The sequence below is a fragment of the Urocitellus parryii genome, chromosome 7 (assembly GCF_045843805.1).
Source record: "Urocitellus parryii isolate mUroPar1 chromosome 7, mUroPar1.hap1, whole genome shotgun sequence".
NCBI classification, from domain to species: Eukaryota; Metazoa; Chordata; class Mammalia; order Rodentia; family Sciuridae; genus Urocitellus; species Urocitellus parryii.
Window position 1 is genome coordinate 128613706 of NC_135537.1, and position 71840 is coordinate 128685545.

The following is a 71840-nucleotide window of genomic DNA, read 5'->3' on the forward strand; positions in this document are numbered from 1 at the left end:
TAGTTTTTCTGACTCTTTCAGAGCCTTTCCCATCATTATTATATTCCCAAAAATCCACGTATAGCCGGGCACAGTGTAATCCCAGCGGCTTGGAGGCTGAGGCAGGAGGATCACGAGTTCAAAGCCAGCCTCAGCAAAAAAGAAACTCAGTGAGACACTGTCTCTACATAAAATACTAATCAGGGCTGGGGATGTGGCTCAGTGGTCCAAGTGCCCCTGAGTGAACAAACTGGTACAAACAAACAAATTGTAGGGGAACACTGGGAGCAGACTGTGGGGCACTTCTCACTGTGGTCACAGTGAGGCAGCCTGGGGTCATGATCAAGGGCGCAGGCTCTAGAGCCAGATAGTCTGAGATCAAGTTCACATGCCCTTATGTACTAGCTATTTGACCTTGAATAGTTATGTAACCTTTCTATGCTCCAGTTTTCTCCCGCTATAGAATGGGAAGGGGAATTACTACCCACCTCATAAGCTTAATATTTGTATGAAAGAGTTGATACTTTTTAAGTGCTTAGAAGGATGCCTGGCATGTATATTAAGCACCATTTAAGTATTAATTAAACATAATTGTTCCTCAATATCTTCAGGGATTTGTTTCCATACCCACCACCCCCACTTCCAGTGGGTACCAGGTACAGTCTCTGGGAGCTGCACCTTCTTTTTTCCCTGTCCCTAGCTCCAGCCTCTCTCATACTCTGTGTTAAATGAGCACCTACTGCATGCCAGACAGTGTTGGGAGGGATGCTCATATTTTCATAAAACCTATGTACAAACTCCTGTATATTTTAAATCATCTCTAGATTTCTTAAAATATCTAATATAATATAAATGCTATGCAAATAGTTGTACTGTATTGTTTAGGGAATCGTGACAAGAAAAATGTCTGTGTGTGCTCAGCACAAATGTAAGGTTGTTTTTTTTTAACCCCCAAATATCTTCTCTCTGTAGTTGCTTGAATCTGCAGATATGGAACCAACTGATATGAAGGTCCCATATATATGTCGTGAATATATATACATATATATGTTATAACAATTGCAAAACAACCTAGACTTTCCACCATTTAAACATTTAAGTACTGTTTAAATATTGCTTCAATAAATCTAGATACTTTCCTCCGGTGTCCTGGAAGCCTAGGTTCCCTTAGGAGTTTTTCTGTCCCAGATACCCTTTCTGTTCCTTCCCACCACTCACAGTACTGCCTCTTATTTTGCAGAACCACTTCTGTGCAGAAACACCACCACTCTACTTTCCATTTTGCTGCCAGAGACAACCACATCCTCCTCACCTGCACCACAGGCCCCCATGGAGAGCTCAGGTCAGTGTGGTGGGGAGTCAGGGTCTAGCAAACCTGACTGCTCAGTGAGGAAGGCCCCTCTTGTGACTGAGATGTCCCCCGAGGCCAGCAGGGCCACTGGCACCCAGCTAAGTGAGAGACCCCCAATTCAGCTGTCCAAGCGTGAGACCATCTTGAGAGGTGGACATGTACACAATTGTATGAGGGTCCCAGCTGCTGGCAGGTTGTCGAGTTGGACAGTGAGAATAATGACAAATAGCCAAGGTTTATTACCAAACCATGACAGGGAACAAAACTGCCTAGCTCTAACAATGAACAAGGAGCGATCCAAGCCCATGACAAATGTTAACTTACTTTGTCTTTATAACCATCCCCTAAGGTAGGCATTATTATGTCTCTCATTTTATGGAAAACAAAAGTGAGTCGTGGGGAGGGCAGATGGTTCCACCAAAGCCATACAGATGTCACATGATCAAAACAAGATTGGAACCTAGCAACCCAGCATCCGTATCCTTAAGGATTTCACTATGGGATGTCTCAAATGTGCATCAGGATTCTGTGATGTAGGGTTATATCACTAGGGGTTATCTTGTTTTCATGGAAGGGAAACAGAAGCTGAGAGAGGTCAGATAATTTGCTCAAAGACACACACAGCTCAGTACATGGCAAAGCCAGGACTGGAACCCAGGCTAGTTGATTTCCAAAGGTGAGATTCTCCACTCTACGTCATTCTGGGGACAAGGAGAGATGACCCTTCCCCTGAATGCATATCATCAAATGATCACTTAGCAAGTCAAAGACCGCTTCTTGGGTCACTGGGCACAGATTCTAACACCCTTGAAAATTTCTCTCTGGAAGAAGGGGAGGGGACCACTCTGCCCACCCCAAGCAGGGACATCTACCCATATATACCCGTATACATTTATATATAGCCATATGTATATAAAAACAGCTGTATGTGTGTTATCATTTATATACTGGCCTCTGTGATTGTGGAGGCTGATAAATCCCAGGACCCGTCGTTCACAAACTGAGGACCCAGGAGAGCTGATGTTCTAGTTGAAGTTCAATGGCAGAGAAGAAGCCAGGATCCCAGCTAGGAGGCAGTCAGGCACGGGGAGCCTCTTACGCAGGGAAAGGTCAACCTTCTGCTCTATTCAGGTCTTCAACTGACTGGCTAAGGCCTACCCACAGTAGGGAAGGCAATCTGATTTATTCATTTAATTTAAATGTTAAATTCGACCCAACACACCCTCACAGAAACACCAGAATGACATTTGACCAAAGGTGTCAAGGCACCCTGTGGCCCAGTCAAGTGGATTCATAGAATTAACCATCATCACATGTGGGTGTGGGGCAACTTCAAGGAAATAAAGATTAGTCTAAAAAAACAAACAAACAACAACAACAACAAAAAGATTATAGGCTACTTGAACATTTTTCTTAGAAGATTTCAATCATGTCAGAGCTGGACCCCAAGAGAATTAGGGTACTGCTATCTCCTCAGTGTCGAGGTTTATATTTCAGAACAAAGATTCGATGTATTGCAAAACAAGCTAATAAACAACAACAAAAATCAACTTTCTCCAACTGTATGGTTTTTTTTAAAGTACTGGGGATTGAACTCAAGGGTGCTCTACCATGGAGCTACATCTGTAGATCTTTCTATTTTTTTACTTTGAGACAGGGTCTCACTTAATTGCCCAGGCTGACCTCGATCTTGCCATCCTCCTGCCTCAGCCTCTTGAGTCACTGGGGTCACAGGCGAGTACCACAGCGCCTGGCTTCCAGCTGTTATTTTTTTGCATCTCCTCCCACCACCAGGACCCAGCAGGAGCGTTACCAGGGAAGAGTTATCCTGATGCTGTGACCTTTCTCCTTAATTTCAGGGAGGAGCTGGGAGCATCTGGTCACTGGATTCCTCCTTGATCATTAACCAGAACTCCAAGCCGATCACCTAAGACACTAGTAGCACATCGGAAGTTCCTGGGGAGTTATTAAAAAAAAAAAAAAAGTCAGTGATTTGGCCCCACCTCAGAGATCTGGCAGAGGATGTTGCGCATTTGTAGATTTTAAAGCTTTTGAGTGGTTCTAGTGTGCAGTCAAGGTTGGGAACTAGAGAAAAGTGAAGCACTTCAGGAGAGGAATTGGTTCTGTCTGGGGCCACAGGGCATTGGAGGGCCGGCTTGCCAAGTCCTAGGACAGATGAACTTGAAATTAAAGAGCAAGCCTGGACTACAGGGGTCCTACCATGGTAGGGATCTTGGTGGCCTTTCTTCTCCCTTTATCCCTTCCTCTCTCCCTCCATATTATCTCTTTAACTGTAATAATGTTGCCAAAAACTTGGTCCTTGTCCCTGATACCAATCCAATAACCAGGACACAGTTTTGAGAAAAAAGAAAGTTTATTGCTTTGCTAGCAAAGAAGCACAGGGTATTCCTGTCCCAAAGGCTGAGATTCTGCCCATCGGCAGGAATAGGGGACTTTCAAAGAAGTGACTCAAAGGCTACATTCCACATGTTTTCTGTTGCAGTTGTAATCCACTTGTTAATTTGAGAGATAGTCATTTCTGAGATCTTCTGGTACCATCCCAAAGTCTGGATGACTTCCTCCCTATGGTGGGTGTGTGATCAAGGACAGATAACTCTGCCTAGGATGGGAAAGAAAGGTAATCCTGTTTCCCCTGAGAATAGAGAGTGTGGGGGGAGATTAGGGAGGAGCAGGGAGAGAGGAAGAGAAAGAAACATGTCCATTTTATTTTATTTTATTTTTGAGAGAGAGAGTTTTTTTAATATTTATTTTTTAGTTTTCGACAGACACAACATCTTTGTTTGTATGTGGTGCTGAGGATCGAACCCGGGCCGCACGCATGTCAGGCGAGCGCACTACCGCTTGAGCCACATCCCCAGCCCAAACATGTCCATTTTAAAAACAAGTTGCAGTGGCAGAGCAGCAAGGGCTATATTCAAAGCATAAAGTGGACCACTGTACAATAACACCCGTATGGAAACTGGGAACCTTTGTTTCAGACAAATGTTGCATTTCAAGTCCCAGGTGTGCATGGATAGGCATACACAGGGTGGATGTGCCCTCTTCTCCTTTTTTTTCCCAGTAAGCAGGCAGATGATCTCACACAAAACCAGGAAAAGCATTTGTAGAGGAAAAGCATTTGACTGAGCAAGCTTGGCTTCCAAAAGTTGTGTGATCTTAAATAAAGGAGCCTCTTTTCTTCATCTGTAAAGTGGGGAAGAGAGGCTCTAGGATCCTTCTAAGTGTGAACTTTGGTCATTGGAGTCGTAATCTGGGACCAGGGTAAAGGTTCTGGACCTGGAACCTATAAGACAGAGAGAGAGAACAGTAATTGTCCTGTCAAACTCACAGGGCTCTTGGTAGAATCAAATGACATACACCGTGGAAAACACATTGAATATCCATGAGTCAAGTCAGAGCATGCTAGCTGCTATAACAAATGACCCCAAATATCAGAGGAATAGCACAACAAACATTCATTCCGCACTCACATCACAGTCCTATCTGGGCTCCACACAGACATTCAGGGCCTGAGGCATTTTCCTTTTGTGACATCTTCATCTTCAACACGTACCCTCCTAAGTCACTGTGGAATGGGAACAGTAGGGAGCATAGTGCAAAAAATTTTATGAGGGGGGGCCTTCAAGTCTCATACATCACTTCCTCTACATTTCATTGGTCAGAATAGTCACGTGGCTCCTCTGTAATTGCAGGGGAGTCTGGGAAGTGTAGTCTTCCTGTCTTCCTTTCATGAAAACGAAATCCATAGGATGAACATATAGCATTGTCTTGCTACTTTTAGGGGATATTCTTTCAAGTGCTATTTAAATATCACTATTAATACCTAATAATCATATCCTGCATTCATGGATGGGTGAGAACATAATAATAATGAATGTCATTTATTTATGGACTGTTCTGAGTCACTAATAAGGTTAGACATATATATTAACAATCTTGAGATACTTGAGCCCAAGAAATACCCCAATTTTTTTTTTCTTAAATCAAATCCACCTTCAAGCCCTCATTTACCAAGATCAATATGAATTCTAGTGTCTTCCACTTGGGGCTTGTGATAAGTCCAGGGCTTAACAGTCTGTGTGGCAGAAAGAGTCTGTGGTCTTCTGTACTTGGCTCCAGCCTCCAGAACTGGTCAACCAGGCTTACAGTATCCAGTGGACATAAGGGGCTCCTTTGGGGGACATTCTTTTCATCTGGCAAATGTGGATTAGGAGACCTTTGCTGTGGCTTTCGGGGGCACTGGGCTTAATGCTTAGATGCCTCCCTCTGATCTTTGCTACCATTGTTAAACAAGCCAGCCCTTGTCTTTCCTATTACCTGAAACCCCATAACCCTTGTTCCCTCATGACCTTGAGGAATCTAGCTTCCTACTTTTTAACTAAAGGGATCCTTCATTCTCACCCTTTGTGGACAATCTAGCTTGATCGGCTCAATTAGCGTGCTGGGAACTTGTGAATGAATGAAACCAGGAGAGTGGGAACTGTGAATCAGAGAAGCTGTGCCCATCTCAAGTGAACAGCCGCTCCCCAGCCCCTGTTGATTGATTGCCCCATGTCAGAGGAATGCATGCCCAGGATCAACCGATTTTCAGATTTTCAAAAGATGCCGGGCACCTAAGATTTTACACAAAATCTCTTGATTCAAAAAGGTTGGTGCTTAATTCATTTTTTTAAAAGATACTACACAAGCCCAAACAAAAAAACTCATCTGCAAGCCAGATGTGGACCAAAGCCTGAGAGTTTGTTCCAACTACCCAGACTTTTGAAAACAAAGTTTATTTGAGATTGTCTCCTGGGGCTACTGGCAACTTCTCTATTTTTCTCTGAAACATAAAAACATAACTCCCCTTGCAAAGCAGAGGAACCTTTAGGGCTCAGAGGACAAAGGCCTGGCTTCCCTTCTAATGAGGAGGAAAGGAGGAAGTCGAGGTGGTTGTGATGTTAGGTCTTTTTGTCCATAGAAAGAGAAAGAGATGGGGTGAGGGAGAGGGAGGGAAGGAAGGATGGGAGGGAAAGAGAAAAAAAGGAGATGCAGAAAACATCAATTAATGTCTGAATAGCTGCCCCTAAATTAACCCATTAAATCTTCATGCAAGGTGAGTAAATGGAAGGACAGACTGTGACCAGTCTCCATGCCAGGCCAGATGACTTCCTTGCCTGTTTGGGAGGGAAGCTACCCTATCTGTAGGATGTCCAGGGGGAAGATGGGGCTCCAGCACTCCTCTCACTCTTACCCTGGAGGAGAACCAGAATGGAGCCTTGACAGGGGGAAGTGTCCCACAGGGGGACAAGTAAGAGCCAAGAGGAAAATGGGGGCTTCCAAGATATTAGGTGGCCCCCATGGACTTTGCCTAGACCCACCCCAGAGCCATTGAGAGGCCACTTGGTGAGCACCAGGAAACAGGGAGCCTTGGCCTGAACAAAGTTTAACTCTTGAGCCACAACCTAAATTAAATTTATAATCTCTCTCCTACTTCCTTCCAGAGGAACGTGGCATGCTTAAGGTTTATATTTAAAAGCATAAACATTGGGCATGGTGCCGCATGCCTGTCATCCTAGTGACTCAGGAGGCTGAGGCAGGAGGATCGCAAGTTTGAGACAAACCTCAGCAACTTAGTGAGGCCCTAAGGACTTAGCCAGACCCTGTCTCAAAATTTTAAAAATTTTAAAAAGTTGGGGGTAGGGGTGCTGGGGATGTGGCTCAGTGGTTAAGTGACCCTGGGTCTAATTCCCAGTATGAATAAATAAATAAATAAATATAAATAGAGCTCAAAGCTGGAACACCCAAGAGGAGCCAAAAAGAGAGGTCCCTGTCCCTTGAGACGAACTGATTCTTTGAGGCTAAACCCTAATTCAGCTTTAAGTTTCCCGGCAGCCAAGTCAAAAAGGGAAGCCCTGAGGCACGTGGTCCTCCCTTGTCTGCGACCTCCGACTCTACATTTGCCTTTAAGGACAAACTCTTGGTTGGAGCTCACTACCAAGAGGAATTTGTTGTGTGGGGAGTGTTTCCTACCCTTCCTGTCTATGCTGGATCCTCCAAGAAGCGGACACCAAGACAAGCTTAGATGTGCAAGGATGTGTTCGAGGAAACACCTGCCAGACAGAAGATGAGGAGGTTGCTGGGAGGGTGAGCTGCCCCACAGCAATGCAAATCTGACCCCAAAGGAAAGAGAAAGAGAAGCAGGGCCGGGTGGAGACTGGCTGGGGTGGGATTTTGCATAAATTCATCTGAGAAAGGATCAGCAGGATGGTGGAGAGCTTTGAGGCAAAGGTAGCTGTCACAGCAGGTGTCTCTTGGGGATGCCTTTGGAATCCCTTGTTGCCCTCTGTGTTGTCCAGGAGCGTGGCTCCACAAGGGGCAATGGATTTCACAGCACAGCAGCTGCGGGGCCAGGGTCAATTAGACTCCCAATAGCGGACGATCAGCAAGGTGCATTTTCCTGGCTACCACACTTTGCAAATGTCTATTGCTTCTTCTTGTACCAACTTTGGTTTATTGCCACATCAACATACCACTATTTAAAAAAAAAAAGTATTCTGACTCTGGTCAAGCAAGAAGGCAGACTTTGTTGAAAAACGATTGCAATAGGAAAGAGAGAGCAGGCTCAACTCGGAATAAGGAAAACAGCTGGAGAGCAGGGTCCGTGGGTAGAAACACCCCAAGAGGAGACATCCACAGGGAGGGATTCTTGCTAAACTGACTGGATAGGATTCTTACTAGAGGCAGGTCTTATACATGGAAATTGGGGAATGAAGATATCAAGGGTGGGGAAAGCTCTTTAAAGTGACCTAGCAGGATTCTTACCAAAACTGAGCTGGACAGGCCCAAAACAGAGCAGGCAATAAGGAAGGTCAAGGCCTGGTTAAGAGAGTTCAGAGGAGCTAAGGAAGGTTTGATCAAGGACAGTCTTTATTACCACCTGTTACATGGTGTGTAGCTCATATGTTTCTTTAAATTGACTTTATTTTTTTTTTTTTTTTTTTTTTTTTTTTTTTTTTTTTTTTTAAATATTTATTTATTTTTAGTTCTTGGCGGACACAACACCTTTGTTTGTTTGTGGTGCTGAGGATCGAACCCGGGCCGCACGCATGCCAGGCGAGCGCGCTGCCGCTTGAGCCACATCCCCAGCCTAAATTGACTTTAAATTTTAGTTTCATGTATAGATTGAGGGACTAGTTATACATATTTTTTTTCTAATACACATTAAAATAAATGCATAGTTATTCAAATTTTAGGATTGTTATGCACCACCCAAAATTGTATTGCATATCATCAGGAGTAAAAAATAGTCCCTCTTTATCCACCGGAAATACATTCTAAGAACCTTAGTGAATGCCTGAAGCCCTAGAGATTACCAAATCCTTACCTGTAATTCTGGGTTTTTTTCCCTCATATTCCCTGCAATAAGAATTTATCTGTCCTTCCATGTTTTATGCCCTTGTGCATCTTTGAGTCTTTCTCTTGTGCTTTGGGGGCCATTATTAAGTAAAATAAAAGTTACTTGAGCACAAACACTACTATACTAGGATGGTCAATCTGGCAACCAAGACAACTACTCAGTGACTATCAGATGGGTAGTGTACACAGCATGGATATGCTGAACAGTGAGATGAAGCAGCATGATATGAAATTTCATTATGATACTTAGAGTGGCAAGCAATATAAAACTTAACTTATGAGTTATTTATTTCTGGAAATTTCCATTTAGTATTTTGGGACTGCTTTTGATTGTGAGTAACTTGAACTGTAGAACTGCATTTTGGGAAATACTGATTTTACTGGGAAATGCTGGCTTTCCAGAGGACCAAGGACATAGAATTACGGATGGAAATGCCATCTTCCAGCCTTGACTCGTGTGCTGGTTGATTACTTGTGGGTACCTCCTGAGGTTCATGGAAAGGCTAAAGACATTTTCAGGAGAGGTGGGTGCAGGAGTGAGGCCAGGTGGGCCAAACTCCAAGTTCCTGGCTCAAAGACCCCCTACCTCCAGATGCAGAGTTGGACCTGCAGAGAAGTGTTCAAGCTGTGCTCCGGGAGCTCAGTGCCCAGGCCCCTGCCCTGCAAAGCAACCAGGGTAAGAGCCACTAAGCAGGCAGCAGCCATTCGCTTTGCCTCCCCCACCAGCCCCCCTCCATCTCTGCCCATGAATTCAGGAAGGATCCTGACCTGGAGCCAGCAGGCAGGGGCTTTTAGCCTAGACCCCTTCCCCTTGGAAACACCTGAAATCTGGAGGTCCACCAGAAATGGCTTCTCTGCTCCCTAGTGTAACCTTCCCACCAGCTGTGGGAGAGTGCATTGTGGACCTGTCCGTCTCTTTCTTAACCACCGTGCCTAGCTCTATTTCCAAACAAAATTTCCCTCTAGGCCAATAGAACCTCCAGAAGGTGGCTGAGGCACACACCTGCAAACCAGTCTCTATGATCCACATGCATACGCTTTCTCCACTTATGTCTTCCTCCCCTCATTTCTGCCCCTAAGGGTTGCTGTCCACTAAGGGTTGCAGATCAGAGTCCCCCTATATGGAGGAATCCACCTATGATGTGCACCTGGAGCCCAAGGCTGGCTGCAGGGTCAGTGTTGGGCCCCAGGCTCAGGGTCCTGCTCAGAGGAATCTTTTCTAAGAGCTGCCTGCCTTGCCTGGTCTTGCTGGGTTCCCCTGTCTCCTGGTCCAGGCATGTGGAGGTGGTCCCTGCATAAGAAGGTTGAGCGAGATCCTGGTAAGAGCCCAGTGCTGGTCCGCATTCTGCTCAGAGAGCTGGAAAAGGTGGGTTCTGGCCTTCCGGGAGGTAGATGGGATCGAGAGGGGCTCATTAGCTCTGTGTCCCCAAACTTGGATCATTTGTGGGTCGTGTGCTTGGTGTTACCATGCATATGTCCCTCTTAGACTTTTACATAAGCAATATTTTCTTTATGTTGCTTCCCCCCACGGAGTTCCCTGTACCCATGCCCCACACATAGAGGGGGCTGCCATACCTCTGCTCCCTCCCCACCCCACTCCTCCTCTATCCTTTTCACCCCTGTTGGCATAATGGGATCTGCCTTCCACCCCCTCCTCTGCCCAAACTGCCTCCTGTTAAGATGAGCTGTCTGCCCCCCACCCACCCACATCACAGGATCTCCTGTTTTCCAGGCAGAAAGCGAGGACCTCCGGCACATCATCATCCCCCTGCTACACACTCTAATGTATGTGCTCACTAAGGTGAGCTGGGGGCTGGGGTCCAGGCGGTAGTGGTGCCCCACAGGTAGTCGGGCTGAACACTGTCCTCTCCCCTCTCACCTAATCCCTGCCAGGGGAAGCCTAGTCAAGCTCTCAGACTGCTTCCTGCATGCTGGCTTGTAAGCTCCCTTTCTCTCCTACGTGGGGAAGCCGAGGCAGTGTGGAGAATTCATGGAGGGCTTCTGATGGCAGCTTGGATTTGCTCATAGTTACTACATCACTGATCCCTACAAGAAGGAAAGACATACCGGAAACAGATTCTTAGGAAAAGTACCCAGGAGCTGTGTGTAGTCTTGGGAGGTGGGAGGGAGTGGTGAAGAAGAGGAGGGGCAGGAAGAGCAAACCTGGGGCTTCCGGGGGGGAACTGGGATGATCATGGACCTTAGCTCCCCAGCAAAGGCCCAGGCCCAGGGCACAGAGAGGAAGAGGAGGAAGGGGGCGGAAGGGGAACCTCTGGGCATTGTGGGAGACACCTGTGGCATGCAAGGAGGAACAAAGGAGAATCAAGGAGTAACTCCAAGGTTTTGAGACTGCAGAACTGCAGAGGTGTTCGGCCTGGGTGAGCAGAAGGGTTGGGAGGGGAGCTCATGGAGTGCAAGGAGATGAATTTCTTTCTTGGTTAGCTGGAGTGGGGCATCCAAGGGAGGTCTCAGATACTGGGAGAAGAGTCTGGAAGTTATGGATTTGGGAGAGAGCTGTGAGCCGAGTCTGGTTAGCACCTTCCTCCTTTCCCCCCAACCCCCACCCCACCCAGGATCCTTCATGACCTAGAGTTCGGGGCACCCCAACTCCTCCCTCTCATTCAGGCCACAGGCATCACAGAAGAACTCTACCAAAGAACCTATGCCTTCTGCACCAGGTTACTGACCCTGCCCACCCCCTACTGCACAGTTGCCTTGGACTGTGCCATAAGACTGAAAACGGAGACAGCCGTCCCAGGTGAGAGCCCCTGGACATCCTTATCTCCCATGCTGCTTTGCGAGCACCACCCAAGGTCTATCCCTTTTCTCCAGGATTCCAGGGAGCTCAAGAGTCTCAGCACCTTGCATGGGAGGGAGGGGGTTGGGAGTCAGAGACTCAAAGCCTCATTGGCTGACCTAGTCTGGTCTGTAGGGACACTGTACCAAAGGATGGTCATTGCTGAACAGAACTTGACGAATGAACTGTATCCCTACCAAGAGAGGTGAGTGACTCCATTACGATTGCTGCCTGCAGCCCCTTTGAGATGTTGGGGCTCGTGTGATTGATCATGAGCAGGAGGACCCAAGAGGAGGCTAGATTGAAGAGTCCTGGCAGAGCTTGGTGGCCATGACTTCTGTCCTGCAGTGGCCTGAGTTTGGAGTTCAAGAGTTGTCAGGACATATCTTTTTCTGGAGTCCTTTGGAAGGAAAAACCTCTATTCTTGGCTGGATTCACAGCAACCCTGCTCATGGGCAGAGGGTGCACCTGGCCCTGGTCCTGAGGCTACTCTGCAGTTCTACTGTTGAACCTCCATCCTGCCCTTGGCCATGATGGAGCATCAAACCAACCAGGCAGCCAGAGGCAGCTCCAGAATATCCATAGTGTAGGGAGTTGAGGCCACAATCATGCAAGGAAATCTGTGTGTGCCCAGCCCTTTACATAGGACTGTCCACTGTTGGAGTTGGCGAGAGGGGTGATGATGTTGGGGGTATGTGCCTCTCTCTTCTGCAGGTACCTCCACTGACTTGACATTGAAAAGGTGCAGCTTGAGTTGAGGTTTAGAAAGAGTGCAGGGAGGCAGAGGGAGACCCAGAGCAATTAGTGCTGGAGAGGTGGGGTGACAGTTGAGTCAGAAGGAGGGTGTTCAAGAATGGTTTTCTGGTGTGTTCGGGGTGATGAGAGAAGATGGGGTTGGTTCATTGTTCAGAGATCTAGTTCTAGCAGGAAGGACTTAGGGTCCCTCCAAGAGAGTGACATGGTCCCTGGGTCAGGATGCTGAGGGAGGGAGCAGGATTTGGAACTTCCCTTGACACAGGCAGGGCTAGCCCTGCTTCCCTGTATGAAGACAGTGGACCGCAGCCGAGGGAACTAGAGCTGTCCCCTAGAAGGTTCCGTATGTGTTCCTATTTGCCACAGTCCCCACTACCCCTTATTGTCATCTCACTATAGATTTTTAAATTTGAGGCTCCTCTTTTCAGAGGAATGCTTGTGTTGTATGTGTGTGGGGGGGGGGAGGTGGCTCCAAAGCTTTGAGGGTGCCCATCCCCAGTGGCCCCTCTCCCAGCTGTCCTCTTCACCAGTCCTGCCCCCTCCCCCACCCCACCCTCAGAGTGTTCCTCTTCGTGGATCCTGAGCTGGTGTCCGCCTCTGTGTGCAGTGCCCTGCTGCTGGAGATCGAGGCAGCCCAGGTGACCCCAGAGGCCTGCATGCGCCACGTGGTTTCCCACGCCCTGCAGGCAGCTCTGGGGGAGGCCTGCCACGCTGGTGCTCTGCACAGGAAGCTGCAGGTAACTGGCGCCCGGGCCCTGCATATCCACACCAGTCACTCACTGATCTCTTCATGCTTCTGTTTCATAGCACCTTTCCTCCCGTAAATCAGCAATGAATACATGCTTGCTAAGGACAATCTGAAAAGTGCAGATAAGCTAAGGAAGAAAATAAAAACATCTCCACCCGGAAATAAAAGCCATGAACTAAATATTTGAGTATATTTCCTGAATAATAATATCAGTATTTATTATGGACAATGTTTATTGATTGTCTATGGTGTTCTAGGCACTCTGTTAAGCCCTTTAGGTCTGTCACATTTTTAAATTCTTCTAGTGCTATGAAATGGATGCAATTATCATCTACATTTACAGAGAAGTTGATAACCTCATGGTCATACAAATACAAAGGGACTGAACTAGGATTTGAACCTGGCTTATATCAAGCTTCGATTTAAATTGCCTCCCAGCCCCCATCCCCCCTCCTTGGTAACAAATTAAGATATTAAACTCTGTAACAGTTTTACATAATGCATATGTATTTAGAATATATGTATTTATTTTCCTATGCCATTGGAAATATGCCACATAGAAATATTTTTCTTCCTAAAATATGAACTTCTAATAGTTGCACAATATTCTCTCTTGTCCTATGTTGCTATATTTAACCAACCCCCCCCCCATTCTGGTTGTGGCGCATTTGGTCTGTTCCCAACACTTATTTATTTCCTAGCTTTTCTCTGACCTCAACCTTGGCCCCTATATGTGGCCCAAGAGATCAAGTAGGTTGGAGATTTTCTGGCCAAAAAAATCTAGCACCAGGTGTTGGATCTTGGGTGGTGGAGGACTGCTGCCTGTTCGGGTCACCTTTTGTGGGGTGGTGAAGACTGGGGAAGGTTGGATTCCATGATGGCTAAGGTTGGGAGATGCTAAGATTTGGGACAGTGATGCTGTTGCTGCAGGAGGGGCCAGGCACCCAAAAGGAAGGATGCCCTTAAGGTTTCAGCTGTCCCCTACTCAGCCTGCCCCAGGAAGTGAGCATGTGGTGGGGCTTGGGGTGGGGGGAGTCTTCAGTTCTTTTTTTCCAACTCCATGACTGAGACCCTGTTTTGCCCATCAAAATGCATTTGATGGCCCAAGCACAGTGGCACAGGCCTGTAATCCCAGCAGCTCTAGAGGCTGAGGTAGGTGGATCTTGATTCAAAGCCAGCCTCAGCATATTAGCAAGGCCCTAAGCAACTAGTGAGAACCTGTCTCTAAATAAAATACAAAAAAAAAAAAAAAAAAAAAAAGAGCTGGGGATGTGGCTCAGTGGTTAAAGTGCCCCTGGGTTCAACCCTGGTACCCCCCTCCAATGCATTTGATGGGGTACTCTTCCTACTGTTGTTTGCCATATGAAATTCTCCACAGCCTGAACCCTATACCTTGGATCCTTTGGCGGATCCTTCCTTTAGGTAATGTTGTATCCCTCCTTGAACCATTGTGGGCCACAGGCCATGTCCCCATAACAGGGTGTGAGGGGTAGAGATGAGTCTTGGTTGCAGGCAGCATAGGGCAAAATGCTGCAGGGCAGGAGTGGACCCTAGACGTCAGGTCCAGGTGCCTTTGACTGGCAGCTCCCACCCAGCCCTCAGGAACAGAGACAAGGTGCCCCGTGGGGCTGGCATGAAAGCTGATTGGGTGGATGCGGGGCCGGGGCTCAGACTCTGACGTCCCTCTACGCAGGCCAGCTCCCGCCGTGTCCTGGAGCACTATTTCCTCGCAGTGGTGGCCGCAGTGGAGCAGATGGCGAGCGAGGCCAACCCAAGCCGGGCGGGACACCTGGAGAGGCTGGAGGAGATTTACTGCTCGCTGCTGGGGCCGGCGGCCACAAGGGGACGCTGCAGCGGTAAGCTGGGGACCTGCTGGGACACTTGACGGCAGGGGGCGACCGAGAGCAGCGCTGTACCCGCCTGGAGTCTGCGGGATTTGGCAGAGCCAGACAGCGCCTGTCATAGTAGCCTGTGGATTGACAGGAATGCCCAGGGACATGGCAGGACCTGGGCTAAGAAGGTGGCTCATTTGGTCACGATAACTCGCATCTACAGAGGACCTACTACTATACACCCCAGGAGGAGTTCCAAGCATTTTACATATATTTAAATATATTGCATATATTAAGTCAACCAATCACAGTAAACTTATGAATTAGAAACTATTATTCACCATTTTTACAGAGGAGAACAGTGAGTTAGAAAATCACTTAGCTCGTAAGTGGCAGAGCCAAGATTCAAATCCAGGCAGCCCAGTTCTTCACCACTGCATCGTAGTAACAGACAGATGTAATGGTGGGAAGACAGCCTGCAGAGGATCTAAAGTCAGCATCATTTAGATCCCGTGTCATAGATTGTTAACCTGCATGCTTCCTCTCTATGTGCATGTTCGTAAGACAATGGCATATGCTGATGGGGGCAAGCCCCATGTCAATGGGGAAACCCAGAATAGCCCAGAGAACCCAGAATATGTGTTTTCAGGCAGTTGCAGGATGATTCTGATGTGTGTCCTGTTGTTGCGGGACCACCCAAAATATACATGGAAGGCGCCAGCCTGCATGTCCCAGAACACTTGGTCACTCACTGGGCATGCCTGGTTACAAGGCACAGCATAAAAGGCTGGAAACCACTGCCAGAGGTCAGTGTGCCAACCCTGGGGCTTGAATTTGGCCAACCCCCAGTTGGATGGAGGCTGCAGAAAGTCAGGGCGAGGCGGCAGGAAAGCCCCTGCCTAGACTCCATCTTCCCGGTTTTCCTATCTTTTGTATTGCTTTAAAATTCTAAGCCACCTCTGATCACAACATGGAAATGGGCTGCCCAGGGAGCCTCCCTCCTCCTGCAGCTGGAGCAAATCCTGTGGCCAACCGTGGGACTCTCTCGTCAGGTTCCACTTGCTAACACTCCGTATCACTCTGCATTGATCAGGAGAGATCATCTGGGCCACACCCACCATCCAAGCCACATCTGGGGACACCTGTCTCCTACCTAGGCTTGTCCTGTGCATCTGACTGATCAGCCAGCACCATGGTCCAGACCCTGCAGCTGTAGGGGGCAGCCTGGGACAGTGACAATAAGCAGCCCAGTGTCACAGATGAGAGCCAGGCTGCTTGGGCTCAAATCTTTGCTCTGCCATTTACTAATTGTGACCTTGGGCCAGTTACTTCACTTCTTTGTGCCCTGGCTCCTCCCTGTTAATTGAGGATTATGTTACCTGTCCCCCAGGGTCGTTGGCACGATCCAGAGAGATGATTACAATGTCTGCCAGGTGAGTAGAACAGCCCCTAGCAGGTAGGAGGTGCTGGATGAAGCTTGGTTGCCCTCCCCTGAGGAAGTTCACAGCCTCATGAGGGAGGGGGCCGCAGCTGGGTAGGAGTTCAACAGAAACAGCCGAATCCTAAGGCTGCAGGTTAGGTGTGCCCAATGTGTACGCAATGAGTTCTGCTCAGAGAGAATGACCACCGTGGACCACCGCAGTGATCAGAAGGTTATGGAAGGAGGGGCAGGAGGAGGGGATGGCCCTTAGTTGATGGGGCCTCTTCGGCATGACTGGCAGGAGCAGAGGGGTGCATACAACCAGAAGCAGCTCTGAGAGATCGAGTTCTTTCCTGCCTCACTGGATGTGGGCAGGGTGTTGGAAGAACAACGGGAAAAACCAACGTGACTGTCACACGGTGCCGAGGGCAGGATCAACCCTAGAAAAGTCTGGAAAAGACTCTGTGCTGATTTGCGAAGGGCCCTGCAGCTGAGCTGGACAGTTTGTAGGACACAGGGAGCCCCTGAGTATTCTTAGGCGAGGAGGTGACGGCAGCATGGGGCCCTGGATGACCTGCTGATGGCAGAAATGGAAAAGCAGACCCTACAAGCCCAGACATGGGCCAGAGAGGGTCCCTGCCACCCCTCTAGGCTTCTCCACGGGAGCTGGGCAGGTGGGGAGGGTGGAGGGGAAACCCACCACCCTCCTCTCTGTGGTCCCCACAGCCTGCTTCTTTCCTTAGGTGATCCTCTCCAAGACCGGCCACCGAACATCCCTCTGCCCAGCCCCTACATCACCTTCCACCTGTGGACAGACCAGGAGCAGCTGTGTACGTGCCCATGTCTCTGACCCCCTCTTGTTGGGAGCTGGCTGGAAACAGGGGGTGTGTGTGCTTACGTCTGTGAGTGTCTGTGCACACGTCTTTGTTTCTGTGTACTCCTGCTGTGTGCTTGTAAGCCTAGCTCAGTGTTCTCTGTTCTTCCCCAAGTCATTCGTTGCATGCACCTGGAAGAAGGACACATTTTCTCCATGTTGGGATAGCTCAGGGTTTTAGCCACTGGTCTCAGAACATGCCACTAGGCCATGTTGATGCCAACAGACAATGTCCCCAAGAGAGAGGCTAGCACAAAGCATTATGATTCCCAAGGCTGGAGGGGACCTTCCAGAGTGACCTACTTGTCCAATGCTTCCCCTTCACTCTGGTGTCCCCCCGTCTTCTCTCTTTTCAAGCAAAAGAGGGAGGTCAAGGATGCAGGTTTTGGTGGGAAGTGTAGGGCTGCGGGATAGGGTTCAGATCCTGACATTTGATTTTGCATGCTCTTGGGTCATGCTATGCAAATGTGCTTCTCACTCTGGACCTCAGTTTCCCCATGTGTAATAAAACAAAGGTGGATTAGAAAAGCTCGAAAATCTTCCCTGGAGCTGATGGTATCCTCTGGAAGCTACAGGGAATAGGAGGTTGGGAGGGTGCCAGCTTAATGCAGGAGGTGCTGGGTTAAGCTGATTTCTTTAGTGCAGGACTGCTCAGAGCCTTTAATATCCACTTATGGGATTCGACCCAAAGGGACAGAAGTGTGCAGGGTTCTGAACCTTTGTTCCTTTGTGGAGCATCTTGTGGGCTTCTTCAGCTGAACAGGGTTTGAGAAACATGGAGCCCTCACGGCTTTTCTGGGGAGGGGCCCTGCCAGCCCCAGATGCCCTGACCACTCTGACACTCCTCCCTGTGTTCCCGTCCAGGGAAGGAGCTGGTTCTCTTCCTCCGCCCGCGATCCCAGCTGCGCCTCAGTGCTGACCTGGAGGCTTTGGATCTGCAGGGCCTTGGGCCAGACCGGGACTTGGCCCGGGTGTCCATGCTGTCCACTGACAGTGGCATTGAGCGAGACCTTCCTGTGGGAGTTGATGAGCTCCCTGCCCCCGGCAGCCCAGAGACGGAGCGGGCCGGCCTGCAGCGTAAAGGGGGCATCAAGAAGCGCATGTGGCCCCCCAACTTCTTGATACCCAGCAGCTGGGATGGACCACTGGGGCTGCACCGGAGGACGGGCAGGCCCAGTGGGGACGGGGAGCTGCTGCCTGGGGTCTCCCGGCTGCACACAGCACGGGTGTTGGTGCTGGGGGACGACAGGATGCTGGGGCGCCTGGCCCAGGCTTACCACAGACTCAGGTAGGGGCCCCCAGGAGGACGGCTGGGAGCTGAGGTGGGTCAGGGGCACAGGTGGGCCTGGTGTGTGCCCGTGAAAGATCAGAGAGGAGCAACTGAGGGTCAAAAGGAGAGGTCTGAGTGGGACAGGGGACAGACACAACATAGCACACCCTGTGCACAGCCATCACAGAGCATTGCTGATCCCCATCACCACCCTGCCTGGGAGTCATGACTGCACCCATTCCAGAGATGAGAAAACAGAGGCTCAGGGAGCTGGTACAAACTTCCAAAATTCCAGTAATAATAAACGGCAGAGTCATCGGTTTCACGCCAGCCCCCTGCCCCTGCTCTTACTGTCTGTGCTTTGCTACCTATTGCCAGGAAACGGGAGACCCAGAAGTTCTGCCTCACTCCCAGACTCAGCCTGCAACTCTATTACATCCCCGTGCTGGCGCCTGAGGTGACTGGACTCAGGAGGGGGGAGGGGACCATAGAGAAGGAGTGGAGGAGAGCTGGGAGCCCAGGGGGGTGGGGGGCGAGGGGAGCTGGGTGGGCAGAGACACATCTGCAGCCTGGCATCTCCTGGCTCAGGAACCAGAATCACCAGCCTTAGAAGATAGAGCTGGCAGAGACTTCAAGGATCTTCTGATTCAGAAGTCACCGATTTGGGGGTGCCTTGGGGGGTGCACATAGCCAAAGACAGGTGCTCTCATGGGTTTCATTTTGTTTTTGCAAAGGAGTTAGTTGCAAGACACTCAGACGTGAGTGTCCCTCTCTCTGTCACTCTTGTGTGCACACACAGGCGCACATACACCCACACACCTGGATTCCTGAGATCACTTGCCAATGTCCCTGGCAAGTGATCCTTGGCAAAGGCTCTTCCTGCTTCGCCTGAGCTAATGAAGTAGAAGATTAATTTGTCTTTACATTGTGTGGACGTTGAGGCCTGGAGAGGGTTAAATGATTGACCTACATTCATGAAGCACAGGCCCTGGTGTCTGGGGTCCTCTGACCAGCCAGGGAGGGCCTAACAGGTCTGTCCCAACCCCTTTTCCCCAGGAACCCTCAGCATCCAGGCAGCCGGAGCTGGGAGAGCTGGCTGCGTTCCTGGGCCGCGCAGACCCGTGGTATGAGTGCACCGTCAACACCCTGTGTCCCGCCATCCACAAGCTGGCTCAGATGGTAGGGGCGGTGAGGTGCGAGGGAGGGAAGGCACAGGGTCTGCAGAGTGGGAGACAGAGGAGCCAAGTGGGGGAAGGAGGGCGGGATGGAGCTTGGAGGAGGTCCTTTGGAGATATTACACTTGACCCTTGACCTCAAGAGACTGTCTCCAGGGGGCTGAGGAGGGTAAAAGGGAATGCCAAGAAGAGCCCCCTTCAACCAGTATCTGGAAAGACACTGATTTGGGTCCAGACTGATACAGAAAAGGCAAAGTAAAATATCCTTTTATAAATGGGTAGACAAAGGACAGCCCTTCTTTGGTGAGCTTTCTAGGATCATTTTTCTGTGATTGTAACAACCAGTGTTTCCTGAGCGCTTACAATGCTCTAAGCACTTACACCAAGAGACTTGCTCATCCAATTCTCATACCCCACCCCAAATAGGTACTCATGTCTCCAGGAGAAATTGTTGCTATAACCCCATTTTACAGATCAAGAAGTTGTGGCATGAAGAGATTTGATTGCTTGACCCAAGAAATGTAAATGAGTAGTGGTGTCCCACTTAGAAACAGGCAGACTGACTCCTGAGCACATTCTCTGTTAAAAAAAAATAGACCATTCATCCATAGCCCAAGTATGTCTGGGAGCAGGGAGAGAACTGGCCTGAGAAGGCCTTTATGTATTCAGAGTTATAACCTTTTTATTGTCATAGACGTTGCAGACTTTTTTTTTTCTTTTTGTAATTTACCTATCAGCTATTTGCCTTGCACAATTTAACATTTTTGTGTAGACAGACATTTCACTTTTATTCTTTATGGCTTCTGCCTTTGGGGCCATGCTTTGAAAAAACTCTGCCAAGATTAAATATTCACTGATAATTTACCCAAAACACTTTTAGTGCCTCTATTCTTGCATCTCATTAATTAGCCCATCTGCAATTAATTTTAATGATTTGTGTGAAATATATAATTTTTGTGGAGTTTTTTTTCCCCCCCAAAGGTTTAACCAGTTGTTTCTAAAGCTCTTAATTGCATAAATCATCATGCCTCATGCATTTGATATGCCACATTTATCATTTATAAATTCTTACATATGCTGGAGTTTATTTCTGGATACCTATTATCTTCCGTTGATCTACGCAATTCTGTATATGTTAACACTTTTCTATTTTAATATCTGTCAGGGTAAGGTTTCACTTACTCTTCTTTTACAAAATTTTTCAGATTGAGCTTGTTTATTTATCTTTCCTTATAAACTTTAGAATTGCATTTCAAGTTTTAGTTTTATTTTCTTAAACTCTTTTGGGATTTTGATGGCAATTTAGAGGAGAATTAGCATCTTGAATGTATTAAGTTTCCCCTCTCTGGGATATAACTCTTTATTTATGAAAAACCTCTTGTCTATCCATCAGTATAATTGTAGTTTTCATCACAGAGCTTTTGCCCATTTTTCATGAAACTTATTCCTTATGTTTGATAGTGTTTCTTGCTGTTGGGAATAGTTATCTTTCTCCCATTGCACTTGGGAGAACCTCTTTCTAGTATAAAAGGAAGATATTGATGTGTCAAGATTGTTTTAGTTTTTTTTTACAATTATGATAAAAAATATGTCACATAGAATGTATCACTTTACCCATTTATTAATTAGTTAATTAATAGATTTAGAGAGCTGCAGAGCTCAAAAACAAAAAGATCACATGGTTCAACCTCTTGTTTTCCCTTTAAGGAAACTCAGGCCTCAAAAATGAGTAACCAATCCAAACCTAGAATCCCAACAGGCTCTTTCATCTTGAGTTATCTGTGAAAGAATCTTCCCTCTTCCCAGCACCCAGCATGGCACCTTCCATGTATAGGTGCTCAATATGTCTCTGTGGAATTGAAATGGAACAGATTCCCTGGGGAGATGGAACTCTGGACAAGTATATTTTGATGGGTGGTCAGAAAGGTTTGGAGTGTGTTGAAGGACCAGAGGGGTTTGTCCATCATAGAGTGTCTGTGGGGGCTTTGGAATGTGGCACCTCCTACCGTATCCTGGAGGGAGATGGCTCAAGATATCCCCACCCCCCACCCCACAGCCTCCCTGCTTGGACACATCCCGGACTGTGGATCCGTTCATCCTGGATGTCATCACCTACTATGTTCGCATGGGGACCCAACCCATCTATTTCCAGATCTACACAGTCAAGGTAAGTCCCCCTCTCACAGGGCTCCCAGGCTACCATGCCAGCCCAAGACCTTACCACCTAAGTATCCTGGCTCTAGGGGAGCACTGGTCACCAGGCTGCAAATCATGAATGAACCCCAAATACTTTTGATTGTCAACTTTAACTTCTTAATCTCTGGATGAATCTGATCATTATTAACTTCCAAGACCTCAGATCCAAGCAGATGGCTGGGAATCGGGGACCGTCTGCTCTGAATTCTGTTTGCCAGCCTCCGGTCATGAATTCCCATTGCTCTAAGGCTCTCTCATTTTCTCCCCCATGACACCTCGCTTCAGACTCCAGGAGACCTCTAGATTGCTGCCCGTTCTCACATGCACCCTCCCCTGCTGCCCCACTTCCTTCCCTGCTAGTCAATTTGTCATCTGAACCATTCTCCTCTGGTCCCTCACTTTCTTTTCCATGCCTTCTCTCCTCTCTCCCCTCCTGCCAAAATCCAAGCCCAAATCAGTGCTACCATGTGCCCTACATTTTGCTAAAGTTGGGCTTCTGAGGCCCCTTGGCTTAATGTCTCCCCACATTCCTAGTGTCCACCCTCTGCAGTGCCCACAGAGCTTCCTTGGTGAGCTCCCTCTTACTCTGGGACAATGACTATTCCAATCTTCCGCCACTTTCCTCAAAACCTTTCATTCAGCAACGGACTTGTCCACCCACTCCACTGAACAAAGAGAAAGGGAAGCTATTAGGTCCCCCCAAACTCCCTACCCACACCCAGAAATGCATCTACACCCATTCCCATCTTTGCAGACTCCTGGCATGGATGTGGACCTCCTCCTCCAGTTCAGAATCCCTCACCTATTCTCTCATCTCAAATGCTCTCACTTCCTCCTGGACCTTCCTCCTCTATCATTCGCTTTCACCTGTCCCTCACCATCATTTGGTCTTGGTAACCGAAAGGGAACAAAACAAACTTTGGAGAGTGGGGGAGGGGTACCGGGAATTGAACTCAGGGGCACTCGGCCGGCCGCTGAGCCCCCTCCCAGCCCTATTTTGTATTTTATTTAGAGACAGGGTCTCACTGAGCTGCTAAGCATCTCGTTGTTGCTGAGGCTGGCTTTGAACTCGCGATCCTCTGGCCTGTGCCTCCCAAGCTGCTGGGATTACAGGCATGGGCCTTGAACCCATTGATAAATGAAGTTCTCACTTATTTTCCCCTTTAGGGTATGCATAGCAACAGGGCTTGGTAGGAGCAAACCGGAAGTATTGGACTTTTTTCAGGTCTCTGACTTTTTTTTTTCCCCTCTCTGTCTCAAAGTTCCACACTTTAGGTGGCATTCAATGGTGAAAGAATTTGACCTAAATCCTTTAATTCCCAGGATTACCCAGTTCTTATGAGCTGATCCAGGTAGAAAGGACCTATTTGGGGAAGGCTGTGGGTTTGTTTGTTTTTTTTTCCTCTGCTCTAAGACCATTGGTGTTTTCTTAGTGGCTCTTCCTGCAGAGACAACAGAAGTGGCCAATACACTTGCATCCTGGCTTTATTCTGCCCAAACCTTTAAAGCTCCAGCCCCAGGAGGCACATGGTCTGAGCTCCAGGGTGCAACAGGCAGCACCACTATAAACTGGGGACTCCTAAATCCCTCACCAGGAGGGAAGGAGTCTCATTGCCATCCATCCTGCTTGTCCCCATAAAGTTCTTCTTTTAGCATCTTTACTGAAAATTCTGTTCCCTGCTCCTGCTTTGTTTTGCAGATTATTTTAAGGTTCTGTTTGAATTCAAAATGTCCAAATATGTTTCTGGTTCATAATTGAACAGGTTTACCGGGAGATGTCATGAAAAAAACAAAGAGAGAGAAAGAGAGAGAGAGATGGTTAATAATTCACATAAGAATTAAAGACATTTAAATTACCCAGGGTCTTTCACATTCTAGGCAAGCCTTCTACCACTGGAATACATCCCCATCCCCTTTAAGTTATAGTAAGACTTGTCATTGAGGTGGGTTTGTTCAGACAGTATGAAAATGTACTTATCTAACAAATAAGCTTTTGAATGTATATTATACAGCAACAGGAAACAGGGACTATAAAATACTTCACATTCTATTTTTTTCTTTAGTAAAGGACAGCTAATTAGCATAAATATGACCATTTGCTTTTGTTGACAAAATATCTATGTATTTATGGCATATAACATGTTGTTTTGCAACGAGTAAGCATTGTAGAATAACTCTATTGAGATAATTAACATGTGTTAGCCCAGGGGCACTCAACCACTGAGCCACATCCCCAGCCCTATTTTGTATTTTATTTAGAGACAGGGTCTCACTGAGTTGCCTAGCGCCTCACTTTTTGCTGAGGCTGGATTTGAACTCAAGATCCTCCTGAACTGCTGAGATTACAGGCATGTGCCACTGCACCTGGCTTACCTCTGAGTGAATCCACACGTTCCCTAGCTCTGGAATGCCATCTCTCCCCCACCTCACACTCCCTCCTTCACTCCCCATGACTCTTCCATCCTATATAAAACTTCTCTGGCCTACATTACTCTCACCCCAACTGGATTGGGTACTGCTTCTCCATGTAACTATAATGTTCTGGGTGTGGCTCTAGCATATCATCTACTGATCTCTAATATTCTTGCAGAATATGTCGATCCTCACCCAAAATAGGCATCCCTTGAAATAAGTAATTGTATTCCCTTCATCCTTGAATCTCCTGTAATGCATGCATCTATGTGTCGATGGGCATGTATTCGCGCATGCGCACTCAAGTAAATGCGAGACGGTGTCGCTGCCGTCCTGGGGGATCCACTGGTGGGATGAATGTTCAACTAGAGGCACTGTATGCCAGTAAAACATTCGTAGCTGTGCCCTCTGGTTCCTCCACTTGATGGCTTTGAGATCATGGGCACCACTCCCTCTCCAAAATTAATTTTCCCCATATTTAAAATGGGAATATAATCTTCACCTATCATAATGTTCCGGTGAGAATTCAACTGAGTAGAAAAATATAGTAAACAGATGGCAAAGATGAGGGCAAGGTGGTGGACATACAAAAGATGCCAAGACAGTGTGAAGAACTTAGATTAGGATCCCTGCTTTGCTACTTGAGACCCTGGGCAAGTTTAACAACTCAGAGCCTGAGTTTTCAGACCCCTCAAATAAGGCCAAAGACCTACTTCCCTGGATGGCCATAAGGATTAAATGAGATCCTGTGTGTCAAGTGCCCACCAGAGGGTCCACTACAAAAGGGTCTCCCAATGAAAGGTATTCTTGAACCCTCCAGGGTTTCTGTCCCTTGTTCCTTCATGCTTTTGTGCTCCTGTATCCAAAGGTCCAATCTACCCACAGTCCTCCAGCAAACCACTGTGATATAGTCTTGGTTATAGATATGTCATCCCAGAATGCAGTTGGGGTCACCCTGCTACGGAAAACCTAATTGACATTTGCCTGACTCCCCAGGGTTGCATGCCCTGACATTTCTGCAGGCACCTGCTAACTGATACCTCACATCCATCTCCACTTCCAGCTTCCTATCTTACTGAATTTTTATTCTTCAGTCTGCTTCCTGAAGTAGATCTTTTACTTACTGCCTCCCTGATTTTGACCTAAATGCAGGATTTAGGTCAAATTTTCCTGGAATTCCAAAAAAGCAAAATAAAACACCAAAACACAATTATCTCACAATGTCAAAGGAAATAAACATCTTGTCAACACAAATACCTTAAAACTAAAGGTTTGACATCTCTCAGGGCCCTTCAGCCCTGGGTCTGGAGAGTACTGGTAGCTGTTTGCTGACTTGTTGCAATGAGGGAGAATTCCCACTAGGGGGTGCCATGGGGCATCACAACAGGCTGCTAGGAGGAACCTAACTCTTGAATTTGGGCTCCTGTTCCAGGATTTGGGGGAGGGTTCCCGAAAGCAAGACTCTTTTTTCTTGAATTGGATGCTGGCAAGAAATGGGAGTAAGTCAGTGAGTGACTGGGCTTCTCAGCAATTTTTACCAGAGAAGCTAAGAAGTCAGCTAAAGAATTATATTGCTGGCATGGGGGGCAGGGGGGTGGCTGCACAATGTCCCTATTTGTGTCTGTATTTGGATATGTTTGTGGAGTGGTCTGGTTTTGTCTTGACCCATCATGGTCATGTAGCATGGCTTGCATATTGGCTAATGACATCAGCATCCATGAAGTTGCTAATGGTCAAGAGGACACACCATTAGCAACTTCATGGAGGCTTCATTTCTCCTCTCCACATTCCTGTCCTCAAAAAATCCTTGGTCACTCTTTCATGTTGTCCAGACACCCTTCCTCTTCCCCCAGCCATCCCTGGTCCTCAATGTGAATTTTGTCTCCCACCCTCCCTGCCCCTTTAGACCGTAGTGGTTACTAGGTAGTTTGGGGTTTTAGCCATAGTTTCTTCCAATATTTATAAAGATTCATGTGCTCCTTAACAACAGAGACATGATTCGAGAACTTTGCCATTGGATGATTTTATCATTTTGAAAACATTCTAGAATGTATGAATTTACACCAGTCTACATGGCATCTTGATGTGCACTTAAGAAACTTGGTAAACATGAGAAGTGTCTGCTGGCATATCAGGGCACACTGATTTACAGGGAGCTGTTTCTTATTTATATGTAGAGGGAATACACTCTAAAAGAGCAATAAAAACAGTGTAATATACAACCTAGTAGCATAATCATGTATAATCATCTTCAAATACTATATGCATAATTGTATGTGTGATGCCTTTATATGACTGGCAGCACAGATTTTTTTCTGCCAGCATTGCCACCAGCATGTGAATAAGATGCTGTCCCATGCACTTGCCTCTCTAGGTGATGGGGATTTTTGAGCTCCATTGTAATCCTGTGGGACTGCTGCTGATATGTATCCTATTGATGACCAAAATATGGTTACATGACACATGGCTATATGTCATGTTGCTGTAGATAGGGATAGATTCAAACCCAGGTAGTCATTTCATGCAGCTCAGAATCTAGCATTGGGCAGGTTGGGTGGGGGACACCTGCCCCTTCTCTGGGCATCCTCAGGCTGTGGAGTCAGAAACAGCCTTCTCCATATCTCCTCTCTTTCTTCCCTCCCTCCTATCCCCTCTCCCTTCTCTTCCTCTCTTCAGATGTTTAGTGACCTGAGCCAGGACCCGACAGAGGACATTTTCCTCACTGAGCTAAAGGTGAAAATTCAAGACTCCAAGGTCCCCAGAGGTGAGCATCTACTTCCCATTTCCCAGAGGAAAATGATTCCCACACACTTTTCCTCCCACCTCTCAGCCGGTGACACCACTTCATCCACCCCTGCTGTACCCCACACCTCTGCTGAATGCCAGGTCTGCCCTCCCCTCCCTCCAAGATCCCCCAAACCGAAAGGCAGCATGGAACCCACCCGCCATGTGCTGCCCTTCTGTCCAGGGAGAGCTACCTGGTCAATCCAGCAGCTCAGCTACAGCCTCAGCCAGGGGCAAAGTCAGGGTGGAGGCTGGGATCTCACATCTCCTGCCTCTGCTCATTTTCCCTCAGAGGGCTTTTCACCCCGGAGGAGAGGTGTGGCTGAGGGCCCCGGTGCAGAGCTCTCCGTGTGCTACCAGAAGGTCAGTGTGTGTGGACACGGCCAGGAGGGACACCTGATGGAACTGGCCTCAGGGACATGGGGTGGGGGACAGAGAAGCAGATGGAGCCAAAGGAGACTTCTTCCCCTTTCTGGAAGGTGCCACCAGTTTCTACATCTTCAGAGGGTTTTGCAGGTCCTGGTGGGTCAAGGTTCACCTTATAATACAGGAGATGATGAGATCTAAGAAACAAGAGCGCTGTCCCCTGGCTCAAAAATCTCTTCCTCCCCCCGTTGACCACGTGCTTGCACTGATGGCACTGGGCTCTTATTCCTTTGGGACTGGGAGGCTGACTGTGCTTGCTGGGGCTAGTAACACACTAAGCCTCTCTCTGCTGGCCCCTTCTGGGAATCGGTGACATGGACAAGAGGCTTAGGGCAGGTGTGGGAAGCCCAGGGGAGGTGAGACTGTGCATGTGAGGATGCATGGGGCTGGCACACCTGGAGAGCCCCCATCTGTTGCTCAATCCCCTCTCCCCAGGCTCTGCTCAGCCACCGGCCCCAAGAGGTCACCGTTAACCTGAGGGCCACTGGGCTGGTCCTGAAGGCCATTCCAGCCAGTGAAACGGAAGGTGAGGAGCAAAGAAAAAAAGGGATCAGAAGAGGAAAGGTGGGGAGAGAAGAGAGGAGAGAACCAAGCACTAGGAGCCAGGGGGAGCCAGGGGAGGGAGACCCCACATCATCCCCACCATCACAGAACCCAGGCTGGGGTGAGCTGAGCCCCATGCTGTGCTGTTTGAAGCATGGTCCCTGACCTCAGGTGACTTCCTGTCAAGTACCCCAGTCTCCGGCACAGACCTGGAGGCTGCACCTCTGCATCTGGAGGGACTCAAGGAAGGATTGCTGGTGACCTCCCACCTTTGAAGTGGACCTGCCTGCAGAATGGGTTGTGATGTTTAGGCATTTGGGATTTTTTTTTTTTTTTGACCAGGGATTGAACCCAAGGGTGCTTAACCACTGAGCCACATCCCCAGCCTTTTTTTATTTTTTTGAAGCAGGGTCTCGCTAAACTTCTTAGGGCCTCACTAAGTTGTTGAGGTTGGTTTTTGAACTTGTCATCGTCCTGCTTCAGCCTCCCGAGCACTGGGATTACAGGAGTGTGGAAATTTTGGAACACTGCTGCAAAAAAAAAAAAAAAAAAAAAATGGAGATAATAAAAGATACCAATGTATGTGCATATAAATTATAAATATTAGCTCTCACTGTGAGATCCCTGGTATCCTGGAATAATGGAAAGGACAGTAGCATGACTTACCAACCATTCCACACATGTATAAAAGTGGGGAAGTGTGTTGTGTTTGACCCATGAACTCCTTTAAGCATGTTAACCCCATGAGATAGGTATTACTAGTATTACTAACATTTTACTAGAGAGGAAACTAAAACAAAGAAAATAACTTACCCAAGGTGACCTCTGAGGAAGGGTCAGGCACCTTCACACTACATTCCTCACCACTGCTCCACACTGCCCCCCTAAGGTGGCCAGAACTCACTTCAGGGATGTGACCCACAGATGCTTCTAGAAGATCACTTCTGAGCAAACAAGAAAATTCACTCCCATAGAAAGATATTTTGTTCCCAACTTTATTCCCTGTACCCCACCCCATGTCCAGGTTCATAGGAGATATTCAGTGAACATTTGCTGAATAAGTGAAGTGCTCCTTTACACACTAACATTTGTTTTAAAAATGAATGAATGATGCTGGGCGCAGTGGTGCACGCCTGTAATCCCAGCAGCTCTGGAGGCTGAAGCAGGAGGATCGCAAGTTCAAGGCCAGCTTCAGCAACTTAGTGAGGATCTAAGCAACTTAGCAAGACCCTGTCTCAAAAATAAAAAATAAGTAAATAAAAAAGTGTAGGGGATGTGGCTCAGTGGTTGTGTACAGGTTTTGTACACATACAGAATGTATGCTGTAAGAAAGTTTCACACATCATCTGCAAATTCCACTTGCCTAGAAGCGATTTTATCAGAAACGGATATTATTTCTAGAGTTTCTTCTTTGCACCAGATACCAAAAAAGTTGAGAATCTGTGATGCTTTTCTAAGAACACAATGTATAGCAGACAGAAAAGGGTCGCTATAGAATGACAGCAAAGTTATTGAAAATTTAGAGACAGAGTCCTGGTACCAAAAAAAAATTTTTTTGGAATATTCCATAAAAAAAACATAGAATTAAAACAAATATTTCAGGCTGAAATGCTACTGAAGAAGCTAAGTTTGATCTTTTCTCTCCTATTCAATTACCAATAAGGTCATCCGTGTGACCCTAGTCAAGCCACCTGCAACCTCTTCATTTCTAAGAGATTTTAATAGAGTTAATAGACACTAATTTGTGTGCATATAGCAAACTATAAATGTTAGCCCTCATGGTTAACTGTATCCTTTCACAAGTCTCCTCCCAGGACTGGTGTGGTGATGCCCAAACTTCCTTTGGAGGCACAAACACCTAAAAACCCTGTGTAGTTGGCAGGGAGCGGTTAAACCTGGCAGCAGCCACATAATTATGATTTTTGACATATTATACCCTATTGAGAAAGTTGAAGAAACTCTCTCAACTCTTTGGACCAAGACCCTCCTAGACACCTCGACCTACCTGTCACCTGGGCCAGGGTGTTCTCTGAATTCTTAACAAGCCCAATAGTTGCACAGAAGTTCAACAGAACTTTCTTCCTTTGAAAAAAATGGGTGCAAGAAGAGACGAAGAAAGGTTGATGGGTAGGGATTTGGGTCCACAATATGGTTGCTGGGACTGAACTTCCAGAACCTTTGTTGATTTTCCAGAGAAGAAAGACGGATGATAAGGAAGGCGTGGAGACTGGGTAGGACCAAGATGGAATCAGGAAGTGTTAGACAAGCAGGGTGTGGGAGGGGGCTAAAGAGGGAAGAAGGGAGGAGGGTGGGCTTATTATGGTTGTCTTCTCAGGAACCAGAATCTCCAACTCCCCTGTTTCCCTGGACACTCATTCCTAGCATCCCCATCTCATTCAGTTTCAGGGTTCCCCCACTGCCCCCCAACTGCTGCTCCAGTTATGGACCACACATGTCTGAACGTCACTGTGACCGAGGTGGTCAAGTCCTCCAACCTGGCAGGAAGGTCCTTCTCTGTAAGTACAGGGAGGAATGGGACAGGGAGACAACCAGATGGGAATGGGGTAGGTGGCTGGGATCCCCGAGGAGAGCGCATCCAGAAAAGGGGGAACTGGCTTGTTACCTTTGCTGCTGAAGTGGAGCCTCATACGGGAGATCATCCATTCTCCCATTGATCTGAAATGCGGAGCACCATCTGGTACAAATAAGGCACTTGAAAACTTAAGGCAATGCCCTCCCTAAGACTTCCCCAGACAGCCACACAGTGCACCCACATCCAGTCAGTCACCCCAGGCACTATACAGCAGCCTCCTCAACAACCCAGCGCAGCCTTTGACCACTTCAAACCAGCTCTTGCAACAGTGTCACCCCTACAGCCACCCCTTGCCCCTTTCTTTACCTGGCCTTGATTGATACTGATGGAGACATGGGACCCCATCCATTTTCTCCCTATCTGATGGCCTCCCTGAACTTGACTCTCTATTCAGCCTGACCCTGGAGCCCCCTCATTAGGTCCAGGTGTAATCAGCATGCTCCAAGGTCAAGTTGACACCCTCAGCTCCCAGCAGACACGAGCTTTAGATCAAGCTGCCTATGCAGTCCGTATGCCCCTGTGGCTGAGAACTTCTGAAATAAATCCTGCCTCCGTGTTGGCTAAGCCCTGGCAAATCCACGACCTCCCAGCTCACCCAGACCCTTTCCTGTCCTCTCAAGTCCCTCTACCGGTGTGCAGTTCTTTTTTCTCTTGTTTTGAAATCTTTCTTCCTCTCTCTCCTGCTCCTTCTTCACATCCAGTAAAGATTTTCAGGCCTTTTTTTTTAATCCTAAAACCCCAAAGCAACTCTGCTGGGACCCCACTACCTCTCCAGGGACCTGCTGTATCACCTTTCTTCCCTTCTCAGTCAAGCCTTTTGAAAGATGCCTCTAGAAGCTTCCAGTCCCTTTCCAGACTTCTCTGCCCACAACCATCTGCTTTGACTGTGGCAAAGTCACCTCCCTGTTATCAAAACCAGTGGTTCACTTTTCAGTCCTTCTGTTTCTCGAACATTTTTCAAGATAAGGTCTGAACCCACAAACAAAAGTTTCATTATTTATTTGGGGAAATACAAAAGAACCCAAAGAAGTAAGTTCACTAGTAGTCCCATTACCTGGTGTAGGGTGACTATTAACATTTTCAGGTGTCAACCCCTAGCCTTTTCTTCTATTTTTTACATAATTTGATAACTGCAGTACATAATGGTCTGTAATGATGTTTTTATTCAAAAATATACTAAAGCCCTGTGTATGTATCCTGATGGCACCTTCTTTATGTCATTAAATATGTTTTGTGTCCTTCAATATATTCCATTCAAAATTTATCATATGGTGGTTATATATGCCTGAATAATTATGGAAATGATGTTTATAGGCTATTCCTGGAAGTGCTCATTTTTCATTATCCTGGGCATATTGTGAGGAACCTCCTTAGGGTTAAATACGTGCTAAACATCATGTATATGTCTTTTTAAAAATGTCTAGAAATGAAATCTTCCAGTTGAAACACATCCATATGTTAGAAATTTTCATGTATTTTGCCAAATTGCTCTCTAAGTTCCACTCATGGTTGTATGTGAATGCCAACCTCACAGCACAATCAATATATAAATTGATTTGTTTCATTTTTGCAAATCTGATTGTCAATTTATTTTTAATTGACATGTCTTTCCCAATTACTGATTGAAAGTTCTCTTACATTTATTGATAATTCATATTTCCTGTATTAATACTGCCGTGTACCTGTTTTATGAGGATGTTAACCCTTTATTTGCCCTATATTTTGGAAATGCTTTTCCAAGTTTGTTGTTTAATTTTTCTTTTTTACCTAAAATAGCTTTATGTTTTGATGTAGCAAAATTTTCCAATTTCCTTCAATCATGTTTGCTTCTGACATGATTATCCATGACCTATGTCTGACATACCATAATTGTGTACACTACTAAGAAAGAAACAATGTTTCCTGAACTAGGAATAAGGCTTTCTTATCACACTAATTGCAAAAATACTTCCTAATTTTAGAAATGTTAAAATATTGGGGGGAGGGTGTAGAATTGATGGAAACCACATGCATGTTCCTTTCTTGTAAAGAAATATTCTTTATTTTCTTTACTCATTTTAAACATTATAGTCTGAGTTGTACAATTACATTCTGTAATTACTGGGAGATGAATCCTTCTGGTGACTGGGTTCACTGATCCCATGGTAGTTCAATCCCTTGTTTGTTTCCTAAGTTATGTGTCATATTTGTTGGGGATTTATCTGTAGCAAACCTAGGTGGGAAAACTGTCCCCCTAAAAAAATTCTGTCTTTGCTCTTGCTAAGTGCCCCGGTGATATTATTGGCTAAAGACCACAGAGTCTCTTTCCTGCTTGAAGGTGTGAACTGGCTGGGAAAATTTAAAAAGCCTGAAAATAATCAGTAAGGAATAAAAGACAAAGATAGAATTTAGATTTTAAAGGAGGGGGCACCTGACGGGTCTCCCAGCCCTGATAGGAACTGGAACTGACCAGCTGAAAAAGGCCTCAATCCTTTATTTAAGGGGAAATATATATCAAAAGGTTTTAGTGTGGCAGGCTTCTTGAGGGAAACAAAAGAGTGGGGGAAACAGGTTTTGGGGGCTTGGCTGGTTACACCCATCTCCGGTGGCTGCATTTGAACCTTGGGCTGTGAGCTAAGGCAGGGCACCAGTGTGATCTGGGATCTCTCAAACCAGGGAATTCCACCCAGCAGTTTCCCAGCAAAGTAGCCTTCCTGCCTTATGTTGGCTCAAACAAACCCATAATTTATACATGGCTTCCAACACTTTCTGGCTCAGAAACTTCTAGACCATGCAGATAGAGTAAATGTATACCCCAAATCCACATCAACAGCCTTGGAGCTAAGAATTTTCAGGCAAAACTTCTTCCTCACTGACAGCACAAGCCAAAGCTGACAGCCTTCCATGGGGGAAAGCCCTCCTGTTTCTGCTGAAGGGCCTTTTTCTAATTCAGTCTTTCAGTGAGAGTGTCGCTTTCAAGAATCCTTGAAGGGAATCTGTTATCAAATCCCTGCTTCATGTGGGCCCAAAGCCTTGTCTCCCATCCACCATGGCTGATGAGGTGATTCCTGATGAATCACTGATGAGCCCCTGATTCCTGAGGTTAGCAAAACCTCTGGGCAGCCAAAGCATCTATCTGAATGACATACTTTGACTTCTTTGAAATTTATTGACATTTTCTTCATTGCCTGGAACATGATGAATCTTTAAATATCCTTTGACAACAAAACATAGATGTGCTGTCTATCTATAGAACACAAAGTATGGTGCTTGTGAAAGAAAACACATTATATAACCATCATCTATAAGTTAAAATTATTTTTCCACTTCCTCTGTCCAAAACCAAAGAGGGATTTGTTGACCTTCTCACCATGCTTTTGATTTTGTTAATTCTATTTTTGATTCCTTTGAATTTGAATTTTTAAAAATCTTTTCTGATATTGCTGTTGTAAAATATGATGCCTTATGCCCAGTCTCTGCATGTAACTGGTTCTTGTGTTTTTTCTCTCTGGAAACTTTAGATATTTCATTGCCTAAAGGACTCTGGCATCTTATCGTCCTTCATTATTTTGGACTTTTGATGGACATTTCCAATCTGCAGATTTTGTATATTTCCATTCTGAGATAGTCTCTAATACAACTTTTTAAAATTCCCTTCCCTTTATTTCTTTGCTCTTTCTGGGACTACAAATATGGAAATGTTAAGCTTCCTAGATGGATCCTCTGATTTTTCTCAACTTCTCTCTCTGGGTTATTTGTCATTTCTTTGACTTTGGTGGAGTTTTCTTCCAATTAATTTATTGGATGTTCAAAGTTCAAAAAATCTTCTTTGTTTTTGTTATTCATTTTAGTAGTAATTCTGCTGCCCACATGCAGTGTCCTGTCTCTCTGAAGATAATAATTATGGTTTATTTGAAATTTTCTTCTGCTTCCTGAATGGTGTCTGTTTCCTCTGAATCCTGTTTTTGTTGGCTTCTTCTTTCTCGTCTCTTCTCTTTTCTCCCTCCCCCCCTTTCCACCCTCTTCTCTGTAAGGCTGTCTCCAAATATCTGTTCAAATTCAAGAGTGAAGCTCTAAAAAGCTGAGTCAATGGTAGACCTTATGGTGGGCAATCAGATGATCATGGTCCATTCCATGGGGGAAACCCAAACATGAGTATCTGCAGTCTCTTTCCCAGGATAGCTTTGTTTTTCCAGAAGAGTCCTTTAGGCTTCTGCCTTGGGGAGGTTACTGCTGCTGGGTGTCACTCTGGACCAGGGTTGGGCAAGGCCCCAGGAATCTCACCATGCTGTGAGCAGACTTCCACATACTCCACCTGCTGGAGCACAGCCCTTCCCTGCATCCCCCTCCATCGGTGATGTCCCCAAGTTGAGTCTCTGGCTGTTTCTCTGACCTCTCAGATAGGGAGAGGGCTTGTGGCTGGGCCGTCCAGGGCAAATGAGAACCTGAAGGATTTTGTCAGTTTCTCCTCATTCCTACCAGCTGCAGAGCTGAGAGCCTCCAGCCCATACCCTTTGCTGTCCAGAATCTTGGTCCTTGTGTTTGACCTTCCTCTTCTATGGTAAGTTTCCATTGCCATTTCTCTACCACGGTGTTGTGGTACAGAACTGCAGATGTCTTCAGCTCTCATCAATGATGCACCTCCTTGTTTGGAGGTGGATTCCAAGAGGAGGAAAGTGAGACAATATGTACTTTGCCATTTTGAAATCAGAAATCCTCATCCCTTTATTTTAAAAAATATTTTTAGAATTTTTTTTTTTAGTTGTTGATGGACACAAGACCTTTATTTGATTTATTTTTATGTTGTGCTGAGGATCGAACCCAGTGCCTCACACATGCTAGGCAAACACTCTACCACTGAGCCCCAGCTCCAGCCCAACATTTTAATTTTTATTTTAGATATGCCTCTAGTAAATAGCATACAATTGAGTTTTGTTCAGACTCAGTCTGAAGTCTTTTTGCTTTGTTTTTGTTTTATAGGATAAAAAAGAATGTAACACAAAATGTACCACCTTGGTTGTCTTTAAGTGTGTAGCTCAGGGATGTGAATTAAGTATATTCTCATGGTTGTGAAACATTTGGTTTTTTCAACAAGTGAAAGTTTAATCCATGGGTAACTTTATGTGCTATTTGACCTTTACTCTGCCATCTTTTTTTTAATATTTAATTGTTTTAGTTGCAGTTGGACACAATACTTTTATTTCACTTATTTATTTTTTATGTGGTGCTGAGGATCAAACCCAGGGTCTCACACATTCGAGGCGAGTGCTCTACCGCTGAGCCCCAGCCCCAGCCCCTACTCTGCCATCTTATGCTGTGCTTTCTGGTTTTTTGAATGTCCTTTGCTGTTTCTTTATGTTATATTCCTCAGGTTTTACTTGCTCTTTTCCTCCTTCCCTGCAGATGATCTGAAAGTGATATGTACTTCTTTTTCTATCAGTGGTTACCTTTAAGTAAAAAGATGTATATATTAGAAATTATACTTAAATGTTAGTACTCCAGTGAAGCCGGCTTCTAGCACTGTCATAGATATTTCTCCCCGTTGTATATTACATTGGTCAATTTTGAATGAATTCCACCATGGGAACAAAAATCACGTTCACCAAGTCTTTAAGGATCCTAAATACATAAAATCCGAGATGCCATTGTCTTGTTTTTCTTCTTTATATCTGACCATCATATTTTGGCCTGTTTCCCTGAATTCGTTTTCCTAAATCAGTTCCTTAAATAATTACTGTCCTCTAAATCTTCCATGTCCCACTTTTTCTCTTGTTCCCTGGATTATCAAACCCACTTACAAGGACTTAGGCCAGTCCAGGAAAGTTCCAGGCAAATCAGAACCAGTTGGTTACCCAAGGTCCAGACCTTCATCCATCTCTTTTTTTTTGCTACACAAATATGGTAGCCTTCCAGGTGGTCTCCCTAACACCATTCCCATGCTCCTTAAGCCCACTTTCCACATCTCTGCCTAAGTCATCTTTCTAAAACAGAATTCTGACATGTCACTCCACTCTTGGAACCCTTCCATCATTTCTCATTCTCCAAGGGCAGAAAGATTTCCAGAGCCAGATGTGATGGTGCATGGCTATCATCCCAGTTACTCAGGTGGTTGAGGCAGGAGGATTGCAAATTCAAGGTAACTCAGTGCAACCCTGTGTCAAAATAAAAAGTAAAAAGGTCTGGGGGCATAGCTCAGTGGTAGAGCAGCCGAGGCTGGGAAAGGAGGGAGGGAGGGAAGACAGGCTGGCTCTATGGGGCTCCTCTTCCTCTCCATCTGCAGCTTTGGCCTCTCCTTTCAGGTCTTCTCTGCCAAGGGATTTGGAAGTGTTCTGGAACCCTTGCTTATGCTATCTGCCCAGAAACCCCTTTCCTCCCTTCTTCTTTCACACCTTCTTTTTGTAACTCCTCATCCTGCAAAATGAGAGACTCATCTCCCTGGGAGGCCTGTCTGGATGCTCCTCTTCCCTCCACATTCTGGCCTCTCTCCCCACTCCTTGGTGAGCTAGAGGCCCCACCTCGATAATCTGCTTTATCTTCCTGGAGACACAGCCATTTGCAACTCTGGAAATGGCACCACAGTTTAGGGGGTCCATGGGCTCAGGTCCCTGGTCTTAATCCTCCCTGTTCCCCGAGCACTCAGTGTGTCTGGCACCCAACAGTTTCACCAGATGTTTACCAGTCCTCCCTCTGTGACATCCCAGAACCAGAAGCCCACTTCCTCTGAGCACCCACCCACTGTAGGAGAGCTCGGGTTGGCGGAGAGATCTGCCTTCCCATAGGGTAGCATGATGTTTAAGCTTTAAGCTCCCCAGTGGACCCGTTTACTCTTATGTTGCATTTCCTCTTTCAAAGTCAGTTCCTTACTTCTGTTTTCAATGACCTCTTTAAACAACCTTGGTCAGGGGCTTTCTGAACATCTAAATTTATCACCTTGGCAAGTTCCCTTTTGTCTTTGAACTGATTTACTGGGGTGGGGGGAATTCCAGTACCTGTGCTTTCCTCTTGGAAGCCAGGTGGGTTCATAAGCATCTCCTGTCCAAATGGCTCAGAAAGTAGTAAACATTGGTCAGTAAGAGGAAGTTCGTGGTTGAGCTGTAGCAAAGCTGTAGCTGCAGCTCAGAGAACAACATGGGCAAGGGCATGGGGACTGGCCTGGTGAGTTTAAGGATCAGCAAAGATGTGACATTGGCTGAACTGCAAGTTTGACAGAGGACAGCAATGGCGAATAAGGCAAGAACATAAGAATTGGGGCTTGGGGGTTTGGAAAGCAAGAAGTGATCGAAAAGAACAGGAAGCCGTTAGCAGCATTTTGCCCACCCCCTCATCTTGTGGGGACGTGCACCCTTTGCAAGTTCTGCATCTGACCCTTTCCACGGGCATCCACCATTGCCACATTTATAAACTACAGTCCAAGACTCCTGACCATCTTGTGGTCCTCATGGGACAAAGTCCAGCAGGAAAGGTGTGTCTAAGCTGCAAAACACAAAGGAGAAAGAAAAGGCACCTGCTGACACTGTGGGCAGGTGGAAGGATGCCCTGAGACTGCAATTGTTATAAAGAGGACAGGGCCAGGTCCTGAGTGGGGACATGGAAACCCAGGTCCTGCTAGACACACCTGGAGCAGCCTGATGCAGGGCAATGAGCACTTAGCTGGGAGTCGGCAAGCTGGGCCCCACACTACTGTGCAACCTTAAGCCGGTCACACTGATCCCCCCTGGCCTCAGTCTTCCCACCAGATGTAGTTCAAGCATGGTCCCATTAACTGCCACCAACTGAATGTACCTGGCTTTCCTCCAGCCCCAGTTCAATAAGAATTCCAACCCCCTACAATATCTCCAGAAATTTCTGGAAGATTCCTGGTGATATCCCAATGCTGACAGGAACCCAGTTAGCTGTCCGCCAAGCGCCCACTAGGTTTCAATGCCCCCTCACCCACTGTCCACAAGCAACCCCATCCCTGTGGCTGAGAGGCCCAAAGCACCAAAGCTGCTTCAGTTTCTGTTACAAAGCCAGGAGAAGTCCCCACTCTCCTTTGTCACCCTCTGTCATGGGGTCCTCCTTGCCACCCATGAAGGTTTGGGTAAATCTTTCTGACTTCACTCACAAGTCACCTGTTCAGATTGACATGTCTGAGGATGGGGTGGTGGTAGAAGGGGGCATAGGCTAGGAGACAAACCAAAGAGAAAAAGAATCCACAGTGGGAACCCCACGTACACTCATGACAACTGAGGCTTCATCACTGAGACCTCTGTTCACACTTGGCTCCTTGGAAAATTATAAATAATAATAATAATAATAATAATAAATGGTCACCATTCTTACAGTTCTTATCATATCAGGCACTGATCCAAAAATTTACATATGCTATATCAGTTAATGTTCAGAATAGTCCTACAAAGTAATTGCTATTATCGCCATATTTTTTTTTCTAAATAGCACAGAGAGATTAAGAAACATGTCCTAAATCACACAGCTAGTAAATGGAAGAGACAGGATTAGAACCTGGGCAATCTGGTTTAGAGACTGCTTAGACTCTCCTCCTGGGAGATTCTTGCACACTCTGCCTGCAGACTTCTGGCTGACCTACCCCAACTGTAAATGTTCAGATGACATTCCCAGACATGGTTCAGGTTGCTGTTGCTATCTGACAATGGAATAGTGGGTTGACCCATGGTTCTCGGCTCTGCATCCACAATCAACTCAAGGATCTCTAATCTTATGTGTGGTTCTTATGAACGGCAAGGATTGAGAATTGACTCTTGCAACATCAGAGTTCTGGGGCTGCAAATTACCCAGAGCTGCTACCCATGTGTGGAAGGGATCAGAGACACAGAAAAGCCCTCTGAAAGTCCCACCTGTACCCACAATGCTCCAAGTCCTCTACGCCACGGTCTCCAGAGCAGCCCTCTCGGGTGGAGGATTGGAAAGATGCCTGGGGCCTGCTTTACTTTGGCCTGGTCTGAGATTTGTGTACTTGGTTGCTTTCTGGACCCTCTCTCTATGCCCCATTTAAATAATTTTGTGCATAATTTAATGCTGAGAACTAGGGCCAGGACTTATAAACCCTCTGAAAAACTCCCCGATTCTACACATAGCAACATACAGGAGGTGACTGGAAAATGCTTATTGATCAACCCTCTAACTCATATCACTCAATAATCTGGCACACACATCATCCACAGCATTCCAATTTCCATTCAGGTTTCAGGTTTAAGATTGGGGAAAAAAATTGCAGAAACCATGCACGATCCAAAGGCAACCAGGAGGCAGTTAATGTAGGATTATCACTGCTCAGAGTCACTTGCAGAAAGAGAGCCAGGGTCCTACCCTGTGGGCAGGACCGAAGAAACACACCAGATTCCAAGATAGGAGATGTCGGCAGGGACATCCACCGAGCAAAGGTGACACTCATGAGCTCTCTCTCTTACAGACAGTGACAAATACCTTCCGGACATCCAACATCCAGATCCAGAGCCAGGAACAGAAGCTGCTGACTCTGTCACTGGACAAGGACAGTCGGCGTACCTTCAGGGATGTGGTCAGGTGAGCTGGGCCCACCCCTAGGGCTCCAGGCCCCATGGCACAGACCAAAGCAGGAGCCAGCTCATGCCATCTTCTACTGCTAGTCTCAGATATCTCCTCAGAGGCAGAGCCTGGGCACGGGCTTCCACCACTGCCCCGTGACTTAAACCCAGGAAGAAGAGGCCAATGAATGGCTATCACTGATCCAACCCCCTCTGCTGGCACTGGCCCCTCCCACACATGCTACCCTCCTGGGGCATCTGTGTCCCAGTTATTGCCAGCTTTCCAGGTTTTCCCCACCGAGGTGTGTTTAGGTAAGGAAGGCAGACAGACACACAGGTGACTGGATCCTCTGGGCAGCCCGGGCTCATATTCTCCTCCTCTAGAATTTTCCTCTTCCTTCTGCATTACCCTCCTCTATACCCTACATTAACAGATCTGCTTTTCAAACATCCAGGGCAGATCTGATCCCTGACATGGGTGCCCTGACATGGTCTCTCCCCACCACAGATTCGAGGTTGGTCCCTGCCCAGAGCCTCGTTCCAGGGCCCAGAAGTCCAAGACGTCATGGCTCAGTTTACAAGGGCAGAAGGAGATGGAAATGGCCAAAGCCAAGCCCAAATCCCTTCTGATGCCCATTAACACATTCTCCGGCATCGTCCAGTGAGTCACTGGGGCAGCAGAAGAGCTGGGTCTAAGGACGATAGGCCCAAGAAGAAGAAAAACACTACCCCTCCAGCCCTCCAGGACTTACCCACAGTCAGAACAAGGCCTGGCTCCACTGGGCAGCTCTGGCTTTGACCAGGAGACAGTGAGAGCCTGGGAGTGCACAGAGCTTGGCTGTGGAGTATGTGGCGGAGCAGGGCCCACGCCAAGGCCAGGGGATCACCCAGCAAGACTGTGACATCATGAAAGTACCCATACATAGCTTAGCTTGTCACATAAACATCCATACCTGCATTTATTTCCAACTCCTACTTCTCCCACTGTCTTTGCCCACATGAGCCCCCCACCCACCTCTGAAAACCAAGGTCAGAGCTACTGTTTTGGCTGGATCCCTGTGGCCAAGGGGAAAATCAAAAGTAGATACACACAACTGCACCTGTGCCCTCCTGAGTCTGTTCCCTTCCTTCTTGGGCCACTACTCACCTCATCTATGCCCAGGAGGGGGGCCTCTCCGGGTGGAGGTGGAAATGACAGAGTCAATAAATGTACATTAAAGTGTTTCTGCTTTCATCTAATACCTGGTGATATTTGCATTTTAATAAAAATCTGTGGGGAGGGGCAGCAGTACCTAATACAACCAATTGGACCCACTTAGGCTAGATAATGGTTTGGTGAAGTATTAACTGATATGTTCTGTCACTCTGCCCCTTTCTCCTCTCATTCTTATTAATTTAAGGACTCTCCTGACCAGCATTGTCCCCAAATAGAAGTAGGAAAGCAGGATAGTTTCAGAGGAGCCAGGAATTAAGGACATCAACATTCTTGCCATTTGAATTTTTTAAAAAATTATATTCAGGAGTAAAATATAAAAGATCGATGACACAGCCAAAGTAACAGCCCCAGAACTAGGTATGGGATGGGGGGAGAAAATAACAGAGAGAGAACACAAAAGCTTGGACTTGAGCCCAACCCTGTCACCTGTGTGGAGTTCCCCAGGGATGCTGGCCATGAGGGTGGAGATGGTGGAAGAATCCCTCTGAAGTTTGGGGATTCAAGAGTAGAGAGGTGGGCACTTCATTTTTTGGTCTAGTTGTCCTAGAGTGGGGGCAAGATCCAGGGCACATTCTCAGGGTCAAGGAGATGGATGTAAGAAGAGCTATCTGGGGTATAGATGGACCAAGGGCATGTCTCTGTGCCTCCACGGGGCATGGGAAGCAGGCAAAGACTTCCTCAGCGAGAAACAGACACAGCCAAGGAATCTCAAAGAGAAATGGGTGCATCTGTGGGCAGCAGTGTGAAGCATGGCACCTGGAGGCCTGATTTGGGTAGCAGACGGAAAGTGGTAGGGCAGGTTGCATGCCTCCTAGGACATATCAGTCCAGGACAGGTCAAGATGGAGTCGCCGATGGATGTTATGGCTTCCACTGAAGCTGCTTTCTGTGGCACCTGGAGAGGAAAGGGACTAGCGACAGTTCTCAGTGGAACTGAGTTTTTTAAAACTTGAAATGACTACAGAGATGACTGAATTTGGTGCATTTACCTAGAAGTTGTTAGATTTTATTTTTTCTGCATTGGTGTGATATAAACTGATTCATATCAATTTGAGCATTCACAACCACTAGGCTTTTAAGCAAACATCTGCAGAGTTTACCAGTTGTTAAGGTTAGGTGAGGGCTTTGAACCTCTTTCCCAGAAGCCTCTCTACCAATTTACAATGAAAGCAAGTCTTGACCAAATTCTGCTACACATAGAGATAATGGCAAGGTGATGGCCACAGCCCCCACCCAACCCACAGCCAAATTACCTGCTTGGAGCACAAGTCCTATGAGAAGTTTACTGAATCAGTGTCTGGACACTGGGCCACTTTGGCACTCTTCCAAAGGGTTTGCACTGCTTGAATGTCTAGATTCTTCTGCCCTATTCAAGTGAAAGAGGCAATGCTTCTGGAAAAAAAAAATAATTGTACCCAGTCCACGTGACACCCTTGGGCACCACTAATTTTGGCAATGAAAAACTAGGCTAATAAATGAAGCCACTTCTGTTGATCTATGATTGTTGAAGTGCTTGTAGTAGCTGCCTCCGGAGTGTGGCATTTTGATTAAATGCTAACCAAGCACCTCTGGAGTGAATACTTACAAACACAGCAACTGGCCTACCTTTGGTATAGATTTTAAACTAGCCAGTACCTAATACTGTTCTGGAGCTCTGGTGCACCATCAGGACTGGATCTGACTGCCCTCAGCTGTCAGTCCTATTACAGGATTGTTCTGGCTGAAATAAATTGTGTCACCCATAAGTCACAACTCTTCCAGAGGCAGCTCACGTGCAGTTCTGGGAACAAAAACCGCTGCCTTCCTGAAACTTTGATTGTGATGCAAACACAATAAGCAAGGTAAACACGAGAAATAGAAATTGTAGTGCATCTGATGGTGAAGTGCTATAGAGAAAAATAAACCACAGGAGTGTGAGTCTTGGGGATGGCGGTAAGGGCTTGGCAATTTCACTTAGGGAGGACAGGAATGATCCCTATGGGTGGTCATTGATCAGGGGGCATTTAGCAAAGACCTGAAGAAGATGAGAGAGGGAGGAGACTCATGGATATCATTCATTCCATTTTTGCTCTCCCACCCCCAGTTTGACCATGAAAGTTTTTACTCGCTAGAAACAATCCAGGAATTTAGCTCAAGTTCCTGGGCAATGCGGGGCAGCCAGGGGCCAGGTGGGGCCCTGTGGCCAGGCTCAGAGCGCACTCTGCAGGCTACTTCTCACGCCCCAGGTGCACCTGTGCACCACGGGGGAGGCGGGGTGAGGGCGGGAGGCTGGAGGACGTGGCAGGTGCAGCGGCTCCGCCCTCGCCGCACCGCCCCCTGGGGGGCAGGGCCACTTCCGGGTCAGTGGCCGGACGTGGGGTGGGGGGGTGGCCGTTGGTCGCGTGACCGCAGCGCCGCCGGAGGCCGGAGGCGCAGTCCTGCTAACTCTGCGCTGGGATCCCCGAGCCTCCCTCCTGGGGACATGGGGACACACCTGCCCTGCGCCCCGCGCTGCCCTCCGCAGGTCCGGGTCTGACGGAGCTGGGCAGCCATGAGCGCGAACCCCCAGTGGGACGTCAGCAGGGCGCTGGGGGTGGCCAGGCTTTTCCACCTGGTGTGCGGAGTCCGGGATGCCTGCGTGACCCCGTTCCTGACCCTCTACCTGAGACAGCTGGGCTTGGCCGCGCCCTGGGTAGGCATCCTAATGGGAACCAAGCACCTGATCGCAGCCTTCTGGGCTCCGTTCTGCGCCTTCCTGGCCAAAAGCTACCAGAAAAGGAGAGTGCTTCTGATCGTGTCGCTGTTTGGTTCGGTAGGAGCCAGCCTCTTCATGGTCCTCATCCCAGCCTTGGACAAAGATCTGGAATACCACTCTTGTAACAGAAGCAATAGGGTGACCACTACAGTGGTACCCACAGGGGTCACATTAGCTGTGAACGGCATCTCCATCCAAGAGTCTGCCTCAAAGCACTCAGCAGGAGGGGCACCCAGCCTCCCGGCCAGGAGGGATCCCCGAATGGTGGAAGCCTCTGGCTTAAGAAATGGACCCGGTGAAAGTGACCAAGAAATTTTCAGTGATCTGTACAGATACTCAGTGGACTCCACTGAAGGAGCCAGGACCATGTCCCAGATTCTCCATTCTGTCACTTCAGGGGTGAAAGCTAATTCCTGGGAAGATGTTTTTGAGGCTTTCAACACTACCCTCACTTTGCTCCCTGAGGCCCCGGAGCTGGGAACGGTGGCCAACTCCTCAGTTGCCCAAGGAGAAGCTCAAGCCCTTGGCTTCTCTTCGGTAGGGTTGCGGTGGACTTTCGTCCTCTCCCTGGGGTTCATGGTGTTCTGGGAGCTGCTGACCGCCCCTCTGGAGCAGGTGGCAGACGACAGCCTTTATGAATACCTGGATTTTGTGGATGCCACTGACCGATACAGAAGCCTGTGGATATGGAGATCACTGGGCATGGCAGCAGGTGTGTGTGGCATTGCAGTCTTGGTGGAGCAGCTGGACTGCTTCCTGGTGACCAATGGCCCTCCAGGTGTGGTGCATTTCTATGGTTATTCGCTGATCAGCACCCTGGCCTTACTGGTGAGCATTACCTTTCCTGTTCCCATCTACCGGCGTCAGGAGCCCAGCTACAAAACGGTCAAAGCATTGTCTCTTGCCGGGGGCGACACCCGCCTGGTTCTCCTAGCCCTCACTGTCATTTTGATAGGAGCTGTTGTCAGTACCGTGCAGAACTTTCTGTTCTGGCACATGATGGACCATGGCAGCAGAGAGTTAGTGATGGGTTTCTCCATTGCCCTGGGCTTGCTGGGGGAAATTCTGCTCCATCCATTCAAAACTGCATTGCTTAAGAAACTGACCAGGGTGGGTGTGATAGGGCTGGGGCTGGGCTGCCTTGCCGGGCAGCTGCTCTACTACTCTTTCCTCTGGAACTGGTGGTCTGTCCTCCCTGTTCAGATCCTGAGTGCCGTCAGCAGCGGTGCTCTGTGGTGGGCTGTGGGGGCCTCCATAGAGGACCTGGCCTCCCCTGGCACAGAGAGGCCTCTGAGTACCATGTTCCGAAGTCACTTTTACGGTGGTGGCTGTAGCCTGGGCAGCTTCGTGGGGGGCTTCGTGGCCATGCACTTCGGCCTGGCTGTGCTCTACCAGGCCTGCTGTGTGCTCCTGTTGCTCTGGTTAGCCCTGTTCCTGTCTGTCCAGCTGAGGCTGCCCCAAGACCGGAAGATCAACTACTCAAAGCTGCTGACTGTGGAGGGAGGTGACACCAGCGACTCTGAGCAGGGCTCAGAACGGGACTGGCTAGTGAAGGCCATGAGGGAGGAGCACTCAGACTGGAAGGGCTGAGAGGAGGGCTCAGTGCTTGGATCTGGGAAGGGACTAACAGATCGGACAAAACTGTCTGCTGAGGACAGAATCCTGCCCTGGAATACCGGGAGCCTTGGGGATGAGGAGGCACGTCAATGCCAAAGGCCCAAATGGATCATCTCGTTGCATGATTTTCTTTACTTTTGTAGTAAAAAGAGATTTGACTCTTTTTTTTTTTTTTTTTTGCAGCTTTAAAATAATGGAGGAAGAATACATTTGCTTTAAAACATTCTTTTGTATTCACTTTTTTTTTTTTTTTTGGTACTGGGGGATTAAACCAAGGGGCACTCTAACACTGAGCCCTCTCACCAGCCCTTTTTATTTATTTATTTATTTTTTTTATTTTGAGACAGGGCCTTGCTAAGTTGCCCAAGCTGGCCTCAAACTTGTGATCCTCCTGCCTCAGCCTCCCAAATTTCTGGGATTACAGATGTGCACTACTGCACCTAGCTTTTTCAATGTATTTTGATGGAGAAGTTTTATAGGAGCTTCAGTTGCACCGATTCTGGTGCTGTTGGATCCAGCAATGGCTGAAGTGATCCATTCAAAATGGAGGTGCCAGTAAGGCAAAAAAAGGCCTGCCAGATACAATGGCCAGGCAGGGTGACTGACTTAGATGAGCCATGGGCAGTCCCATGGATCATAGAGGCCTGATCCTATAAAAACCATGCTGGGGCCGCTGGGGCCAGAAAGGAGTAGCAGTAGACACCCAACTCTCTCCCCATATAGAGCACCCACACTCACCCCAGTGCTTAAGTTCCCTATGGGAGAAAATGATGGGGCAGTACTGTGTGTTGGGGGTTAATAAGTTTCATTCATACTCTCAAATATGTATGTCACCAGGGAAAGGATCCTTAGAATCATTATCCATGTTTACACTGGAGCAGGGGCCATTGAATGCCCTTTGGACTCAGCTTTGCACATTCCATCTCTCAAGAGCACACAAAGATTTTAACATTTACTTTGATTAGGGGGCAGTGGTCTCCATAGAGTAGAATGCTATGTACCTGTGCCCAGCCACTTCTGGGGTTCCCCCAGAATCTTCCCTGAACCCCAGGGTAGGGCCCTTTCTTCCAGAGGCCAGTCCCAAAGAGCCCAATTCTACCTTCTGATGAAGTAAATATGGATGTTGGATTTAGAAGGAGCCTCATGTATAACAAATGCAGAATGTCTTACAGCTGGAGTATGGGAAAAGAGACATGAATGCCCACTGCCTTAGACATGTTTCTAGGGTCTTGATTCTTTTTAAATGCTCCCTAGAAAGCCTTACAATACAAATAACCCCAATGCAAAATTAGCTTTGCTTTAAACAGAGATTCATTTGACTCACACGTATGTCTAGGGGTTAGGTGGCCCAGAGCTGATAACAGCTGCTCATTAGGGACCTAGGATCCTTCCATATCTTGGCTCAGCTTGTAGGCTTCCCTCTCATATTTGTACTCATAATAACAAGATGGCTTCCGCACCTCCAGACCTCTACCCATGTCCAAGCAGGAAGAAAAGGGAAAGACAATAGGGCACTGGGGTAAACGGACTCAGAAAAACAAAAGCCTTCCCAAAATTCCTCAGCCAACTTCTGAGTGAATTGTGTCACATGATCATCTCAAACGCAAGGGAGTATTGGAAGGCAGGGTGCAGTGACACCCCAAGCAAAATCTGGATTGTGTTAGGAAGAAGAGGGGCTGGATGCAGGATTGTCATCTAGGAACAGATGCAGCAACTGGAAGGAATTCACAGGGGAATTTGCATCCAGATTCATCTCATTCTAAAGCTTATGTTCCTTTTCACCCCAGTAAACCAGCCTCCCCAATTCAACCATCAGAAATGACTTTAGCAGTTTGACCCCAAACACCATAACCCAAAAAATAAATCAAAATTTTAATCTGCATTTTACATGAGAAATGGAATCTCAGAAAAATCCCACAGTGGGTCATTGGAAGAAACACTATCAGAGCCCTTAACCCCTTATCCCAAATTTAAGACATTTCTTTTATTCCAATAGTCCCCAAGCCCCAGGAGCACATAAAAAAGGACAGGTTCATGGGCTCCATCAGAATCTCCCTGGGGGACCCAGAAAGCTGTTTTGATGCAAAGTGATTCTGACCTAGTTAACCAAGCACAGTTTCCCTGTCCAGAACCCTTTGTCTCTCCACTTCCTTACCAAATACTTCTACTGTGCAATGAAAAGAATCATGGGCTGTTGATTGGCTACTATAGACCAAGCACTGCTCTAAACACTTTCCAGGTACAAGTTCATCTTATCTTCAAAACAATCACAAAATATAGTCATTATCACCATCTTCAATTTATAGGTAACAAAGCCGACGGCTAAGTAATTTACTTGAGGTCACACAGGTAATAGATGGCAGAGTCAGGCTTCAGACCCAGACTGGTGGCTCAGGGATTTGACGTTTTGATCACTGTGATCTATGGTGGGAGGATTAAATTGAGATTTTAGGGGGCTGGGGATGTGGCTCAGTGGTAGAGTGCTTGCTTAGCATATGTGAAGCCTTGGGTTAGATCCCCAGCAACACCCACACACATTCAAGATTTAAGGCAGCTGTTACTTGAAACGTACTGGATAGTAGATAGCATTCACTAGGTAGACAGAATGTAGAATAATTATCTTCCTGGCACAAACCAACAGGAATTGGAATTGGGATAAGAGCCAAGATCATAAGTGTGGTTTAGGCCGAGGAAGAGAAAGAAGAGAAAGAGTTTTCTTTGCCATTCTTTCTCTTTTTTTTAAATTTTTCATATTGTGCTTGTTTTTCTAGATTTTTAATTGGTTCATTATAGTTATACATAATGGTGGGATTTGTTGTATATTCATCCGTGAACACAATATGTAGCAGCATAATCTGGCCAGTATCACTCCTCCTCACTTCCCTGCTCCCTCCCTCTCCCCTCTGTCCCCTCCCTCTCTATTCCATTTACTTCCTTTGATTTTCATGACATACCCCACCTTTCTTTTCCCTTTTCCTCTCTAGCTTCCACATAGGAAAGAAAACAAAACCCTTGGCCTTCTGAGTTGGGCTTATTTCACCTAAAGTAAGAGTCATTTCTTTGCCCATAGGTAAATCTGTGTTGGGCTGTTTAATCAACCTTTGACTCCCCTGTGTTAAGAATTGTGCTACTTGCCTGGGGAGTTCAAGGATTGATAAAAATGATAGTTCATGATAGTTCTGGCCTCAAAAAAAAAGTCTAGCTAGATTTACTTAAGTACATGAGCACATATATAAAGGAGCATGGGACAGAATGAAAAATGCCACACAGAAAGCATTAGAGGAATTTAAGAAAGGGACACCTCATTTCTGATGAATGAACTCCAAGAAGGTTCAAGAAGGAGATTGCATTTCAGTCTAAGCCTTCATGGATAGGTAAACGTGTGTGTGTGTGTGTGTGTGTGTGTGTGTGTGTGTGTGTTAGTTACTGGGTATTGAACCTGAGGGTTCTCTACCACTGATCTATACCCCCAAAGTTTCTTAAGTTTTTTTAAATTTTGAGACAGGGTCTCATTAAGTTGTGGAGACTGGCCTCAAACTTACAATCCTCTGTCTCAGCCTTCCAAGTTGCTGGGATTATCAGTGTGCACCACCACAGCTGGCTTAGGAGTAGATCAACTTTTAACAGGTAACTCAGGAAAGGGCATTCTAGAACAGTGTGAGCAAAGCTACAGAGGAGGGAAAAGCATGGAGAATTCTTGAAGGAATACAAATACAATAAAAATACAGTTTGGCCAGAGCAAAGGTTTTGTTTAGGACAGAGCTGAAAGGGAAGACTGGAATGATAGCTTGGGACTAGATCATGGATCCAGTTGATTCTGTAGAGACTGGGGAAACCATGGAATGTTCTAGACAGGATCATGACAGGCATTGTCTACACTAAATCCATTTTAAAAATAGCTTTATTGCAGTACTGTTCACATACAATTAGCTGCACATATTTAATTGTACAGTTTGTTAAGTTTTGAGTAAGAGCTATGCATATTGCAGTGACTTCTGACTTGGGTTTTGTAATAGCCAAAGGTTACAAATCAGAAACAGCTGAAGCTGTGTGTGGCACACACACCTCTAATCCCAGCAGCTCAGGAGGCTGAGGCAGGAGAATTGCCAGTTCAAAGCCAAACTCAGCAATGGGGAGGTGCTAAGCAACTCAGTGAGACCCTGTCTGTAAATAAAATACAAAATAGGGCTGGGATGTGGCTCAGTGGTTGAAGGTCTCTGAGTTCAATCCCTGGTTCAAAAAAAAAAAAAACAGTGCAAGACCGGGGAGGGACCCAAATGTGGAATCCCTGTGTGCTCTCCTCCAAGCATCACTCTCCCAGCTCGTGGATTTGTTACACTGCATCCCAACCAGGGAGACTCGGACAACTGTTGATGTGCTCAGTTTTTACTGGAGCTTCATTACATAGGCACCAATCATTGACTCACTGGACTGTCACTCCATCAGTCCTTCCCCTCTCCCCAGAAGTCAGGCTGACATGAAATGGCTCAAAGACCTAACTTTCTAATCACATAGTCTTTCTGCCACCACCAGCCCCAATCCTAAGTCATTCATTAGCATAAATTATCTAGAGGCCTATGATGAATTACCCTCATTAGCATACATTCAAATGTGGTCTGAGGATCCCACCATAAATAACAGACACTCTTACAACTTGGAAAACTCTAAAGATTTAGCAGTTACCTTCTAGGAACCCAGGACAAAGGCCAAATTCATTATTACAAGGTAATTATTTTGAATTATGATGCAAAATAGGGTTGTTGAGTTTATTAGTGATGCAAGCCTGTAACCCCAGCAACTGGTAGGTTGAGACAAGAGGCTCATAAGTTTGAGACCAGCCTCAGGAACATCATCAGCAAGTTAGGGAGACCCTGTCTCAAAAAATAAAAAAGATTGGGTGTGTAAGTTAGTGGTAAAGCATCCCTGGGTTCACTCCCCAGTATCAAACAAACAGTATCAATCCTTTTCATTGCTAAGTAGTCTTCTTTTGTTTGGATATACCAAATCTATTTATTCAGGCACCTGCTGGTGAACATTGGATTATTTCCAAGTTTGACTATTACAAATAAAGCTTCTGTGAATATTCATGTTCAAGTTTTTCTATGCATTCTTTTATTGGATAAGCATTCTGGAGTGGAACAGCTAGACTGTATGGTAGGTATATGTTAACTTTTTAAATGTAAAAATAACTATTTATTGACTATAAGCAAGACCAAAAAGTAGAATTGTGCTTCTTCTGCAGACTGGGGGTAAATTGAAATGCTATGATTTTCCATACAAACATGAAATGGTATTCATATGTGGATTTATTTATATGGAATAAGCACCCTCACAAATAACTGACACACCAAGTTCAACCAAAGAAAAACACAAAATGAAAATTGTTGAGTTATTCATATCTTAAATTTAACATGCTTGCTCTCTGTAAAAAATACTTGTAGAAATTCATAATAAATTGTTTATATTTCCAGACACTACAGAGAAGACATACTCCATTGTTAATTTTGTTAAAGAAACTCTTGAATTTGAAATTACTCTTAAAGCCCACATTAAAATAACTTTAGATCAAATGCCTTCTTCTAGCAATTAGCTGCCTTATTTAAAAATTTGTTTTAGAATTAGTGATAAATATGCATTTTAAAAACACAATAATTCCACCATAACCAATGGAAAGTTAAGACACTATTTCCATACCCCTTAAAGCTTTTCTCTACTGCGACAAATTTGTTTTTACATTCTAAATTTTTTTAAAAATTTTTACAATAAGAAATTTTTTTAAAAAATTAAACAATAAGAAAACAAATAACCCAATCAATAAATGGGCCAAGGATCTGAACAGACACTTCTCAGAGGAGGACATACAATCAATCAACAAGTACATGAAAAAATGCTCACCATCTCTAGCAGTCAGAGAAATGCAAATCAAAACCACCCTAAGATACCATCTCACTCCAGTAAGATTGGCAGCCACTATGAAGTCAAACAACAACAAGTGCTGGCGAGGATGTGGGGAAAAGGGTACACTTGTACATTGCTGGTGGGTCTGCAAATTGGTGCGGGCCAATTTGGAAAGCAGTATGGAGATTCCTTGGAAAGCTGTGAATGGAACCACCATTTGACCCAGCTATTCCCCTTCTCAGACTATTCCCTAAAGACCTTAAAAGAGCGAACTATAAGGATACTGCTAAATCGATGTTCATAGCAGCACAATTCACAATAGCTAGACTGTAGAACCAACCTAGATGCCCTTCAATAGATGAATGGATAAAAAAAAAATGTGGCATTTATACACAATGGAGTATTACTCGGCACTAAAAAATGACAAAATCATGGCATTTGCAGGGAAATGGATGGCATTAGAGCAGATTATGCTAAGTGAAGCTAGCCAATCCCTAAAAAACAAATGCCAAATGTCTTCTTTGATATAAGGAGAACAATTAAGAACAGAGCAGGGAGGAAGAGCAAGAGAAGAAGATTAACATTAAACAGGGATGAGAGGTGGGAGGGAAAGGGAGAGAGAAGGGAAATTGCATGGAAATGGAAGTCGAGACCCTCATTGTTATACAAAATTACATATAAGAAGAAGTGAGGGGAAAGGGAAAAAAATCAAGGGAGAGAAATAAATTACAGTAGATGGGGTAGAGAGAGAAGATGGGAGGGGAGGGGAGGGGGGATAGTAGAGGATAGGAAAGGCAACAGAACACAACAGACACTAGTATGCCAGTATGTAAAAAACGTGGATGTGTAACCGATGTGATTCTGCAATCTGTATACGGGGTAAAAATGGGAGTTCATAATCCACTTGAATCAAATGTATGAAATATGATATGTCAAGAGCTATGTGATGTTTTGAACAACTAATAATAAAAAATAAATAATAAAAAAATTTTAAGCAAACATGTATTATTAAAGACAAGTCAGTTTTATAATCTGAATGCTTAAAAGTAAGCATTACCCTTTATTATACTCACTTGCTTAAATTATTCATTTTTGTCGGAATCAGATGACACTATGCTTATTGCACAGTGCCATACTGGTATATGACATAACAGGAAACAGTATTGTATATTATGTTTATAACTACTATAAAGAAAAGATTGTGTTTTATGCATTCAGAATTGGTTGTTGAAATTCTCCCAGCTGGTTCAACCTTTGCAGATCCCCTACCCTGTGTTGAGCCTTGCTTACCAGCATAGGATATTTTCTAATTCTAAATTCTGTCCATTGGAAGCAATTGGCAAGTCATCATAATACTGTCTTTTTTTTTCCCCCAGTATGTGTTAATTTGTTAAGAAATTGCTTTAAAAAAAAAAAGAGTTGTCTGCAGTGTTTGCACTATTTACATTCCTACCAGGTGGAATTCCATCTCCTTTGCACCCTCACCCAGACCCAGGATAGTTGATCTTTCTTATTTTAGCCACCTTAACAGGCACGTAGCAGTATTTCATGGTAATTTTTAATTCACACTTGCCAAAGAGCAAATGTGTTGAGCCCCCCTGCATTTTCATGTGCTTTTGAAAATTAACCAGCAGCAAAGAAGAGAGTACCATTAAAACACTTTCAGGTGCCCAGGTGAGCACATCACCTATCAGAACGTTAAATGCTTCAGAGCAGTGGTCTTTGTGCCTGGAGTACATGAAAGAAAAATGAACAATCAGAAAGACTTGATAACTTTGTATCTTGGGTAGTTCCACTCACATAAACCTCAAGAGATGGAATCACACCAGATGAGCTCTGGAGGTCTCTGAGGATTCCATTCTGTGTGTGGGGACATGGCCTCTGTGGGAAAATGCTGAGACCACCAACAGCTTTGGAAGTTTATAGAACTGTGGAAGACGATCTGCAGTCCAAATTACCCTGTTTAAACAAGGTCTGTCCCTCCCACCCCGTTGGCTGTGTGCATTTCCAGCGTGCTGTGTGGAAACACTGGTCTTTCCAACAGAAATGCATTATCTGAATCCCAAACCTTTCCTTACCACCACCTACTTTTTTATGCACCCTAAAGATGGTTTACCATCACCCTGTGACCCTGTTCCCCAAATGAGGTTTACAACATTTTGAGGCTTATAGTCCCCTCTGAATAATCTAATGTCACAGGTGCTGTCTCCTGATCTGTGCATATCAGATTGTTCATGCTCACTACATTTCATGGATTAGAAAAAAAAATTCCCAAAGCAAGAGCAACAAAGCATTTTACTAGCTTCAGGTTAATTAAACAGTTTGAGATAGATTTTTTTTTCCAAATATATTGCCAGTGGCCCAAATTTGAAAACTTCTCTTCTAATTTTGTCTTCCCTTGACTTTTGCTATCACAAACTTCTCGGATGCTCTGCATTTTGTTACATCTCCTTGCTCAGCCCATTGGATTTTTCTTTTTCTGGCAGTGATGACCTTGGATGAGATGTGGGGATGAAGGAGCATTCATTCTAAGTAAAGGCTCTGGGGGAGATTTTTCAGGACAAGAGAAACTCAGGGCTCCGAGTATGCCATGAGCACGCCACCAGGACCACGATCCTGGTGAGGTGGAGCATGAGATGTAAACTGTCCAATCAGAGTAACAGTCATTGGAAAAGCACCCTTGGAATGTGGGGCCAACGCTACCCACTCTATTTGTGCAGATGTGAAACTTTGAACAGCATTTTGCCACTGTGATGAAGACTGCCTTGGAATAAAGCTGACAAGGGAGAAGGAAAGGCAGAGCTAACAAACAGAAGGAGACATGACAAGGTAAATGTCAAGAGGAAAGTTCAAACAGTATTTCAGAAAGGGTGAGGCAGGTATAATGCTTGATGCTTCAGAAAAAAAAAAAAAAAACTTCTCAGAGATTGTTAAACAAGCCTGCATATTCAAGGAAGGAAAGACGGGGTCAGAGAGACTTCAACTTCCAGTTGTGACTTCTACCCTACCAGCGACTCTAGCCAATGATTCAGGAAAGTTTCCCAAAATCAAAGTCAATGAAATCTTAGCTCCCTGCCTTGTGGGTCTCAAAGATATGGAGCCTGACATTTCTTGGTTCTGGCCAAGAGGAAAGTAAATATTGAATGAGCCACTAACTGTTTTGCTCATATTTACTTCGACCATTCATTTCCAACCGAGTTTTGTAGAACATTTCATTCTAGTGGGGTGGAAGGTTAGAGAAGAGCAGTAGAAAAGGATTCTGTGGCCAAACAGCTTTGGAAAATGATATCAATTATTGTCACCTCTTAGAAACTTACAATGCCTACTAGCAAATAAAGACTCTCAAAGGCCCTGTAGTCCACAGACTTGTTTAGCTAGGTTTGACCTGTAAACCCCATCCTATATTTGATATCCAAACCTTTTCCCTGTGAAACGCCAATCGTGATCTTGCAGAACGAGTGTTCCCTAGAAGACGTTTTGGGAAATGCCAACATTAGCAGCTCTCTCAGTGGCCTTTTCAGTTCTGCAGAGTTGGTGCTCAGAGACAAATCTGGGCTCCCAGACTGGCAAGAATCCTGGGCATTGTGCTAAGAGCAGAGCTTGTCTAATGTGGTCAGTTTTATGAAGAGAGATATGAGTATAGCCTCATTTTACAGATGGAGTGACTAGGGCTCAAAAAGGTGGCAGTTCAAAGCCATATCTAACTGACCCTGGAGTCCATCTCTTAACCACTATGCTAAACCAATTCAGGTTAGATGCAGTGAGTGGCATAAGCCTGTAATCTCAGCAGCTCAGGAGGCTGAGGCAGGGGGGATTGCAAGTTCAAAGCCAGCTTCGGCAATAGCGAGGTGCTAAGCAACTCAGTGAGACCCTGTCTCTGAATAAAATACAAAATAGGGCTGGGGGTGTGATTCAGTGGTCAAGTGCCCCTGAGTTCAATCCCTGGTACCTCCCCCAATTTTTTCTCCCAAATAAATAGGGAGCTTATTTCTAGCAGAGGAGCAATGATCAGAGGTCGTGGCATGGTAGGGATAAGATATTAAGTTCGTGGGTGAATTTCACATGGGGATTCACGACAAATAAGGTTGGAGAGGTGGGCTGGACATTCATAGTATGTCTGTAAGGTTGGCTGGACATTCATAGGATGTGTATAAGGTTGGACATTCTATATGTCAACCCTAGAGCTCACCATAGTTGAACTTTGCCTCCTCTTTGTGCTTGACACCTGCATACAACACTGCCTAGCACAGTGGAAGACAGAGCCTCAGAGAGGTTAGCTACATAGGTGCCTAGTTTCATGACTATTAGATGGTTGGTAGAGCCATGGCTTGAACCCAGATCTGATCACTAAAAAAAAAAAAAAAAAAAAAAAAAAAAAACCACCTCATGGCTCTTTTGGACACCATGCTGCTTCTAGTGAAATGAAGATGTACCCAGTCCATGGAGAAGCATTGAAAGTGTTTGGCTGTCTTGCTGTTGCCTTGTGAATGGTAAGTCAGAGTAGGAGGAGATTGTGGGGGCTGAGGAGTCTGTTTTGGATAGACCATATCAACTATCTAGGCAAGAAGGGGGCTGCATCCCACAAGAGGGTGATAATAGGGGTCCTGGGGGTGGAGATCAGTGGTGGAGCACTTTCCTAGCATGCACGAGACCCTGGGCTCTGTTGGAAGCGCCACCGAAATAAATAAATATATAAATGGCAACTTTACCATAGTCACTAAGTTTTGAAATTATTTTTTAAAGAGGGTGAGGTTCAGATGACAACAAAATGTGTATCAGAGTTCCAGAGGTGGACTCAGTAATATTGCCCTTAGTTATTGATTGGATAATGGGACAGGAGATTAAGGAAGAAGGTGGTGTCAAGGATCATGGACAATTTTTCAATGTTGGACGCATGTGATAAGAGGGGTTATCTGCAGAATTGGCAGAGCCTGGGAGCCCCCTGAAGGTGTCAGTCCAAAACATGAAACCAGCACCCACCCAGGTCAGAAGAGCAAGAGACGATCCAGCAAGTTGCTTTTAACTTCCTGCTAACTTCCCTCCACAATCTCTGACTATCACTGAGAACAGAGACAAAGCACAAGACATCTAATAGTATACAGAGGCTTTTTCCCAGACATGTTTATGAAATTTTTTATCATTTTTCAAGCCTGGCTGCCAGATGGCTTCAAGACATGACAAATTGAAGCTTTTTCTAGTCCCTGGAGCCTGTGATCTTTTGATAGGAACATAATGAGAGGTGTATTCTGTTACCCAAATAAAGTTTAAGATATGACCCCTTGGACAAGTTGCTTACCCCACTGGGCTTCCACCTTATGTCTGAAAAATGAAGGTCTTGACCTCTATGACCTTCTATGTGGTACTGCCTGGCCTTGACACAATCACTTCTTTGAGGCAAAATCACTCTGCCTCCGCCCATCTCCCTCAGAGTAGCATGGTATTGGAACCTGATAGGTAGGTACCAGGGCTACATAGAAACGTTCATCTCTGTCCCCTGAAACTGGCACTAAGTCCCTTGTCTTGTGCAGAGTGGCCACTTGAGCCCGAAGACCATGTGACCTCAAAGCCAGGGTCCAGGGGGCAGTGGGGATGAGCCAGAAGGACACTCCATAAGGGCTGGAACTCTGTGTCTGTAGGTGGGGCTCCGGTGTGGGGGACTGTCGTAGAAGGGGAGGTCTGGACAGGTGCCATCCGTTTGGGGACGCCTGCCTGTGGCTGTCAACATTCCCCTCAGCTCTGTTCACCTCAACCACCACAGGCCCATTCTACCTTGGCATTTGTATTCAAAATGGAGTAGCTGTTCTACACATCATGGAGTAGCCTTGGACACCTGTACCATGAGCAAACCATGCCATTAAGGTAGACCAAACACATTTGTGTCTTTCCACAATGCCACAAGCTTTAGCATTTTCAGTAGTGGCAGTTCATTTACCAGATACTCACAGTTCATCTGATAGTCATAAGCCAGGCAAACACTAGTTCTTTTATTCCAGTTTTAATTTTTCTTTCTTTCTTTCTTTTTATTTTTTATTGACTGATTGATTGATTGATTTTTTTTTTGGTACTGGGGATGTAACCCAGGGGTACTTTGCCACTGAGCCACATCCTCAGCCCTTTTTTAATTTTTTTTTATTTTGAGACAGGATCTCACTAAGTCGTTGAAGACCTCACTAATTTGTTGGAGCTGGCCTTGAATTTGCCATCCTCCTGCCTCAGTCTCTTGAGTCGCTGGGATTACAGTCATGCACCACCACACGGGGCTCCAGTCTTAATTTCTAATATCTGTAACACCCAAGTCACACATCACACTTCACACAAGGATATCCATAGGTCACAGAAAAACTGAGGAAGTGTTAAGATGGCTGCAGAATTACAGAATGCTGTGTCAAGAGCACAGGCAGAGAGAAATACGAATGCAGAGTCCAAGAGTCTCTTTAGGTGGTCAGACAGATAAGGGTTTTAATGAACCAGTTCTGCAGAGTTGCCAAAGAAGAGGGTCTGGATGGCAGTTGCAGTTTCAGAGTGTCAGCTTAGAGTGTCAGTTTGAGATGTCCACTTGGAGTGGGCCATGTACACTCTGCTGAAGCCCAAGATCGGAGATCCAGAGGTTCGTCTCTGTGCTGATTTTCCTGGGCAGTGCTTGTGACAAGTAACCTGGTGACGGGGCCAGGATGCCACTGCATCCAGTCTTGGGGATGGGGAGCATCCTCCTCTTATGGGTCTCAGGTGAAGGGATTTCCTCTGGTGAGGTTGATAAGCTCCCGTGTCTGATGTATGTGATATGATTCGGAATGTTCACGTGTCCAAGTGCTCCTTGATTCAGGATTATAAGTTGGCACTTATGGGGCTGAGGTTGTGGCTCAGTGGCAGAGCACTTGCCTGGCATGTGTGAGGCACTGGGTTCAATCCTCAGCACCACATATAAATAAATAAAAAATAAACGTTCATCGACAACTAAAAAATATTTTTAAAAAGTAAGTTGGCACTTATAATTCATTTTATCAGTTTGTGCCTTGTGGTTGTGCAGGGCAGATGGTCATTGCTTACTTGTACAAACAAGGTGTGAGTCACTCTGCTTTGGCACTGGTATTCGAAATGGAGTGGCTGTTCTATATATCATGGAGTAGCTCTGAGAGGACACAGCCTGCTTCCCACAACCTGCAATCCCTTTGCCCTTCCTAAAAGGCAGGTGCATCATCATGGACCTGCAAAATCATTTTTCACCTCCACGTGGCCTGAGCTAGAGCTGAAGAGGGCTCCTGAAAGCAGTCAGAATGGGAAGGGAAGGGGAGGTTTAACCAAGAGTCCGAAGCTTTCCACCAGGAGCACTAAACACACTGGGAGAACTGGCAGTCGCTTCCTTGGGTAACCTGGTCCCATGCCCTTCCCAAAGATCCAGGTTCAGGGTGAAGCTGGCTCCCTGAAGTCCTGTAGCTACTGGGTACTACAGAAAAATCCAAGGTGGGGTGCTGAACGGACCTAGTGAGACACAAGAAGTGGGTCAAGGAAGGCATCTGGGAAAAGGGGACGGTCACAATGGCTTTCACTGTGATTGGCCCATGAGAAACACAAGTACCCACCAGACACGGTGGTGCAGACCTGTAATCCCAGCAGCTTGGGAGGCTGAAGCAGAAGGATTCCAGGTCTGAGGCCAGGCTCAGCAATTTAATGAGGGCCCTAAGCAACTTAGAAGACCCTGTCTCAAAATAAAAATAAAAAAGGACCGGGTCAGGGTTGTGGCTCAGTGGTAGATCGCTTGCCTAGCATGCGTGAGACACCAGGTTCGATCCCAAGAACCACATAAAAAAAAATAAACAAATAAAATAAAGGTATGGTGTCCATCTAAAACTACAAAAATATTTTTTAAATAAATAAGGGCCAGGGATGTAGATGAGTGCCCTTGGTTCAAATGGATACATGATGGCATGTACCGCTTGAGTCTCTGAGGGCTGACCAGGGGTCAGAGTCACAATAGAAACTAATTCCTCAGGTACTTGCCTCCTCCTCCTAGGACCCCATCCCTTCCAACCCTGTCTGCCCAAGTCTCACCAGTGTTTTGTTTGTTTTGTGGGTGACTACAGAGAGGACCTCCCAAGTATTTACCAGTAAGTCAGATTTCACCAGGCACTCCCCGGACCCCCCACTGCCAGTGGAAAAGATGAGCAGATTTGTCACCAGAGAACTTGAGGAGAATGCTCCCACTGTGTTATGATCTCTTCCTGTCATGACAGAAGCAGATGGCATCCACAAACAGGGCCTCTTTCTGTTGTTCTTGGCAAGTGACACCAAAATCTGTGTGCCCTTTACCCAGAAAAGAGACTGTACTCCCAGAAAGGAGAGCAGCTAACACTTGCTTTTGACCAAAGCCTCTTTTCTTGGAGGTTGACTGGCTTGATTTTTAGGTTTCTTTTGGAGATTAGGAAGAGTGCTGCCCTGAGAGAGGTGAATCAGGTGAGAGCTACGCTGGGATTCACCACTGGACCCATCTTCAATGAGCCAAAGTTGCTGTGGCTATGCCCCCAGGGACCCATCATTTTGAAGGAAAGTTGTAAGAGGGATCTGAATGCCTTGCCAGACAACCGTCCCACCTTGCACAGAGCTTGGCTGTCAGCAACAAATAAACCCTACCATGGTCTGTCCCTGGGACTTGAAGTCAGACCAATTTGGGAGCTGATGCTGTTTAGACACTCAAAGAAATCCTGCCTTCCATAGACAGCCAGAGGTAGTGTGGCGATGCTGAATTTTGCTTAGCGTTATCTTGGATGGGGACGAAAGAAACACTTAACAAAACCATTTAAACAACAACGACTCTCCTTTGTCAACTTGGGCCAAGAATTCTTTGTCTTGTTGCAACCAAAGTTTGAGCTTAAGCAAGTTTTGCGTGTCGAACCCTTTCTTATAAGTATCCAGCATCGGGTATTTGCAGAAAATGAACTAAAATGCTTGTGTTTATCTTTCAAAATTTAAGCACTTTATTTCTCTTTTTTAAAGTTTTTATTTGCTCTTTTTAATTATACGTGACAGTGAAATGTATTTTGACATATCATACATACTACTGAGTATAGCTTCCCATTCTTGTGGTTGTACTTGATGTGGAGTTACACTGGTTGTATATTCATATATGAACAGAGGACAGTTATGTTCTATTCATTCTACTGTCTTTCCTATTCCCATTCCCCCTCCCTTTCCACCACTTTCCCTTGTCCAATGGAGTAAACCTCCACTCCTCCCTCCCTGGTACCTATTGTGAGTCAGTATCTGCATATCAGAGAGAACATACAGCCTTTGGTATTTTGGGATTGGCTTATTTCACTTAGCATGATATGCTCCAGTTCCAGCCATTTACTTGCAAATGCCATGATTTCATTTTTCTTTATGGCTGAGTAAATTCCATTGTGTATATATAGCACATCTTCTTTATCCATTCATCTGTTGAAGCACATCTAGGTTGGTTCCATAGCTTAGCTATTGTGAATTGAGCTGCTATAAACATTGATGTGGCTGTGTCGCTGTAGTATGCTGACTTTAAGTCCTTTGAGTATAGCCTGAAGAGTGGAATAGCTGAGTCAAATGGTGGTTCCATTCCAAGTTTTCTGAGGACTCTTCACACTGTTTTCCAGAGTGGTTGCACCAATTTGCAGTCCCACCAGCAACATATGAATGTACCTTTTTCCCCACATCCTCACCAACATTTATTGTTGCTTGTATTCTTGACAATCTCCATTCTGACTGGAGTGAGATGAATCTCAGTGTAGTTTTAATTTGCATTTCTCTAATTGCTAGAGATGTTGAACACTTTTTCATATATTTATTGAACATCTGTATTTCTTCTTTTGAGAAATGTCTGTTCAGCTTCTTTGCACACTTATTGATTGGGTTATTTGTTTTTTGTTTGGAGGTTTGTTTGGGGTTTTTTTGGGGGGGTTAAGTTTTTTGAGTTCTTCATGTTTCTGGAGATTAATGCTCTATCTGAGTTCAGGCGGTAAAGATTTTCTCCCATTTTCTAGGCTCTCTCTTCACCCGCCTGATTGTGTCCTTTGCTGTGAAGCTTTTTAGTTTGATACCATCCCATTTATTGATTTTTTCATTTTACTTGTAGTGCTTTAGGAATCTACTAAAGTCAGTCAGTTCCTGAGTATCAGGCCCTACATTTTGTTCTAGTGTATACTGAGTTTCTAGTCTAATTCCTAGGCCTCTAATTCACCTCAGGTTGAGTTGTGCAGCATGAGAGATAGGGGTTAAATTTCATTCTACTACATATGGATTTCTAGTTTTCCCAGCACCATTTGCTGAAGAGGCTCTCTTTTCTCCAGCGTGTGTTTTTGGCATTTTTGTCTAGTATGAGATAACTGTATCTATGTGGATTTGCTTCTGTGTCTTCTATTCTGCTCCATTGGTTTTCTTTCCTATTTTTGTACCAATATTGCTGTTTTTGTCACTAAAGCTCTGAAGTATAATTTAAGGTCTGGTATTGTATTGCCTCCTGCTTCACATTTCTTGCTAAGGATTGCTTTGGCTATTCTGGGCCTCTTATTTTTTCCAAATGAAATAATGCATGACTGTTTTTCTATTTCTATGAAAAATGTCATTGGAATTTTGAATGGAATTGCATTGAATCTATATAGCACTTTTGGTAGTATGGCTATCCAAGAACATACGAGGTCTTTCTATCTTCTTCATTTTCTTTCTTTAATGTTCTGTAGTTTTCTTTGAATTTTTCACCTTATTGCCGCAGTCTGGCTGGCCACTCACACCTTTGTAGATTCAAACAGCAATTTTTTATTCCCAAACTCACACCCGCCCTCTACAAACACGTTCTGGGCAAAACCCACGTACTCCACCAGGCTCTAATCAACAGGATACGCCCTATTCCCAGCAGGGTATACCTTAAACCTGGAACCACCCTAAACCCAAGGAGCAGGATACGCCCTAAAACCTGATCCGCCCTAAACCGGGATCTGCCCTGGTCCTTGAGCAAGGTCACCTTACTCAAGCATACATGCAATGTCACTGCAAATGTCCAAGGCAAGTCCATTTCCACAAGTCCTTCCTCTAAGCAACATGGGGTACGCTGGCAAGGAAATTGTCATACCTACTTGGCTAATGGCTCTCAGCACCTTATTTTTTTAGATTGATTCCCAAGTTCATTTTTTTTTTAGGATATTGTGAATGGAATGGTTTTTCTAATTTCTTTTTCAGCTGATTCATCATTGAGGTATAGGAATTCAATTGACTTATGGGTGTTAATGTTGTATCTTGCTACTTTGATAAATTCATTTATGAATTCTAGAAATTTTCTGGTGGAGTTTTTTTTGTGGGGGGGGTGTCTTCTGAATATAGAATCATATCATTGGCAAACAGATATAGTTTTAGCTCTTCTTTTTCTATTTGTATCCCCTTAACTTCTTTCTTTTGCCTACTTGCTCTGGCTAGACTTTCAAGGACTGTGTTGAATAGAAGGGATGAAAGTGGACATCCCTCTCTTGCTCCTGTTTTTAGAGGGAATGCTTTCAGTTTTTCTCTGTTTAGAATGATGTGAGCTAGAAAATCTCGAAGACATTGACAAATTCCTAGAGACATATGACCTACCCAAATTGAACCAGGGGGGATATAGAAAATTTAAACAGATCAACTTCAGGTAATGAAATTGAAGATGCCATCAAAAGTCTACCAACAAGGAAAAGCCCAGGACTGGCTGGGTTTTCAGCCAAGTTCTACCATCATCCTCAAATTATTCCATGAAATAGAAAAGGAGGGAATTCTTCCAAACCACATTCTATGAATCTAGTTAGCATCACCCTGACACCAAAACCAGACAAAGACACATCGAAGAAAGGAAACTTCAGACCAATGTCCTTAATGAACATAGTTTGCAAAAATTCCTAATAAAATACTGGCAAAGTATATACAAGACACATTAAAAAGACAGTGTACCATAAACAAGTGGGTTTCATTTCAGGGATGCAAGGTTGGTTCAACATACAGAAATCAATAAATCTAATTCATCACATAAATAGACTTAAAGACAAGAAGCACATGATTATCTCCATAGATGCAAAAAGAATTTGACAAAACACAGCTTCCATTCACATCTAAAATACTAGAAAAAAATAGGGATAGAAAGAACACACCTCAACATTATAAAGGCTACCTATGACAAACCCAAGGCCCACGACATTCTATTTGTTTTTGATATCCTTAAATTTTACTATAATATGCCTAAGAGTGACATGTTTGGGTCTTGATTGTTTATTTGTTTATTTTTGTTGTTTTTCTTAGACAAGCTTCCTTTTGTCAACTTAAGATCTCTTTTGAAAATTCTTCCATTATTTTTATTCAAATATTTTATCCACCTCCATTTTCTGAGGTAAATAAAATATTTGAATAAAAACATTTGTATGATCCCTTCTGCTCACTTTCTTCTTTCTTCAATTTTACATTTTAATCCTCAGCTTCTTGGTGCTACGGTTTGGACACAGTTTGTATCCTAAGGGCTCATGTACTGGAAGATTTGTTCCCAGTGTTAAGAGGCGGAGGACCTTTAAGAGGGGGTGGACCTTTAAGAGGTGGGGCTTAATTGGAGATTGTTCCCTGGGCTCTGGCATCTTATCTCACCATGTGACAGCCCCTTATCATGCATTCCCACTCTGGTGCTGCCCACCATGGGGTCCTCACCAGAGTCAGGCCAATACTATCACCATGCTTTTGAACCCCCAGAACTGTGAGCTAAATAAGTATCTTTTCTTTACCAGTTATCCAGCCTCAGGTTTTTCCTTACGCTAAAAGAAAACAAACTATTACAAAACCTACTTTTGTTCTTCTTTCTGATGCTTCTGGAAGAGTTCATAAAGGTGGTCTTCTACTTACTACTTGTTCTTTGTTTCTGTCCTGCTGTCTAACACATCAATTAATGTGTTGATTTCATTCAATTTTCATATCCAAGAGGTCCCTCCAATTTGTTCTGTATCACGCATGCTTGATGCTGTTCCGTGTTTCTAACATCTTCCCTCATCTCTCTGAGAATATCTGTTATACTTATTGTAAATACTTATACTCCTCATTTATTGGTTGTTTGTTTTGATACATGTTGTTCCGTCTATGATCTTTTCTTTTATAATTGGTTGCCCTCCTCAGACATCCCATTATTTGTCCTTATGAGTTTCTTGAATCCTTGGGACCATCAACTACCCCAGCAGCCAACGTGAATTTACTAATCCAGTAAAAGAGCCTCTGGTGTTGCAATCCCAAAATAATCACTTCCCTTTTGTTTTCCCCAACTGGGCAATTCTTTTCCTCAGTAAACAACTCTCTCCCCAAAAATTGTTCTTTTCCAAGGGCTTGCTCCCTGTTGTAACCACCTATCCCATTATATTCATCTGCTCAGACTGCTAAAACAAAAGATCACAGACTGGGGGGGCTTGAACAACAGGAATTGATTTTCCCATAATTCCGGAGGCTGGAAGTCCAAGTTCAAGGTGTCGTTGGGGTTGGTGTCTGGTGAGGGCTCTCCCCTTGGGTTGCAGATAGCCACCTTGAGAAGGTATGCTCATCTGGCCTTTCCTCTGTGAGTGCATACAGAGAGAGGGAGCATGTGAAGTTTACAGTGTCTTTTTTAATACAGACACTAATCCTAGGGGATCAGGACCCCACCCTTGTGACCTCATTTAACCTTAATTACCTCCTAAAGACCCTATCTCTAAACAGAGTCACATTAAGGGGGATGGGCTTCAACATAAGAATTTAGGCGCAGAGGTACACAATTCTGTCATAACACCCATGGAAGTGGGAATGCTCAGGTTGGTCCCTATCACAGAGCATATGAACATGAGACACTGCTTGACTGCACTTATCTGTTTCTTAGCGCTTCTCTCTTCTCAATCTGCTACTCTGGGTTGCCATCAAGTTAACACCAGGTTGATACTAGTTTGCTTGGTTGTTGATGTTTCATATTTAGGCCACACAGTGGTGACGATTATGCAGTGGTCTTGCCAGGCCAATATGGAGGTGAAAAATGGCCCTGTCTGATACCTGTCTCAGTCCTCAGTCTCTGTCCCTCTTCCGCTGGAGATCACCACAACACTCGTGTCTGCACGAACACAGAGGCATCTAACCACCTTCTGTTTTTCCCAGGGTTTCCTCTCAGTTTTGTCTTTGCCCATCAACCACCCTTCCACCTTGACAGCAGCTCCAGGGACAGAAGCCAAGAGCTTTACCCGGTTGTCAGTCTTATGGGAAACCTGGATTGGACCTCATTTCAAATCTCAGCTTTGCCATTGCTAATGTTGAAGTTTCATCTCCCAGTTCCCCTGTTTTGTTTTGTTTTGTTTTTCCTTTTATGTAATGAGAAGTTTGGAAAAGATGATCTCAGGTTGTCGATAGCTCTAAAACGCCTTGATTCTGCTTGGTAAATGAAGAGGTGGCAGGTAGGGGACATTGAGATATTTTAAGACTACACAGTTTCCAAGGAGATAAAGACACATACTGGGGAAATACCCAACAAGGAAGAGTTATTAGCAAGAATGGTTGTCAAGTTACCAGGGCGGGATGTCAATCAAGATTCAGGGAATACAGAGAAGGGGGAAGAAAACCACTGACTGAAGGGAGGTTTGGGGAGTTGGCAAGTCTCGAGAATGACCCATGCGATTAACCACCATAGAAGCAGGTGCAATATTTTTTAACATCTAATTAAATATTTCAGAAATCCCCAAAACACACGTAATAATGGAATTAACACTGTGTCCCTAATCTGAAATATCACTCATTACCAGTATACAGTCACCCCTCCATAGTCCTCTGTCCCTTCTTCTACCACAGACATGAGGTAGAAATCACAATCCTGAATTAGTTGCCATTCCCAGTAGTTTACATTTCTACTATATATGTATGTATTCAGGGGCAATATTTTCTCTTTCTTTTTAAACAGTTTTATTGGCACATTACAATTATACAAAATAGTGGGATTCACTGTGATACATTTATTTATGCACATAGCATAATTAGATCTATTTCATTCCCCAGTACCTCCCCTCCTGCCTTCCCCAATCTTCGTCCTCTACTCCACCAGTCTCCCTCTATTTTCTATTTTTTCTCTCTTCCTTCCATATATGACAGAAAACTTGACTTTCTGAGTCTAGTTTCTTCACTTGGCGTGATGTTCTCCAGTTCCATCCATTTTCCTACAAACAACATGATTTCATTCTTCTTTATGACTGAGTAAAACTCCATTGTGTGTGTGTATACATATTTTTATATATAATATTTTCTTTATCCATTCTTATGTTGATCTACACCTAGGTTGGCTCCATAACTTGCCTTTTGTGAATTGCACAGCTATGAACATGGCTATGCATGTATCACTATAGTATGCTGACTTTACTTTTGTAAATGAATACTTTGTTTTCAGTTAGCTTTGTGTCACTATGACCGTATACTCAACAAGAACAATGTATAGAGGAAAAGCTTATTTTGGCTCACTGTTTCAGAGGGTCAGTCCATGGTGGGCTGACTCTATAGTTCTGGGCCCAAGGTGAGGCAGAGCATCCTGGTGGAAGGATGTGATGGAAGAAAGCTACTCAGTTCATGCTAAATGGGAAGCAGATAGCTTGAGTGCAAAGAGCCAGAGATAATATAATCCCCAAGTGCATGCCCCCAGTGACCTACTTCCTTCAGCCACACCCCACCTGCCTACAGTTACCACCCGTTAATCCATTCAATTATTAATTATTAATGGATGAACCCACTGATGAGGTTACAGCTCTCATAAGCTGATCATTTCACCTCTGATTGTTCTGTACTGTCTCACTCATGAGCATTCTGGGGACACCTCATATCCAAACCATAACAAATACTAAGGAGTGGTAGAACTGGGTCATATGGTGATTCCATGCCTAGTCTTCTGAGAAACCTCCATCCTGATTTCCATAGGGGTTGTACTAATTGACAATCCCACAAATAGTGTGTAATGGTTCCTTTCTCCTGCATCCACATCATTATTATTTGTGTTCTTGATGGTTGACATTCTGACTTTCTTTAAAAAAAAAAATCAGATTTGATGTTTGAAGATTGAGAAGTGTGACAACTCAAACACCGGAAGTAAAGCAAGGTGACCTGGCTGAAGGGGCCCAGGAAAGAAGAATCAAATAAATGGACAGATTTTCAGAGCATGAAAATCTTCCTCTTACTTGCTCAGGTTCTCTTCTAGGTGACAAGGTCACTGACAGAGCTTCTGTACATGGACAGAACATCCATCCTATTCCTGATGCAGGGAGAAGCCACTCTTCTGGGACATCTGAGGTTAGGAGGAAAAGAGTCGTTTTAGAGACTGCCTAACAGAGCTATGGGTTTGGACCAGTGAGAGTTCTCTCAGAAACACCAGCATTGAGAAATCAGAACAGAACAGGGAGCTATTTAACATTCTGGGGTCAAGCAACAGAGCAGGCTGAGGTTTGGGCAGCCTCCAAGATGAGAGTTAGCCTGTGACCAGCCAGTGAGATGATACCAATGTTCCTCCTCGTCCTTTCCTTGTAAGTGGCCCTTGAAGCTGCCTCTGAGTGGGGCCTGTCATCCTCAGCCTCAGAAAACTGCCAAAATGAAGCAATAGAACCATTCCATGAAAAGGTGGCTGGGGACATGATGTTCCTATGTCCTATTACTGGTGATTACTGGATCACTTGGTTAGGATGGTGTCTGCTGAGTTAAAGGAAAAAAAATAAATAAATTTTAAAGAGTAATCAAAAGATGGCTGAGTTCAGGAGGGCTACTGGCCTTACATGATTCTATTTGTGAAAGCCCAACTGAGCCATCTTTAGACAACCCAGCCCTGCAGGGAACATAGGCCCTAAATGCTGCCCTTAGCAGATTAAAATGTGCTCCCGTTAACATTTACAATAATTGGGGGGGGGGTTATAAAAGTGAAAGGATTTTTATAATTTTGCTTTTGAAATTATATGTCTGAGTAACTCATTGAATACACAATTTGCTTTCCATTTTTATTTTATCAAAAATCTGTTCTTAATTGGGAATTCTTGAGAAGCGAGAAAATCAAATCCACAGATTTCTCAAACGTGTGAAATGCTGTCTGAATGCTCCAGTTAATAGTTCACAAAGCTGCCATGTTACATTTTGTGTGCATTTCATTAAATAGCTATTCTCCAGGCTGTGGTAAGGGTTTTTTGTATTTTAGAACCAAAAATTATTTTCAGGCTTCAAAAATTGATGTAAGCTCCCAGAAAGCCACAGGCCCTAGACCCTGTGGCCTCAGGCTTAGAGGAGTGGGAAGGGTTCATGGGAGGCAGCCATGTCTGAGGACATCCACTCGCTGTTCTGACCCGATTCCCCCTGCTTCTCCACCATGGTCACTTGTAGTGGGAGCAAGAGCAGTGCCCTGAAGATAACATCCCCCCATGTGGTCACCAGAATCTGTGGTCACACCTGGCTGCCGTAACAGTGGGGACCTTGTGGTGTTCATTTCTATAGCTACAATCTATAAGAGTATCAGGTACTTCACAGCTACTGGACATAAGTACTCGTTGAATACATGGTAATGGGATTGGGTAGTGGACAAACCGTGCTCCAACTGTATCTATATTGTTCAAATGATATGTAATCAGAATGTATTTATTTATTACCCTTGTAATTCAAAAATAACACAATTTTCACAGCATCACTTCACACACACCCCTCAAAACAAAAATAACAAGCGTTGGAGAGAATGTGAAGAAATTAGAAGCTTTGGGTACCAATGGTGGCAATGTAAAATGGTATAGCCTTTATGAAAAACAGGATGGCAGTGCCTCAAAAAAAAATAAATAAATAAAAGTGGTATTACCATATGATACAGTAATTCTACTTCTGGATATGTGGGGTGCTGGGGATGAAGTGCTCTACCTCTGAGTCACACTCCCAGCCCCAAATATTGAGATATTTGAACACTTAAGTTCACAGAAGCATTATTTACAATAGCCAAAAAAAAAAAAAAAATGGAAGTAACCCAAATGTCCATCAATGGATGGATAAGCAAAATGTGGTACGATGGAATATTGTTAAACCTTTAAAAGGAAGGAAATTCTGACACATACTACATCATGGATGGATTTTGATGATATCAGGCTAAGTGAAATAAGCCAGTCACAAGAAAAGACAAATACTGGGTGGCTTCACTAATATGAGGTACCTAAGATAGTCAAAATCATAGAGACAGTACAATGGTGGTTGCCAGGGTCTGGGAAGGAGGGACAGGGAGTTTTTTTATTTATAGTCACTGAGTTTCACTTTTACAAGGTGAAAAATGTTCTGGAGATTGGTCACTGCATAACAGTGTAGATATACTGTATACTGAAATGTACACTTAAACTAGTTAAGATGGTTAATTTTATGAGTTTTTATTACAATTTAAAGTTTTAAATAACAGAATTCTAAAAGTAATGTTTTGAAACATATATAATTTTGAGTGTTAAAGAATTTTCTAAGCAAAACATAAAATTCAGAAAGACAGAAAGAATGATCAACAGATTTGACTAGATAAATAGCTAAGTTTCTATGACTTGAGACACCAAAAGCAAAATTAAAAGACAAACAGCAGTCTAGGAGAAAATATTGTCATATATGATGGGGTAGTATTTACCATAAGAGAAAACTATTGTACGAGAAGATGGAATCACATTGGGTTTTGTTAGCAGAATTCCAATGACTGAAGTCCCAGAGAAGACACTAGGAAAAACAGACAAGTGGGTGAAGACTGTAGGGTGTGGATGTTTTAGGAACAAAATGGGTAGCTGAGTCAAGAACATAATTATTAATCTAGCAAACAGAAATGTGCAGGTACCATTCCATATTGCCCCCACTTAAGGACCATAAACCCCATGGAAATGAAGCAAGTAGGGTCTGGGAGGAATTTGGGAAGTATTTGTGCAGTGTTAAAGAATGAACTCTCAGGGCTGGGGTTGTGGCTCAGAGGTAGAGCACTTGCCTAGCATGTGTGAGGCACTGGGTTCGATTCTCAGCACCATATATAAACAAACGAATAAAATAAAGGTCCATCAATAACTAAAAACTATTTTAAAAAAAAGAATGAACTCTCAAAAGAATGGACTTAGGTAATTAATAAGAGTCTCAGGCACTGGGCCCGAAGGCTCAAAATTTTGGGGACCTGCTGAATCCATCTCCCAAGGATGTGGTCACAAGGTAAATGGACCAAACATTGCCCTAACTTTTCTATTTATTGCCTTCTCTGTTTTTAGAGACTCTTGACTAGGAGTTGATGAATCAACTTGGGTTCATAGGTGGTGGTCAGTTTGCCCTTGTTTGGTACCTTAGTGGCCTTCCCTGTCCCTAGCTGCATCCAACAAAGATTCAAACTGTTCAAAAATATTAGGATGAACCAGGCATGATGGCCCACACCTGTAATTCCACTGACTCAGGAGGCTGGGGTAGGAGAATGGTTAAGTTCAAGGCCAGTCAGGGCAACTTAGCAAGATCCTGTCTCAAAATAAAGTCCTCCTGAGTTCAATCCCCAGTATCTGGGGAAAAAAAAAAAAAGTTAAGTTAAAAATCCTGCTCCATTTGTGTACAACGAATCGACAAGCTTTCTACGGTCATGTATAACTGATCAGAACTAATTTAAAAAACTAAGATGAATAGAAGTGAACATAAAAATGCAAGATTTGAGGGAATGGGAGTGTAGAGTTCTTGCAAATAGTGGAAGACTTGCAAGCTAAAGGCCCTGGGTTCAATCTGTAGTACTGGAGGGAAAAAAAAGTAGAATTACTATCCAGAATATAAAAAGACCTAAAAATAAATAAAATGCATAATAACTCATTTTTTAAATGTGCACTGAACATGATCAAGAAACATCTAGAGGAACAAACTACTATAGATAGATGCATAATTTTTCCTATTAGACCAGCAAAATTTAAAAGAGATTGGCCATACATCTCAGTGTTAGTGAGTGTCATAATCCATTCGGGCTACTATAACAACTTACTACAGACTAGATATTTGAAAACATTCATTTCTCATCGTTCTGGAGGCTAAGAAGTTCAAGACCAAGATGCTAGTAGATGCAACATCTGGTGAGGACCTGCTTCCAGCTTTACAAATAGTTATTTTCTTGTTATGTATCAGTCAATTTCTTATTGCTATAATGAATTACCTGAAGCAGGCTAATTATGAAGAAAAGTTTATTTAACTCACAGTTCTGGACATTCAAGAGCATGACACATGTATTGGCTCAGTTATGAGACAGGTCCTCTTGGCTGCATCACATGGTGAGGATAGCAATGGTGGGAGCGCATGGGAGCAAGT

At 45.1% G+C, this 71840-nt stretch overlaps 2 protein-coding genes across 3 annotated transcripts; both read left to right on the forward strand.

Annotated features, from left to right (window-relative positions):
- Positions 1-1308: 1308 nt before the first annotated feature.
- Positions 1309-41196, forward strand: Pik3r6 (phosphoinositide-3-kinase regulatory subunit 6). Of its 2 annotated transcripts, none has more exons than XM_026390604.2 (19): positions 1309-1321; positions 9342-9425; positions 10024-10115; positions 10482-10550; positions 11375-11507; positions 11682-11751; positions 12859-13036; positions 14741-14903; positions 17043-17129; positions 18038-18461; positions 18822-18908; positions 19496-19622; positions 21675-21785; positions 26903-26990; positions 27303-27373; positions 27872-27962; positions 30380-30495; positions 39982-40094; positions 40584-41196. In XM_026390604.2, the coding sequence occupies exons 1-19, from the start codon at positions 1309-1311 to the stop codon at positions 40738-40740; spliced, it is 2274 nt and encodes a 757-aa protein (XP_026246389.2). In that variant the 3' UTR covers positions 40741-41196. The 2 variants fall into 2 exon arrangements, with proteins under 2 accessions (XP_026246389.2, XP_026246388.2); XM_026390603.2 differs by having other exon boundaries at positions 18822-18900; positions 19500-19622.
- A 2624-nt stretch (positions 41197-43820) lies between these two features.
- On the forward strand, positions 43821-45704 carry Mfsd6l (major facilitator superfamily domain containing 6 like). The gene has a single exon (XM_026390684.2). It carries the CDS (start codon positions 43821-43823, stop codon positions 45612-45614), a length of 1794 nt encoding a protein of 597 aa, XP_026246469.2. The 3' UTR covers positions 45615-45704.
- The last annotated feature ends 26136 nt before the right edge of the window (positions 45705-71840 follow it).

Bases quoted from the DNA above. Each gene is read 5' to 3' on its own strand.
- Pik3r6 (XM_026390604.2), top strand. The intron at 18,909-19,495 runs ACTCAGGAGGGG...AACCCCTTTTCC, and splicing joins CTGGCGCCTGAGGTGACTGG to CCAGGAACCCTCAGCATCCA. The intron at 40,095-40,583 runs GTGAGCTGGGCC...TCCCCACCACAG, and splicing joins ACCTTCAGGGATGTGGTCAG to ATTCGAGGTTGGTCCCTGCC.
- Mfsd6l (XM_026390684.2), top strand. From the start codon at position 43,821: ATGAGCGCGAACCCCCAGTGGGACGTCAGCAGGGCGCTGGGGGTGGCC.